The 72,089-nt window shown below is 45.2% G+C and overlaps 3 protein-coding genes across 3 annotated transcripts in view; 1 reads left to right on the top strand and 2 right to left on the bottom strand.

Annotated features, from left to right (window-relative positions):
• The first annotated feature begins 28,530 nt into the window (after positions 1 to 28,530).
• LOC147860175 (pentatricopeptide repeat-containing protein At2g33680-like) lies at positions 28,531 to 31,983 on the top strand. Its single transcript, XM_087325038.1, has one exon. The coding sequence runs from the start codon at positions 28,767 to 28,769 to the stop codon at positions 31,701 to 31,703; it is 2,937 nt and encodes a 978-aa protein (XP_087181164.1). The 5' UTR covers positions 28,531 to 28,766; the 3' UTR covers positions 31,704 to 31,983.
• Positions 31,984 to 32,312: 329 nt separating this feature from the next.
• LOC147860174 (pentatricopeptide repeat-containing protein At2g39620-like) lies at positions 32,313 to 36,767 on the bottom strand. Its single transcript, XM_087325037.1, has 2 exons — positions 36,672 to 36,767; positions 32,313 to 36,507 (listed from the first exon to the last, which is right to left on the bottom strand). The coding sequence occupies exon 2, from the start codon at positions 35,864 to 35,866 to the stop codon at positions 32,357 to 32,359; it is 3,510 nt and encodes a 1,169-aa protein (XP_087181163.1). The 5' UTR covers positions 35,867 to 36,507; positions 36,672 to 36,767; the 3' UTR covers positions 32,313 to 32,356.
• Positions 36,768 to 64,585: 27,818 nt separating this feature from the next.
• The window catches only part of LOC147860173 (uncharacterized), a 7,958-nt gene continuing 454 nt past the window's right edge, over positions 64,586 to 72,089 (bottom strand). The window contains exons 2-10 of the mRNA XM_087324137.1: positions 71,642 to 71,839; positions 71,331 to 71,442; positions 71,099 to 71,148; positions 70,697 to 70,849; positions 70,113 to 70,321; positions 67,945 to 69,791; positions 65,896 to 67,534; positions 65,108 to 65,194; positions 64,586 to 64,897 (exon numbers count right to left, since the gene is read on the bottom strand). Coding sequence (XP_087180263.1) covers positions 64,833 to 64,897; positions 65,108 to 65,194; positions 65,896 to 67,534; positions 67,945 to 69,791; positions 70,113 to 70,321; positions 70,697 to 70,849; positions 71,099 to 71,148; positions 71,331 to 71,442; positions 71,642 to 71,839 — 4,360 coding nt within the window. The 3' untranslated portion in view covers positions 64,586 to 64,832. The remainder of the gene's footprint in view (positions 64,898 to 65,107; positions 65,195 to 65,895; positions 67,535 to 67,944; positions 69,792 to 70,112; positions 70,322 to 70,696; positions 70,850 to 71,098; positions 71,149 to 71,330; positions 71,443 to 71,641; positions 71,840 to 72,089) is intronic.

Below are 72,089 nucleotides of genomic sequence, written 5' to 3'. Positions count from 1 at the left end.
GAAGGGGCTAGATCCGAAGTTCTATCAACATAAGATCAATTTAGCCACCGACGCGAAACCGGTCCAGCACCATCGATACTGTATGAACCGAAACTACGCGGCCCGCGTAAAAGAAGAAATTGACAAACTCCTCAAGGCCGGATTCATACGACAAGTTAAACAAGCTACATGGTTTAGCCCAATAGTAGTCGTGCCAAAGAAAAATGGCAAAATACATGTATGCGTGGACTACCGGAAATTGAACGTCGTAACCATTACGGACGCATTCCCTTTATCGTTCACCGATAGCGTACTAGACGTCGTCGCAGGGCATGACATGTACAACTTTTTAGATGGCTTCAGTGGGTACAACCAAGTATGCATGCACCCCGACGACCAAGAGAAGACGACGTTTGTCACGAATTGGGGAGTCTATGTCACAGTTGTCATGATGTTCAGGCTAAAGACGGCGTCGACGACATTTCAACGAACAATCATAGAGTTTTTTGGGGAATATATTCCGGCATTCATGCAAGTTTGTTTAGACGATTTTGCGGTATATGGGACAACAACCGACCATTTTACGCATCTGCAGCTTTGCTTGGAGTGTTGCCGAACCGCATGCTTAAGCTTGAATCCCGCCAAATGCGCCTTCGACATTTTACCGGCGAGGCTCTCCTCGGCCATTTAGTCAGCAAGGAAGGGATAGTGGTCGATTCGAATAAAATCTCCGCGATTACTCACGCAAAAATGCCGACAAACGCGAAATCACTCAGCCGGTTTTTAGAGCAAATACGATGCCACAGTCGGATGATACGCTTTCTGGCGGACTTCGCCACGCCGTTAAATGTGGTCATTCATCGGACTCCCTTGCAATGGATAGCTATGGAAGAGAAGGCATAGGATGCGCTAAAGGTAATGCTAACGTAGGCACCCATCGTACAACCACAAGTTTGGGCGAAGCCATTCCACGTGTTCGTAGATGCCTCGGACATAGCAATAGGTAGTGTGCTAATGTAGCTCACGGAGCCGAATTGGTACCGACTGGTGTACTACGCTAGTCAGAAATTATCAACGGCTGAGCGTAACTATTCCACAACAGAACGTGAGGCGTTGGGTATGATCTACAACATTAATAAGTTCCGGCATTGTCTGCTAGGGCGGAAATTCACATTTCACGTGGATCATTCGGCACAGCTATATTTGGTAGGGAAACAAGCGCTAACGGGGAAATTGGTGAGATGGATGTTGCTGCTTCAAGAATTCGACTTTGTAATTCAGCACCGCCCGAGTACGCAACACGCAGTGGCAGATTTTTTGAGCAATCTCAATAATGGAGAAACGACGACTTTCCGGATGTAGACATTCTACGGGTAGCAACGCTAGCTGAACGAACGAAAAAGACTTTCCTGGATCGGTGGCTCATGGAAATGACCTACTTCCTGACCACAGGGCGCCACCCCAATTACGGACGGACGAGAAAAAACGGCTGGTCGTACGAAGTCGAAATTTCTGTTTAGTGGAAGACATATTATACCACAAGGGCAGTGACAGCATCTGAGGCGCGGAATACGGCAGGATGAGAACGCCGCGGTTCTACGCGAAGCCCATTGTGGTACGGCAGGAGGACATTACGCAGGTGATGTTACGACCCGGAAAATTTGGCAACCAGGACTTTGGTGGCCGACGACGCAAAAGGACACGTATGAATATTGCAAACAGTGTGATTTATGTCAATGACTGGGCCAACCCACGGAAGTCGCAAGAATGCCACACCAACCAGTATTGCCACTAGATCCTTTCCAAAAGTGGGGGTTAGATTTCGTGGGACCCTTTACCCCGGCGGCCGCTCGAACAGGCAATAAGTACATCCTGGTGGCTACGGATTACTGTACCAAGTGGGTAGAAGTGAAACCATTACGCGAGAATACCGCGACAGTCACAGCAAAATTCCTTTACGAACACATCTGGTGTCGTTTCGGCTGCCCTATCAAGCTCATTGGTGACCAAGGGAGTCACTTTCTGAATACGGTCATCAGTGAACTGACCCAACATTACGTTGTGGTGCACAAAAAAAGTACGTTGTATTACCCGCAGGCAAATGGCTTGGTGGAATCCACGAACAAAACCCTACAAACTATCCTCGAAAAGATAGTCAATGAGAACAGGACGGATTGGGACACCAAGTTGCATAGCGCGTTATGGGCATACCGTACTAGCTATAAGACTAGCATACAATCAACACCGTTCATGCTAGCATTTGGTCTGGAGGCTGTGATGCCAGTCGAATTCCAGGTACCCAGTCTGCGGATTCAAGTACGAGCCCGGCTACCAGAGGGCAAATCCGAACAAGTACAGCTACAACAACTGCTAGAGCTAGGAGAAACATGGTTACGCAGTATGGCCATATTCGAGCACGAACAACGGCGGCACAAAGCATTCGTGGACCGACATCGGCATGCGTGTGAAAAAGATTTTACGGCTGGAAAAGCGGTATTAGTTTTCCAAACACGCATGGGGCATATGCCAGGAAAATTAAGATTCCGCTGGACAGGCCCGTACTGGATAGTAGGAGCAGAACAGGGCACGTTGGTTGGGGAAGTGTTATGACAAAAACTGAATGGGTTTCGCCTGAAACCTTATCTGGGACCTACGCCACCTAACCCGTTCCTCGCCGGATAGGACAAAGCCGGAGAATCTGCAGAGTAAATATAAGGCCCCACTTGTAACCGTTTAAAAAAAAAAAGAGAAGAAGATAGTGATGCTATTAAAAGGACTTAAGGCATGCACAGACTTTTAGGCCAAGAACACGCGGCACCACGATGGCTCACTGACCAATAAACCCTAGGCCACAAAAAGAAGGAAATAGAAGGTTTTCTGCACAATACAGAAATCAACCTTCTAACTCTCATCGCTCTCATTGTTCCCCTTCCTCACCCTCTTCTCCATCCTATCACAGAGCTCAAGCCCACCGCAACCAACTGTCTTCACCCACTAGCCACGAGCCTATTCCGACTATGCCGATATTCATCTCTACCGCCTTGTGTTGATGGCTCGTGGAGAAACGCTTGGATGGGTACATCAGAGTCGTCGAGGCACCACCACACCCTGACGCACTGGACATCGCTAGGAAGCTCAACATCGACACGGTCACCAACTCATCCATCCGGAAAAAGCTTGACCTGTCATCACTGGGTGAAAGGCATTTCGAAATCCCTCCTATGGAAACTTTGCAGAGATATTTCAGGCCATATTCGGCATCCGCCAAGGCTGTAGAAGAAGCACGCAACCGTTGCCAAGCAATAACTAACAACGTGCGCATACTTCTTCAAACAAATCGGGAGAGGTTTACAATGCAATTATAAGTGGCGGTCGATAAAGCCTGGATGGCGTGGGCCGCACAAGCGGCAGAGTTGCATACATACCGGGCGGACTGGGAGAACCAAAGGAAAGACGACCGCGGGTTCTACAAGCTCAATGAGGAAAGCATTGCGGCAGTACGCGAGGACCTAGCGCAGGATTATCGCGTGCTAGTGCACCAACACTCCGAGGAACTCGCGCAACTACTAGAAGATTTTGGTGAAAGTCAAGAGGACCTGTTTCACCAAATCAAGCAAGTCGGCAGTACGGGAACCAACAAGGAATCCATTGCGATACCTATTCCGGATACTGCCGAACAAGAGGAACCTCAGCCCATATCATCGAAAAGAACCACTACGGTGCACAGCACGGAACGGCAAGCGGAGCCCCCCGTGATACCAAAAAGTGAAATCGCCGATCAAGAGGAACCCAAGCCTCACTCACCAGAGTGCACGACTACGACCGACAACACGGAGGAGGTTACGAATGAGACAGAACCCCGACCTACCGCGAGCCCGCCAACGACGGAACCGACCACCATAGAACACGATGAGCCCGTGGAGCCCGGACCGCCCACACAAGAAGCCAGCGACGCCATAGGCAGCCCTCCCGAGCAGGTAGTGGAACCACGTACCAACGCGCCTACGAACACTATGTCGTCCCTGGACCCGGACACTTGAGTAGAACCAAACATCCAACCCATTTTGGAGGAATATTAAAGGGGTGGGTCCGACGTGCCATGGCACTATCCCATAGGCGTGCCAGGTGTTGTCCGCCAGAATAGTAACCGACGGACAAGAGCGCAGGAATATAATATAGTAAAATTGTAACACATGTTAACTGTTCACGCGGGAAGCGTGAACTACTAAAAAGACCTTGTGTATATAAAGGGTAGAAATCCTCTGATAGAGGTAGCGTGTAATTTTGAATGTAAAAGGCGTATCTTAATAGAGTTCTATCTTCTCTAATCCCTATGTGTATCTGTGGTTAATCTACTGTGTGTCTGTGATTCTTGGTGGCGTAGCGCAATCGTAAGAGCGTGGGCGTGAGTAACAGTGTGGTTGCTAGTCCACTGTCTAAGGAGTTCGGTTGTAACCATCTCCCTTATACACTACTAGGATATGGGAGGTATCCCACTAAGTATTACGCTACGACGATACCATTCGTTGCAACACGGTCACTTTAAGGTCTAGGTCGAAGGACTGGCCTTAGACCGTGTTCGTAATCGGCAAACGATAGAGAGCAGACAACAGAAAACTCAAATTTGAAAATAACACTCTGTTCTATGTGTACATACTTCGTGCTCAGTGAGCACCTTATATACAAGCCCTGACAATCGGGTTGACACAAGTACTGACAGTACTTGAATGCTCATAAATGAGCCGACTACACAAACTCCCAAACTTATTCCTTTACGAGGAATAACGCTCTAACAGCCTCTTCGGTTTTCACACCAATGCGGCCCTATTGTGCGTACTTTTTCACACACCCAGTCTACGCACTGGGTTATGCTGCGTACTTCACACCGAATGTTGAGCTTGTCTCTCAACACTCCCCCTCAAGCTCAACTTTAGGTTCCACTTGCTCCACAGGATCTACGCTCCGGTTCCTTCTGGCTTCACGCCTCGCTCGCGCTCCTCGACCCGTTCGATTCCGCGCGCTTCGACCCTTCCGGTCAACTTGTCTGCTTGTTCGGCCCTTCTCAGCTCCCTTGTTGTCGCGGTGTCGACGCGTTCTCTGCTGCCCTTTTCTCCGCATGGCCTTCAGTTGATTCGGCGTATCCGAATCGAACATACCTATTGAATCGAACTCTTCTGATTCAATTTCACTCTCATTCGAGTTGGCTATCTCCAATTCATCCTCAATCTTTAGGCCTTTGACTACATCAGACCACGTCTTGGTCTTGGCCTTTACGCCCTTCTTGGATGTATCTCGCCCTGATTTGGTTGTCCTCACTACGATTGTGACCCTTGCTTTCTTCTTCGGCTTCTTCAGCCGGTCTGAAATCGAATTCTTGATCCGATTCCTCATCACGGTCACTTCCGCTGTGATGAACACCTCCGCTCCTTTCACGCTCTTGTTCCTGTTCGTCTTCCTTTCTCCCGTTCAAGTTTGGCATGTCGAGGTGATGCAACCCTAGCTCATCCGAGAAATGTCATAACTAGTCAAGACCAAGAGTCTTGCTGAAGATGTCGGCAACCTACCGATCAATCGGAACATGCACCAGTCCGACTTCACCTGAAAGGACCCGCTCGCCGACAAAATGGTAATGGACCTCAATGTGCTTGGTCCGGGCATGGAAAACGGGGTTCTTCGCAAGGTGGATATTGTTGAGGTTGTCACAAAAGATCGTCGTCGGATCAGACAACTCTACCTATAGATCCCGTTATAGCCGTTTCAGCCAAATCACTTCGCACGTAGCGACAGTCGCCCCTCGATATTCGGCCTCCGTGCTCGACCGTGCCACTGTCAGCTACTTTTTGCTGCTCCACGCGATCGCCGCACTTCCTAACGAGAAGGTGTATCCGGATGTGGATCGACGATCACTGGCATTTACAGCCCAATCGGCATCTGTGTACCCGACTAACTGTTCGGCTACACCTGCTCGATATAGCAACGCCATGTCTTTCGTGCCGCTGACATATCGCAATATTCGTTGCGCGTACTGAAAGTGTTCAGCCATAGGCTGCGACATGAATTGACTGATTAAACCGACCAGGTAGCTAAGATTTGGCCGAGTAATCGTCAAATAGATAAGGCTCCCGACAATCTATCGGAACCATGTTGGGTCGCACGCCTTGCCCGAATCTGGGCGAAGCTTCACATTTCTATCCAGAGGGGTCGAGATGGGCTTACAGTTTGCCATCCTGAACTTGAAGAGCATATTCAGCGCGTAATGACATTGGCTAATCAATATGCCTTCAGGGGTATAGATCACTTCGATCCCGAGGAAGTAATGAAGGTCTCTGAGATCCTTCATTTCAAACGATGCCGCAAGTTGAGACTTCACGCAGCGGATTTCATCCAGGTCGGCACCGGTGATGACTAAATCATCAACATATAATAGGAGACTGACTGGTTCGTGTTGACCTTGCCGAACAAATAGCGAAGAGCCTGATTTTGACGTTGTAAAGCCCATCCTACGCAGTTGTTGCGTAATCTTCGTGTTCCAAGCTTGCAGGGCTTGCTTTAGTCCGTACAATGACCTCTTCAGTCGGCAAACCGCCGAGGTGTTTCGTTCGGATAGAAATCCGGGGGGCTGTATCATATACACATGTTCCTCAAGATCACCTTGCAGGAAAGCGTTCTTTACATCCATTTGATGTAAGTGCCACCCCTTTACCGCAGCTACAGCTAGTAGAACACGGACGGTGGTCATCTTCGCGACAGGCACAAAGGTCTCATCGTAAACGATGTCGTGTTGCTGCGCGTAGCCTTTCGCTACTAAGCGGGCCTTGTATCGATTGACAGAGCCGTCAATATTGTATTTCACTTTATACACCCACCGACATCTGATCGGCTTCACACCCTTCAGTGCGGCAACCAGGTTCCATGTCTCGTTCTACGTTAAGGCGCGCATCTCTTCCTCCATCACGGCACGCCACTTTGCATCTCTCGCCGCTTCTGTGTAGCTCTCCGGCCCACGCACTTCCACCACTCGCGTCATATACACATAATGGTGCGCCATGTATTCATTATACCCGTATCTCTTGGCGGGGTTCTTGAGGCGGGTAGATCAGCATAATTCGTGATTACCCGATTTCACGACCTTCTCGGCTACTATTGATCTCTTCCGTGGAGGTTCTTTTTCAGGTTGCCTATAGTCAGACTCACTCCGATCTGACTCGACGCTACCGAAGTCGTATTCCGACATTTTCTTCTTGCCTTTTTCCTTGCGTGTAAGCCGTCTCCTCGGCTTCCTGCGCGGGGAATGCACGGCCGAGTCTCCACTACTCGCCATCTCATCATCTGGTTGGCCATCTCAGCCCAACCCCTCATTCGGCCCGGTTAGCCGAAATGAGGTCGGACTCTCTCTTAGACCTCCGACGTCCTCATCATGCGGAGGCATTTCAGCCTTGCTGATTTCTTCTTTAGAAGTCGGAATGGAGTCATGAGGTTCTAGAGGAGAAGGCAAGTACCACGAAGCGGACTCGTCAAATACGACATTGCGGCTTACACGTACTTCCTTTGTTTGGGGGTTATAGCACTTATACCCCTTTTTCTCGTCTAAATAGCTGACCAAGATACATTTCTCGGCCTTGGCATCTAGCTTCCTCCTCTTCTCCTCTAGAAGTCGTCGATGAAGGTTACAAAGTAACGGTTTCCACCGAGACTCACGTTCTGTGCTAGACCCCACACATCCGAATGGATTAAATCCAACGGACTTCAACTATGATTACTCTCATTGGGGAATGGAAGTCGGTGTTGTTTTCCCATCTGACAGGCTTCGCAGACTTGGCCACTCCGGCCACGAAATTTTGGCAACCCGAAAACAATGTTCTTTGTCTGCATTTCACAAAGCCGTGGGAAATTTACATGGCCGAACCGCTTGTGCTACAGGTCGATATCCGATTCGACCTTTTGTCCTTTTGCGTACAACGCGGTTCCCGCTTGATTAGTGTCGAGGATAAAAATCCTCCCTTGACAGCGCCCTTGCATGATTACTTTGCCTTCCTCTTCTATGAAGCAGCCGAGATGCGTGAATCGAACCTGCATTCCTTGGACGACGATCTGACCGACCGACACTAGGTTCTTCGTTATTGTAGAGACGTGCAGCACGTTCATGAGTTTCCCTTTCTGCCCGACGTGGCTAAGAGGAACTTCGCCGACATGTTCGATGGTATGTGGAGTGTCGTCTCCCGTTTTGACCACTCCTTGTGATTCCGGTTTCTCCAGGTACTAGAACCATTCCTCGTGACTCGTCATATGATTTGACGCTCCGGAATCAACATATCACACCTCACTTGATTTCCAGGTGTTCATGGCCATAGAATTGGCCTTATGCTTCATTACGAAGGATGGGCCCGATTTGTTTCTGGCTCGTTCAGAGCCTTCTGCATGGTGCAATCTCTGACGCCTCTCTGCGTCTCTTCGGCTCGATCCAGCTTTGTCTGAATCGGCTCGCTTTTTCCAGCACTCGCTCTCCTTGTGGCCTTTCTTGCCATAGTACCAGCAATCCGGCGCGGTCTTCTCTTGCCGTCTTCCGGTGCGCCATGACTTCCCCTGCTTGCGGAGGGTTCGGAATTGCTTCCGGCATCTATATTATGCCGTACATTCTGCTCTTTTTGGCCGCCTCCATTGCACGCCGATCCACCTCGTCCACCACGACCACGGGGCTTGTCATCCTCCATGTAAAGCATCTTGCCATTGGCGTGCGCACTCATAGACGCACCCGCGTGGTTTTCTTCTAAGAGCAACATTGAGTGAAGCTCGAAAAATGAAGGCGTAATCTCCCTCGTGCAGACTGTCGTTCAGAAAGGTCCGAACTTCGACGCCAAGCCACTGAGACAAACCTGCACCATTTCATCTTCCTCGACGTTCACGTTGACAGAGGCGAGAGAGTCGCAAATTTCTTTGATCTTGGTGGTGTAATTAGCCACCAACATATCTCTCTATCGTACATTGCTGAGCTCTTGTCTGAGCTACAGCTTTCTGGCTGTTGTGCTAGCGGCGAAAATCCTTTTGAGATTCGCCCACACGTCCTTCGGCGTCTTGGCATCCCGAATATAGCTCAAAAATTGATCGCTCACACAGGACGCGAAGCAATACAGCACTTTGCTTGCCGCTTGTTCCCAAGCTGGATAGTCCCTATGTGTCGAGTCGGGTGCCACATCCTTTGCTCCTTCGACATAACTCTAGTAGCCATGGCCAAGCAAGTACTGGTGCATCTTGTAAGACCAAGATGCGTAGTTGCTTCTGTCAAGCTTTTCGGTTGGAAGTGAGCTTCCCATTCCTCTGTCCATAGTACTATCTTTTTCTTCTCCGAAAACGAACAACTTCAACTCTGTTTCTTCACAAACTTTTCTTGTCGGCTACAGAGGACTTCAACCCTCACGCTCTGATACCATGTAAAAGTATATGTTGTCGCAAGCGTGTGCGTAAAACACAAAGTACACAGTTTGGAGGAATAAGACAATTCGATAAAACATAGAAAACGTTGTCGCGTTACTATGCGCGTGCGTGGAGAAACGAGGCGGGACCACCGGGGTCTTGAACCAAAGAGCAGGTGGTAGAAGGGGAAAGAGAAAGAGAGAGACGCTCGGTAATGTATGAGCAAAGAAACACAGGGACACGGCCCTGTCAACGCAGAAGACACGAATGGACACAGAGACAGAGAGACACGAATGCTTGTATATTAACGAATGACAAATAAACAACAGAGCACGCAAGCGGTTACAACCGAACAGGACGGCGAACAGATGTCGATGCCTGCTCGTCTGCGCACGAAAGGGGATAGGATGGAGGTGCTGCCGGAAGCACACGGGCGTTCCTCGAAGCAGTGAGAGCCTCCCGAAACCCTGTAGAGAAGAGCGATGGGGAACGAACAGAGGAGAAGCGTTCGGTTTTGGTCTGACAACACTTCGTCCTCCTCAGAAAATAATAATCCTCTACTCCCCGCGTCTCCCTCTCTTTTATAGCTTCAAGAAGGGAGCCGTTTCCCTCATTAACTTCCTACCTACCGAATCTAACTACAAACTCCCAGAGGAGTACCGACGCATTTCCTCCTTTGTTGGGGGACTCCACCCACTCCATGAAGCCCCGCTTCGAAAGCCGAAGCGCGTCACCCAGCCCGTATTTCTCTAGGACCCGTACTTCGAACTCCTCCCAGGTCCGGCTCTCCGCTCGGACCTCGAGCACCTCCGCATGGATGCCCGGCATCGCCACTCGAGGGAATCCGGCAACACGCCTCTCTTCCGGAATATCTCTCATCAACATCTCCGCCCGGTAGGACGCCAAATAACTCGTGGCATCCTTTCCACTAAACCGGCCGATCGTACCGACAATCGCCTCAATAGCCCTGTCAAGGGCCCCAGCACCCTCGCACGCGCTCACTATCCGGTCCACGGCCGAAGCCATGGCCTCTGCAAGATCTGACCCCCTCATCTTCTGCTCCTCTGCCGCCTTGTTCACGTCGGGTTCACCAAAAGATGTCACGTTACTACGCGCGTGCATGGAGAAACGAGGCGGGACCACCGGGGTCTTGAACCAAAGAGCAGGTGGTAGAAGGGGAAAGAGAAAGAGAGAGACACTCGGTTACGTATGAGCAAAGAAACACAAGGACACGGCCTTGTCAACGCAGAAGACACGAATGGACACAGAGACAGAGAGACACGAATGCTTGTATATTAACAAATGACAAATAAACAACAGAGCACGCGAGCGGTTACAACCGAATAGGCCGGCGAACAGATGCGAATGCCTGCTCGTCTACGCACGAAAGGGGATAGGATGGAGGTGCTGCCGGAAGCACACGGGTGTTCCTCGAAGCATCGCGAGCCTCCCGAAACCCTGTAGAGAAGAGCGATGGGGAACAAACAGAGGAGAAGCGTTCGGTTTCAATCCGACAACATTTCGTCCTCAGAAAATAATAATCCTCTACTCCCCGCATCTCCCTCTCTTTTATAGCTTCAAGAAGGGAGCCGTTTCCCTCATTAACTTCCTACCTACCAAATCTAACTACCTAGGATATACCTTTGTACCTAATTCTCTATTATATACATTAAAGGGCGCGCACGCGTGAAGAGCCGGTTCACGCGCGCTATGCACCGATTACGCTAAGGCACGGTTTTCTTCACAACATCCGCCCCCACCTAACCGCGCATCCACCTGTATGCGCCAAAATTGGGTTCTGGTTGGAGAAAACCGGTCCGAGTTCCGGTTCCTCGTCCATCGGTTCGTCCTCCGTTTCAGACTGTTCGTCATCGCTGTCCAGGCCTCTTAGATCCGGTTCGTCGTCGTGGCGCTTCTTGAATGCTTTGATCCGCTTCCCTTCTACCGGTATCGCCATCCTCGTACCATCGAGTTCCGCCAGGTGATACGTCCTGTTGTCGTTGGCGCTTGTTACCACGTAAGGCCCGAACCACCGCTTTGCAAACTTCCGTGTTGCCCGGTGCTGATTGTCGAGGCTGCTGTCGTAGACTAGCACCCAGTCGCCTTCCTTGATTTTCTTTGGTCGGAGCCGGTGCGTTCGGTCGAACCGGGCTTTGTTCCTCATCCTCGCCGTCCGAAGTCTCTCCGCCGCTCGTTCCACGTCCTCTGGCCTCCGCTCGAGCTGCCATATACGCGCCGCTATCAGTTCTTCCCGGCTCATCTCGTCTCTCCAGTCCACTGTTGCCCAAGAGGAGATCGTTCGTTCCATTGGCATGATAGGCTTCTGTCCGAACATGAGCTCTGACGGCATGAACCCGGTTACCGAACAGTGCGTTGTCCGGTCCGCCCAGAAGGCATAAGGTAACAGTCGTGGCCAGTTCCCGACCTGGCCTCCGCACGCCCGGACTAGCGCTTTGACGATCGGTCCGTGTCCACGCTCCACCTTCCCGTTCGCCTCCGGATTGTACGCTGTGGTGAGCGAGAGCTTGACCCCTAACTGGTTGAACAGCTCCTCGGCCTCTTCGGCGTCCAACTCCCCACGGTCAGCCACGATCTTCCCGACGCATCCGTACCGGCATATCACGTCCTCGATCAGGAACCGACACACGGCCGCAGTCGTTTTGTTCTGCAGGGCTCGGCCTTCCACCTGGTTCGTTAGGTCCTCCCGGGCCAGCACCAGATATCGCATCTGCCCTACGCCCATCGGCATCGTCACCAAATCTACCATCCATTTGAAGTGGATGGACGGAGGGTATGTAGGGTTAAGCTCGTCCCAATGTCGGACTATGGAGTGTATCTGACAGCTCTCACAAGTTGTCACGAACCGATGCACGTCCCGGTATAGTCCCGGCCACCAGTACTTCCCCTTTAGTTTCTCGAACGTGGCCCACGTCCCACAGTGTCCACCCCACGGGCTTTCGTGGTACGCCGCCAGCAAATCCTCCTGTTCCTCCTTCTTTGCCACCACTCGGAGTGGGATGTCGTTCCTCTTCTTCGGGTGCTTCCATATGTACCCGTCCCGGACGAAGAATCGGTATGCTTTCTTCCGGATCCGGTTGGCCTCGTTCTTTGTCCATGACGCGTCCGGCGTCATTGTCTTCAGGAACCCTCCGATCTGTAGCCACTCCCCGTTGTACTTGCTCTCGTTGAAATCGTTAAGCGCCGGAGTGCTCCCCCCTTCGGTTGTTACGTAAGCCGCCTCGAAGAAGTCCACGCCCACTTCCTCGTCCTCCGAAACCATGCCGCCCTCGTCGTCGAATCACGCCCTCGAAAGCATGTCGGCCATGGCGTTGTCTTTCCCAGAAATGTGCCGTATTTCCGGATCCAGGGACTTGATGTACGCTATCCACCTGAGCATTGCCAGGTCCGGGGTTGCGCATCCGGAAACCATGCCGAGAATCGGCAGGCAGTCCGTCTCGATAATCACCTCTGTCCCGATCAGATAGTCTTTATCGGCCTTCACCGCCGAAACGATACCCCAGAGTTCGCGTTTAACCTGGGCGTATCCTCGCTGTCACTCGCTGAGGACCTTCGCGCCGAACCGGATTGGGAACCGAATGCTGTCCTTATCTTCTTGGTTGACGACCCATCCGATCCAGGTCGGACTTGTATCTACCGTTATGTAGATGGGAGTGCCTTTCTCGTAGACAGCCTTCCGGAGTGCCGGAGCTGCAGCAAGAGCCTCCTTCATCTTTCGAACCGACTCCGTACGCTCGTCTCGCCACTCGAATTTTCGCCCCTTTTTCAGCAACCTGTATAGCGGCTCGGCAACGTGGGTGTAATGCGGGATCCATATGTGGTAGAACGCGCATGCTCCCAAGAACCTCCGTACCTCCGTGACCGAGTTACAGTCGGGCTTCATTGCAGAGATGGCTTCCACCTTAGCCGGAGACGGTTTCCGGCCATACGGTCCGCATAGATGTCCAACGACCATGATCTCTGATTGCCTGAAGGCCGATTTCTCCCCGGCGAAGGTGAGCCTCGCGTCCTCTAGCCTCTGCAGCATCCTCTCGCAGTCGTCAATGTGTGTTGCCACGAATTTCCGACATCCTTCCGGTCCGATCGTTTCGTCCCTTTCCTCCACCGGACATCCCTTGATCGGGATGTCGTCCAAGAATGGCATGGTGATGTCCGGGATACAATCCCTCAGCACCTTGTTCATCACATTCACCATGTGGGCCACCGAGTTCGTCCCTCCTTGTGGCAGGGTACACATCCGCACTAGGCCGAGAGGAGTCCACATCGTTGTAATGTCTATGCTTTCCACGGCTAGTTGGAACTGATCGTACCCCGAGTATAGATCTCCGACCGAGTAGATCGACCTTCCGGCGAAGGCCTCCGCAAACTCGTCTATCGTTGGTCCGATTCCTGCGTTCCGAATGGTCACTCTGTTGACCGGTTGCAGGTCTTGAATGAAGCGCAACGTCCTGTTCTTCTTTGGTACGGTAAACCACCGGTTCGAGTACGGCGCACTCGACGGTTCGAGGATGCCCATATCGACTTTCTGCCTCAACAACTCCATTAGCTCCGGGATGTGAGCTCTCGGTACCGGAATTGGTTTGAGATTCCACGGCACATGCGGTACCGTGAATATCACCATCGGCTTCATGACTGTCGGGTCTACGCACCCGATCTCTTCCGGGGAGAATGTGAAGGCTTTCCCGTGCCTTCCGAGCATTCTCCGAAACCGGTCTTCTTCCGCCGGCAGTAGGAACCCCCCCCCACCGATTTTGAGCTCCCGTAGCATTCTGTCAGTGAAGGTGTGTCCTATGCAGGCCGGATCTCGTAAACTGGGGTCCGACGCGACCCCCTTGATTCGCAACTTGTTGCCCTCCGGTAAGGGTGCCGCGACTGGCCTTACCTTCCGGTCCACAGTCTTGTACTTCGTGTTAACCCAAGCCGTCCGATCCGACTTGAGCCCTCGACTGAAGTCCGCGATGACTTCGTACATCTCTTCTGAACAAACCGGTATCGTCCGGTCCTCTTTAAGGCCCTCTCCGACCACCTCTCACAATATTCCCAAGGTGACCGCCTCCACGGCTCCGTTGATTTCCTGGCTGGGCCTGAGAACTCCGCACGCCCGAAATCGCTCTTCCGCCCTTGCCTTCTCTCGGCCAACGACGCCAACTATCGTACACCCTCCGTTGTCGGAGAAACAAAACTTCCTACTTATGGTACAAGGTTTCTTCGGTTTCGCATTTATCATACATTTGTGGGGTCTTCCCGGAGTGTCCGAACTATCGCGGCCCCACGCCTTGACAGCCCTCTCTAAAAATCCTTTCGGTTCTCGCCACCGAGGGACTCGCGGTTTCGCTCGTGGTTTGGTCGCACCGTAAGGAACTGGACCGAATGATGCCCATTCTGACTCTTGACCCTCGCGTAAGCCGACCCGTTGTCCAGCACCTTGGTCTCCATCCGTGCCGCCGTAATATACGGTTCTCCCAGTATGACCGGGTGCGAGGACGTCTCCTGCACAAAGAAGTGCTGGTCTATCTCGACATCGCCGATCTTGACTCGCACGTTTGGGTAGGCCTCGTGTAGTTCCTCGATGGCGCGCGTCGCCGCCCATATCTTCCACCCGTGCTTGGTGTTGATCGTCCATTTTCCCTTCTTGTAGAAGTCCATGGACATCAGGTTTATTTCCGAACCGTGGTCCACCAGCGCCACCACCGGTTCCTGAACATCTCCGATCTTCACCGGGGTTTCCGTGGTCGCTCGGGCCCAGTGTGGCCTCGAATAGTGGCTCTCTGCCCACTCGTCTTCCAGCGCCATGTCCTCTATGTGCGTCGTCCGCACCTCCACCGGCGTTTCCGGTTCTGTCTCCGTCGACAGCCTCTTCCTCTTCACCAAGTCTACGATGGAGTCGTGGAACTCCTTCTTGGCGATTCCGAGCACCTCCCGCAACGACAGTTCCACCTTGCTGTCGAGGATTCGTTCTTCCAGGACCTTTCGTAGGTCCGTGGTCCTTTCGATCTCCGTGCCCAACCGGTATCCGCCCTTCTTGTGGTTATCCCGGGCACTGGTCTCACCGGCCTCGTTCTGTTTCGGCCCGAATCGGGTTTCGTATCTCTGTGGGGGTCCGGCCCCTCCGGTTTTACCTACCCGTTTGTCTTCAACCAGAGCCTCGTAGTTCTGGCAAGCTGCTTCGACGAAACCCGTCTTTTCTTCGACCGGGTCACTCCACCCGGTTACCTCTTGGCCCCGCTTCTCCGCGCGGTCCGCCTCGTCTTTCCTTAGTCGGGCACCGGCGAGGCCTTCCAGCATCGTCGGCCAGAACCCGGCTGTGCTCTCCTTCCGGGCCTCGTTGCCTCCGACCCGAATACCGGCTGATGCCGAGTAGTAGACGGTCTCCGCGTGCCGGGCCGCCGCCTCTTCCATTAGCCTTTTCATTCCTCCTCGCCCGTCATTTCGGTTCAGGGCCCTCCGGGTATCACTGGCGTGCACCCGACCTTCCCACAGGTACACTACCGGACTTCTCAAAGCCTCCGCAAAGTCCCCGCAGTCTTCCCGGATGTGGCCGACCTCGTCGCACCACATGCACCTATTTCCTGCCGGAGGCCGTCGGTCACGAGCCTGTTCGCCGCCTTCCCTCCGAGCCTGGGCGATCTGGAGATCCTTTACCGCCCGGGTCAACTCCTCCAAAGCTGTTCCCCCGGACGAGCCTCTGACCACGCCGGTCGAAGCCGAACCGGTTTCGAGCCACTCCCGGGTCTCTTCCCTTCGCGCCTGTGGTATCGGTTTGGGCTTCCTTGCTGCGACAAGACCCACCCCGGTCGCCCCTGTATCAGCCCACTCCCACCGTTTGTCAAAAAGGCCGCAAACTCTTTTTACCGCGGCCCAGTCGGCCATCAGCCCGTCTTCGGTTTCCAATAAGAAGCCCACTTGCTCCCGATCTTGTGCGTCAACCGATTTGACAAACAGTAGGACACGACTTGTGTCCAGAACGGTCCGATCGAGCGCCGAAAGGCGCGCAAAGCGTTCCTCAAACTCCCGGAGGAGTACCAACGCATTTCTTCCTTTGTTGGGGGACTCCACCCACTCCATGAAGCCCCGCTTCGAAAGCCGAAGCGCATCACCCAGCCCGTATTTCTCAAGGAGCCATACTTCGAACTCCTCCCAGGTCCGGCTCTCCACCCGGACCTCGAGCACCTCAGCATGGATGCCTGGCATCGCCACTCGAGGGAATCCGGCAAGACGCCTCTCTTCCGGAATATCCCTCATCAACATCTCCGCCCGGTAGGATGCCAAATAACTCGTGGCATCCTTTCCACTAAACCGGCCGATCGTACCGACGATCGCCTCAATAGCACTGTCAAGGGCCCCGGTGCCCTCGCGCGCGCTCACTATCCGGTCCACGGCCGAAGCCATGGCCTCTGCAAGATCCGACCCCCTCATCTTCTGCTCCTCTGCCGCCTTGTTCACGTCGGGTTCACCAAAAGATGTCGCGTTACTACACGCGTCCGTGGAGAAACGAGGCGGGACCACCGAGGTCTTGAACCAAAGAGCAGGTGGTAGAAGGGGAAAGAGAAAGAGAGAGACACTCGGTTACGTATGAGCAAAGAAACACAGGGACACGGCCCTGTCAACGCAGAAGACACGAATGGACACAGAGACAGAGAGACACAAATGCTTGTATATTAACGAATGACAAATAAACAACAGAGCACGCGAGCGGTTACAACCGAACAGGCCGGCGAACAGATGCGAATGCCTGCTCGTCTGCGCACGGAAGGGGATAGGATGGAGGTGCTGCCGGAAGCACACGGGCGTTCCTCAAAGCAGCGCGAGCCTCTCGAAACCCTACAGAGAAGAGCGATGGGGAACGAACAGAGGAGAAGCGTTCGGTTTCGGTCCGACAACACTTCGTCCTCCTCAGAAAATAATAATCCTCTACTCCCCGCGTCTCCCTCTCTTTTATAGCTTCAAGAAGGGAGCCGTTTCCCTCATTAACTTCCTACCTACCGAATCTAACTACCTAGGATATACCTTTGTACCTAATTCTCTATTATATACATTAAAGGGCGTGCACGCGTGAAGAGCCGGTTCACGCGTGCTATGCACCGATTACGCTAAGGGACGGTTTTCTTCACGACAACGCAGAGATGGAGATGGAGATGGATAGAGAGCAGACAATAGAAAACTCAGATTTAAAAATGACACTCTGTTCTGTGTGTACATACTTCGTGCTCAGTGAGCACCTTATATAGAAGCCCTGACAATCGAGCTGACACAAGTATTGCCAGTACTTGAATGCTAATAAATGAGCCAACTACACAAACTACCAAACTTATTCCTTAACGAGGAATAACGCTCTAATGGACTATTCGGTTTTCACACCGATGCGGCCCTGTTGTGCGTACTTTTTCACGCACCCAGTCTACGCACTGGGTTATGCTGCGTACTTCGCACCGAATGTTGAGCTTGTCTCTCAACAAAAGGCCTATGCCTCAATGGAGGAGCCAATTGGTGTGTGATCCAATTGAGCGACATGCTGACCGAACAAGAAGGTTCAAGTCAAGCAATGCTCCAATCAAAGTTATCGATCGTAGAGCTATGATCCGGTCGATGGATTTTCGACCGTTGAGACGACCGATGAAGTTCCAATCTTTAATAGTTTCCATGGCGAGTGGGTTCACTGTGCGATGCACTATCCCACAGGCGTGCCATGTGTTACCCGTAGGAGTTGTACGAGGCGGTATAAGGGTAAAACATGTTAAAGGGGTTGTTCGGTATGTGTAATCTATATGAGTGTGAGGATGAGTATGTGTGAGAACATGCACAATTATGTGCTTGTGACAAGAATGTAACGGTCTCTTTTTGTAACAGACATATTATTTACCGTTACATTATGTATTATGTAAATCCCTTATGGGGCATGTAATGGAGATAGTTGTGTCTTTCTAGTTGCATGTCTAATTTGAGTGGTTCTTCTTTTTCATATGTTTTTGACCACTGCTTTGCTCCTCTTTTTCTTCCTTTATGCACACTTCTTTGCTCCACCATAGAATTACTCTTTTACTTTTTATCTTGCTCACTACTTTTAGAGTAAATACATAAATATGTCTAATATAAAATCTTTATGATATATATTTTAATTATTAATATTATCTATCATATTATTATATTTTAATAATATACTAGGCTACTTAATATATACTTATTTATTAAATAAAACTTATATCATAGTTATAAAAACTCAATATACTAATGAGCTTGCTTATTTCAACAAACTAGACGTTGTAAGTTCCGGAAGCAATCGAAAACTTCGTTTTTCCTTTTGATTAGGTAGATCCATGTGTGCTTGTTGTAATTGTCGATGAAGGAGACGAAATATCAACTTCCGCCAAGACTAAGATTCTGTGTCGGTCCCCATACATGTGAATGTATTAGATCAAGCTTGTTATGGATCCAATTTCTTCCTGTGGGGAAGGGAAGTTGGTGTTGCTTCCCGAGTTGGTAGGCTTCACAAATTCGGACCTTCCAGCCACTAAATTTCGGCAATCCGAAAACAACTTGTTTCAATTGCAGCTCTTGAAGCCTCCGGTAGTTGACTTGGTCGTTCCGCTTGTGCCAACGATCGATGTCTGATTCGATCGTTGGTGTCGAGGATGAACATCCTCTTGTCCCTACGCCCTTGTGCGATTATCCGGCCTTCTTCCTCTATGAAGCACCCGTGGTGCGTGAACTGCACCTTCATCCCCTGGTCAACGATCTGCCCGACCGACACCAGGTTCTTTGTGATTGTCGGAACATGTAGTACGTTCATCAACTTTCCCTTTTGTCTAACATGGCTTAAAGGGACTTCTCCGACATGCACGATTGAATGAGGAGTGTCGTTTCTGTCGAATACTAGTGTATAATGGCCATATTCACATTGTCCCTTTGGACAGCCCAAGTTCGGGTCATTTCTGTAAATAGCATAAAGGGCAGTTGCCCTAGTATAGTCACTATATAAAGTGACTTTGTAACCTTTAGTAAAGGTTGGTTGTTATTTTTGTAACTGTTGCTATTAGAATATAACGGTTCCTTTTGTGCCTCTCTCTCTCTCTCTCTCTCCCTCTGTGTCTATCTTAATCGTGCATACACAGGTTCTTCTTCATCACGAATGTTACTTGCACTTCCGCATCGATGGCCTTGTCCCCAACATTTGGTATCAGAGCGTTGGAGGTTCTTCAACCCGCTGTCGGCCGTCATAGCAAAACACAACATTCTATTTTTCGTTTTCTTTGAAAAACAGAGAAAGGAGAAGAAAAAAGACAAGATCTCGCATCTCACTATGTTAAATCACAATTTGGAGTAAGCCAGTCGATTGTTCTCTATTCCTGTGATTGTAACCGCTTGAGGGGAGCTCCTTGAGCAACAACCGACCCAATCATGCTTCATTCGGTTACACAACATCCAAATAGGTCATCGGACGCTATTCACCCGCTTGCTATAACCACCCGCTACAGATTGGTCTCCCGGTAACAACCACTTCGTGCTTCACTCGGCTGATCAACATTCGGGAGGATCAGCTGGATCCGTCCCTGTCATCGTTGCAATCATCCGACGCAAAATCGGCCCAAACAATCGGTTTCACATAATCGGTATTTGGCACACAATCGGAAGCTAACCGGGCTCACTCAGACTCAGCAACATTCGGGAATACCAGCCGGTTCTATTCCTCAAGTTACCGGAGTCACTCCGAGCAAGTTCAGCAACAAGTATCCAAAACCAAACCGACTCGGGTTCAAAACCGACTAGAACGTTGTCGGGTGAGCCGACCGGCTGCACCCCACCAAGGTTCGTAGTCAACTCTGAACCGAGTCTTACCAGCCAAAACTGAAGCAGATGGCATCAACATTTGGCTCATTGGAGATGAGTCTAAGGAGGTTTGACGGTTCGAACTTCAACTTCTGGAAGGAACAAATGCAAGACTATCTTGTTAGGAAACAAGTCCCTCCGGATGGGAAGTTGAGAAGAACCGTGCTGATGAGCAACTCGGCCGAGGCCGAAATCGGAAATCGTGGAGATAGCCAACCCGGAAGGCTAAACTTGTAAATAGTCGAAAGGTTACATTAGTATATAAGCACTTAGGGCAATCATGTTAGAAGTGTGCGTTATTGTAAGGTTACTGTTGACGAGGTTGTTGCCTCTGTAACTGTGAGAGTGAACGAGAGTGAGTGGAAGCGTGTGAGCTCCATAGCCGCCTGTTGGTGAAGCAGGATCTCGAGGTCATTGCCTCTGAGATCTTTGATTGTATTCCTTTCTCTCATAGTGTTTTGTTCGGAGTTTGTGGACTCCATGTGCTTTTTTCCCAGTTCGGGTTTCCACGTTAAAATATGTGTCATTCTCAATTTCTGTATTTTGTTTTTCCTTTCCATTAGATCGACTATTATTCCGCACACGTACAACTGGTTGTGGCCGGCAACGATTTGCACTTCATATCTCATAGTGAAGGGTCAAATAGACCCGATTGAGAATGAAAATCCTCCAGAAGCATACAAGCCAAACGAGTGGCTAAAGCTGGACAGAATCGTCCGCATCACAATTCAGACGCACTTGTTGGAGTCAGTGTACTTCACAGTGCAATCATGCACGACAGCGTTTGAACTTTGGAAAACACTATTGGAAACTTATGAAAAGAAGGTTGCCGCAACGAAGAAGTATCTGATCCAGTGCCTCTACAACCTGCGGATGAAAGAATCTGATTCGGTTCAGGCACACCTCAACGAGTACGAAAGCAGAAGCTCCCAAATCTCGTCTCAGGGGACGGCAATTGAGGATGAACTCAAAGCAATGATACTCATTAGTAGTCTCCCCTCTTCATGGGAAACTTTCGTTACAACCGTGTGCAATGCTTCAACAGCTGCAGTTAAGTACTCCGAAGTCACAAGCGCAATCCTAACTGAAGCAGCTCGGAGAAAGTCTTTCGCCAAAGACTCGACAGATGAAGCTTACGTAGTACAATGTTCGACCGATCGATCGAACAACTGGGGAAGAAGTTATTCCCGACCGCCGAACAATCATCGAAGCCGGATCAAGTCCCGGGACAACCGAATCTGCAACTACTGCAAGAAACCGGGACACATCAAAGCCGACTGTCGGGCACTCAAAGCAAAAACCGACAAAGCTCAGAGAGAGGATCAGAAGAGTAGCCGGCATGAGGAGGTCAACTATGTCGGCTCTTCAGCTGAAATTTTGATGACTGACCCGAACATATTGTCCATAGGGAACCCAGACGAATCAGAAGTTCTGCTTACGACTAAGGAATCGAGCACATGGCTCTTGGACTCGGGCGCATCGTATCATGTGACACCTCACCGATCTCAGTTTTGGCAATACTCGGACTGGCACTCTGACTCAGTTCGAGTCGGAAACTCCCAGCACTGTGCTATAATCGGAATCGGCACCGTAGAGCTCAATCTTCTGGGAGGCTCTACACTCGTACTACACAACGTTCGACACGTTCCTGAGCTTTCAAGACCCTTGATCTCAGTCAGACAACTTGATGAAGCCGGCATCCGTGCTGGATTCTCATGAGGAGGGTGGACACTCCACAAAGCGAACCTCCTGCTTGCTCGAGGACCGAAGGTACACTCTTTGTACCCTTTATATGTCACACTCAAAGAGGGTGACTTATTTTTGGTTGATATCCCCATGTCATCGTTATGGCACGAATGACTTGGACACCTCAGCAAGGCCGGCATAACGCACCTATCCAGAGTCGACTACATCCCCAAGCTCTCCTTCTCGGATCACCAATTCTGCGAGCATTGTCATTACGGCAAACAGGTAGCCGCATCACATCCGACATCAACACCAAGAGAATGGAGTCCCCTCGATTTGGTCCACTCGAACGTCTGTGACCCAATGCCACATCAGTCTCTCGGCGATGCTTCGTACTTCGTCAGTTTCATTGACGACTCGACTCGGAAGGTGTGGGCTTATCCCATCTGAACCAACGATCGGGTGTTCTCGATCTTCTCCGAATGGCTTGCAATGGTCAAAAATCAGACCGGTCGGAAACTAAACTGTCTCCGAACCGACAATGGAGGAGAATTCAAGTCTAAAGAATTCATCAACTTCTACCGAGAATGCGGCATTCGACGTGAATATACGGCACCCTATAGTCCGGAGTAGAACAGAATTGCTGAACGCATGAATCGGATGATTCAAGAATGCGTAGTATCCATGCTCCAACACTCCGGACTGTCGGATGGCTTCTGGGCGGAGGCTCTACTTACGGCAATACACATAATAAATATGTCGCCAAGTAGACCTCTAGGACTTCAAATACCTCAGGAAATATGGACTGGCAATAAGCCGAATTATGACAAACTGAGGATCTTCGGTTGCGAGGCATATGCTCTCATACCGAAAGAAGACCGCCATAAACTCGAACCAAGGTCACGGAAATGTGTTTTTCTTGGATATGGACCCGACAGCAAGATCAGATACCAACTCTGGGACCCCGAGCACAGACAAATCGTCTGAAATTCGGACGTCGTGTTCAACGAGACAACTATGCATAAAACGGCCGAAAGGCCTATTGAAGTCCGAAGGGTAATATTTTCCTAAGTGCCAACCCTTCATGACGGCCCAGCCCACAACACGAGATTGGTTTCACAGGTAACCGACAACCCTCGCACCGAATCCACTGATTCGGCACAGCCGAATGGCTCGGCTCCCGACCATCTGACATCGACACCCGGTGCGATCAGTCCACTCATACCTCGTAGATCCAAGAGACTGTCGCAACCTCCGGAGAGGTACTCTCCCGGAATTTTCTTTACCGACGCCGGCGAACCGACGTCTTACGAAGAAGCATCAACATCTGTCGATTCAGCCACATGGCATCTAGCGATGGAGTCGGAGATGCACTCCATTCAGGCAAACAAGACTTGGGACTTGGTCGAATTACCGAAGAATCGACGTGCTCTTCCATGTAAGTGGGTCTATCAACTAAAAGAGACGTCTGACTCGACCACCCCAAAGTACAAGGCCAAATTAGTGTCGTGGCCGCCGAAAACTTGGAGCTGATTCAGCTAGATGTAAAAACGGCATTCCTCCACGGAGACCTACATGAGGAAATCTATATGGAGCAGCCGAAAGGCTTTGTGGTATTCGGCCAGGAACATCTAGTCTACCGACTCAAGAAGAGTTTATACGGCCTGAAAGAGGCACCTGGGCAGTGGTACAAGAAGTTCGACGACTTCATCCAGTTGGTCGGCTTCTCAAAGAGCAATGAGGACCATTGTCTCTTTACCAAAACAACTCAAGACGGGTCTCCCGTCTTCCTCATCATCTACGTGGACGACATGCTACTCTCCGATCGGCATGCCGGAGAGCTCACCGAACTCGTTCGGCAACTGCGGTTGAAGTTTGCCATGAAGGACCTCGGTCCGGCAAGACACATACTTGGTATGAAGATTAGTTGGTATCGGAATACACGACAACTTTTCTTGTCTCAAACCGACTACATCAGACGTGTCTTAGAACGCTTCAACATGCAATCAGCCAAGTCTGCTCCGACCCCGCTCCCCATTCACCTTCGGCTGTCTTAGCGAGACTGTCGGACATCCGGTCCGGAGGGGGAAGATATGAAGTCGGTATCGTATGCACTGGTAGTCGGCTCCCTTATGTACGCGATGGTCGCGACACGGCCTGATATTTCTCACGCCGTAGGAGTCGTCAGCAGATTCATGCACAACCCTGGCCGATCACACTGGAATGTAGTCAAGCATGTGTTCAGATATCTAGCTGGCACAAAAGACCACGGCATTCTTTTCGGCCCGAACTCAACCTCGGGCGTAGTCGGTTACACCGACTCGGACTTCACCAGTTGTGTGGACAGTCGAAAATCAACAACTGGATACTGTTTCAAATTCGGCAATGGAGCAATCTCGTGGAAGTCAAAACTTTAGGAGTGCACAGCCACCTCAACGACCGAAGCGGAATATGTAGCTACATCCGACGCGGCAAAAGAAGCTTTATGGCTCGGTCGGCTGGCGCACACGTTTCGACAGGTCGACTCCGACTCGGCTCTAGTTGTCTACAGCGACAGTCAAAGTGTTGTTGCCTTGTCAAAAAATCCGGTTCACCACAACGCCTCTAAGCATATTGACATTCGATATCAGGACTGCGTTATTTCAAGGAAAATCGGTCTCGAGAAGATATCCACAATCGATAATGTCGTAGATGAAATGACCAAGTGTCTTTCAGCGGATCGTTTCCGGTCCCTTCTGCACCAGATGGACGTAATGAAAAATCGGTCCGATTAAAGTCGGACACACAGCACAAGATGGTTTCGGACCACCGACATCGGTTCTCTGAGCATCGGCTTCAGCTCTTCCGACCCGACTGGTTCGGTCCTCTGCCTTCGGATCTTGCCGACTCTTACAAAACCGATATGTCCGATAAACCTTGTATATATATACCTGTAATTCTTTAGATAACCCATGTATACGCCCATTACGGGGGAGTGTTGAATACTAGTGTATAATGGCCATATTCACATTGTCCCTTTCGACAGCCCAAGTTCAGGTCATTTCTGTAAATAGCATAAAGGTCAGTTGCCCTAGTATAGTCACTATATAAAGTGATTTTGTAACCTTTAGTAAAGGTTGGTTGTTATTTTTGTAACTGTTGCTATTAGAATATAACGGTTCCTTTTGTGCCTCTCTCTCTCTCTCTCTCTCTCCCTCTGTGTCTATCTTAATCATGCATACACAGGTTCTTCTTCATCACAAATGTTACTTGCACTTCCGCATTGATGGCCTTGTCCCCAATAGTTTCCAATTTCGACAACTCCCGGTTGCTCCGGCTTTTCCAGATACGAGAACCACTCTTCGTGGCTTGTCATGTGGTTAGACGCTCCAAAATCAACATACCACACTTCCTCCAATTTGGAAGTGATCTTCTTCATCGAGTTCGCCTTGTGCTTCATCACAAAGGCTGGCCCTTTTTTGGTCTTACCGGTTCCGGATCCTTCAAATCCTTCAACGTAGTGTGACCTTGCTGGATCCAGATTTATCCGAATCGGCACGCTTCTTCCAACACTCGCTTTACCGGTGGCCTTTCTTGCCATAGTACCAGTATTCCATGTCGGTTTTCCCTTACCGGTTTTCGGCGCCGCCATGACTCCCCTTGCTAGTGGAGGGTCTGGAACTGCTATCGACACTATCTCTGTGCCTCCGGTTTTGCTCTTGTCACCCGCCTGCATTGACGGGAACTGGTCGTTCCTTATGCGCAACGCTCGGCCACAACCTAGCTTAGAATGATACACAGAAAACGGGAAATAAAACGCGACACAAAGAAGAGGAAAATACACATGAGGTTTACGTGGAAAACCCCAAACTAGGGGAAAAACCACCGCAACCCACAGGTTGCAAACTGTCACTATGTAAGAATATACAACAGTGAGTTCACTGAGGCACCGACCTCATGCTCACAGATCTTCGCCACAGGCGGCGGTTACAACAGAGGCAGAGACCTCTTTCTCTCTCTCTCTCTCTCTGTACACTGTTGCGTGCTCTCTCTTCTTCTTGCACCAACAAAATGACAACTACAACTAAAAGTTTTCCCTAAGTCATATTTATACTAATATGACTTTTCGGCTATTTACAAATATAGCCACGGTGGGCTCTTCAGAAACATATTTACGAATATGTCTCTTCATTCGGAGAGCATTCCTCACCAGGTCTGCGCCATCCGGCTCTCCGTAGCTGGGTACTCCTCATCCGGTCCTCACCGGGTCTGCATCATCCGGCTCTCCGTAGTCGGGTACTCCTCATCCGGTCTTCACCGGGTCTGCATCATCCGGCTCTCCGTAGCCGGGTACTCCTCATCCGGCTCTCCGTAGCTGGGTACTCCTCATACGGTTTCGGCCTCGGCCTATCGGCCTTGGCCGAGTTTGTTCATCAGCACCGTTCTTTTCTCTTCCCATCCGGAGGGACTTGTCTCCCAACATGCATTGCGTGTCGATCCACCTCGTCCTCCACACCCACAAGGGCCGATCTGCCTCCTTGTACAACATCTGGTTGTCTGATTGAGTGCTCCTTGACCCACTCACGTGGTTTTCTTCAACCATGAGCATCGATTGTCGGTCGAAGAAGGATGGTGGTTTCCTCTAGGTGAGGCTAGCGGTCTAGATGGGCCTGTACCTTTGAGCAAGACCATCGAGGTAGATTTACACCATTTCGTCCTCGTCTATCGTGACCTCAATGGACCCTAATGCATCGTAAATCTCCTTTATCTTCGTGGTGTAGTATGAAACTAACATATCCTTTTGTCGGATATTGTTTAGTTCTTGCCGAAGTTGTAGCTGCAGGCTGACGTACTTGCGGCAAAAATCTTTTTAGATTTTCCTAGGCCTGTTTCGACATCTTAGCATCTCTAATGTAGCCGATCATTTGGTCGTGCACAAAGGACGCAAGGTAGTATAGAACTCTGCTTGCTCCTTGTTCCCATGTCGGGAACTCCTTTTGTGACGACTCCGACGTTATTTCATTCGCACCCTCAACATAACTCCAGTATCCATTTCCGAGCAAATATTGGTGCATCTTGTATGACTAGAATGCACAGTTGTATCTGTCAAGCTTCTCTATCGGAAGCAAGCTTGCCATACCTCTATCCATCTTTCGCTCTTTACCAAGTGTTAAGGTTTGTCTTCAGTAATCGCCCATCGGCTACGGAGGTTCTCAACCCTTGCGCTCTGATACCATGTCAAAGTTAATATGAGGAAGCTTTGACAAACCGGTTTATCCAAATAGCAACAGAAAATAGAGAATAAAAGTTTAATGGAAGCTTAGGAACAGAGAATACACAAGCGAGACAAAGAGAGCATAAAGCATAAACTTGATTCAAAATAATAGCACTCTGTACATACAATGTGCTCAGTGAGCACTTTTATACAAGTCCATGAAAGTATTGACAGAAGTACTGACATGTACTTCAATGCTCATACAAGCGACTAACAATGACTCCAAGGAATCTGCCTATGTATTAGGCTAGATTCGTTGGCCTCTAACAGCCTACCAGGTACAATCTAGTCTTTCTCTCTGATCTAGTTCCTAGTTCTAGATCCCATCCGGACATTGATTCGGTTTTGCGTTCCGGACTCCGATCCGGATCCAGTTGAGCTTATCCGCTCAACAACCTCTACAAGCAGGAGAACAATCGTGGATTGATTGGTATTTAAAGGGTCAAATGTTGTTGTTACAAGTAACTACTAATCTTTTGTATCATTGCTCTGTTGAATCTCTTGGATAGTTATTATCTAAGGCTGAAGAAGAATGGAGAATACACAAATCCGATCATGGGTAGTGGTAGACCTTACAACGTAGTTGGCATTCTAAATTGCCACTTGTAGCAAAGGTCTTCATTTGGAGAGTTTTGATTGGAGGATTTCCTTTGGGATTAGCTCTAAAGCGTTGTGGACTAGCAACGGGTAATTGCTTTTTTTGCACTGTTCAAATGGAAGATAGTACTCATCTATTTATACAATGTCTGATTGCTTGTCGGATTTGGAGTTACATTTCTCAAATTTGGCAAGTCTTATCACGGTGTTTTTGGACACTTAGACAGTGGGTATTTGCACAATTTACACAGGTTGACCCAAAATCAGAGATGGAGATCGTTTTTCTATTTCTAAGATATTGGGGATTACGTCATAGTTGGAATATGCACAATGCTTTTGTATTCGATGGTAGGCATGGAGTGAAAGCATATATCTGTGAAAGTTGAAGGGAGTACTAATGTGACAATTTTCTTTATTGCAGCAAGAGGAAATTATTTCCTCAATGGAGTGTTCGTATTGCCTATTGGCAAGTTCTAGTATCCATGTAGTGTAGTGTAGTTAGTGGGTGACCATATTTCATTATTGTCACACGGTCTCATTGTAACTAAGTAAGTAGTGTTTTTTACACATATTTATTAATATAATTGTGTGTTTTCACGATAGAGAGAGAGAGAGAGAGAGAGAGAGAGAGAGAAAGAAGAAAGAAAGATATATTATCGTCTTCTAAGGCCAAATTTGGCCCATGAGACAATTGGGTTACAACAAAAATGAGTGTTTATCCAATCATCAAAACTAAAATAAAAGAAAATAGCTGCTGCTGCTGATCATCGTTCAAAAGGGCTTACTCAAAAACGAAGAATGCTTAGGAAGCTCATCCATGGCCATCGTCATGCTCATCATTTGACTATTGCCATGAAAATATGCAAATGACAGCAGGTAAATCCTTCCTCTGTGTTTTCCATGGTCCTCTAATCTCTTGTAGGATCGTAGGATCAGAATGCCTTTGGTGCAGTCACGCAAGTTTTGGGCTCCAAGGCTATATCTTTAGCTGGAAAAGATGCATATGATGCAAGTTCATCATGAATTTTCTGCATTCAACGCCTTTCATGGCAATGATAAAGATATATGCAACCCATGTAGGGAAAGTCATCACAAGTGGTATGCATTCAATGGATATGACAAAGCTGCATACAAACTATATAGGAAAGCTCACAGATTATGTATGCCAGGTCATTTTTGGTGCAATGCATTCACTAGAGCTGATGGATATGATACTTGGCCTGGTGAGGAGGAATGCCTTGACAAAGATGCATATAAACTTTGTATGCAAGGTCATAGTGAGAGCCATTCATTAACAAGAATTTATCAATGTACCTCACAGCAGGAAGAAGATGCAAACCTCCCTTCCATAGATAATATTGTCCACATCTTGACAGAGCAAAGGCAAAAAAAGGATGTGGTGAAGTCGAGATGCATCTTCTTGGATCTATGCAATCATGGCCTAGAAACACATCCAGTTCTCGCCAACTATCTTGTTCCTGTTCTTGTTGAATGTGGGAGTGTCATCATGGCTCAACAACTTTTCGAGAAAATTGTTGATCCAAAAGAACATGCTTGGACGTATATGCTTCGTGGATATGTTGATTGCAATGAGCCACTTCTTGCACTTGATCATTTCAAGAAAATGCAAGAGGCCCAAGTACACCCTAGTATGCACACATATGTGTATCTCTTTAAAGCTTGTGAAATCTTGAGAGACATCGAAACTGGAAGGATCTTACACATTGAAGTTGTGAAAAAAGGGCATGAAACAGATCCTTTTGTCAGTAATTGTATGATGTATATGTATATCAAATGTGGGTCTATTACAGATGCGGAGAGGGTGTTTGACCAGTTAATGGTGCAGGATGTGGTCACATTGACAGCCATGATGGCAGGCTATGTAGAATGTGGTATGAGTGAAGAGGCACTAAAGTGTTGGGACCGAATTCAGGGAGATAATGTAATGCCAGATTCAGTTATGTTCATTTGTTGCTTGAGAGCTTGTGGTGTATTGGGAGCCTTAAGTAAAGGCCGAGAAATACATGCGGATATTATTATGGAGGGACTCGAAAGTAGTTTTTCTGTTACCAACACTCTCATAGATATGTACTTGAAGTGTGGATCACTCATGGAAGCTGAACAACTTTCAGATGAGCATGTGGATAGGGATCTGGTTTCCTGGACCTCTCTCATTAGAGGATATGTTGAAAATGGCTTCAGTGAGAAAGCCATGGAATGTCTAGAAGAGGCGCAACTTTCTGGAATAATCCCAGATGCTGTTATGTATGCTTGTTGCCTAAAAGCATGCTGTAGCATAGGAGCTATAGAGACAGGTATTGAGCTACATCAAGAAATTATTAAAAAGGGGTTTTGCACAGATCAAGTTGTTGGAAACATGCTGGTGGATATGTATGCCAAATGGAATATGCTTGAAGAATCACATGAGATTTTTTTCAGGCTACCAAGGCGAGATGTAGTTTCATGGACTGCACTTATTGGAGGGTATGCCGAATCTGGTTTGCACGAAGATGTGAGAAATTATTTGCGCCAAATGAGACTAGAAGGATGTGCTCCTAATGTTGCCACATACATTTGTTGTCTCAAAGGTATTGGTCAGGTAGATGCATTAAGTTGGGGCCTTGAAATACATTCACAGTTTGTCAAAGAAGGGTATGAGAAGGATACAATCATTGGCAGTGCTCTTGTGGATATGTATGCCCAGTGTTGTTCATTTTTAGAAGCTGAGGCAGTATTAAATAGTTTGCCGGTACATACTGTCTTCTCATGGAGTGCATTAATAGCTGGATATGCCGAAAATGGAGCTACTGAAATGGTATTAAAATGTTTGGAGAAAATGGAAGAAGCAGGAATTTCTTCATGTGCTATAACACTAATTAGTTGCCTCAAAGTATGTAGCACCATTGGAGATTTAGATAGTGGTTATAAAATGCATACCGAGATTGTTAGTAAAGGGTTTGAAAGAGATGTCGCCCTTGGCAATGCTTTGATAGGTATGTATGCGAAATGTGGTTCGTTAGCAGCGACTTCAGCAGTCTTTGACAATATGTCCTGCCGGGATGTCATCTCATGGACAACCCTTATGGTAGCATACGCTGAAAAGGGGCATATGGAGGAAGCCAGTAATTGTCTGGGACAAATGCAGGTAGAGAATGTCTTGCCAGACAGTATGTCATGGAACACTATTATTGAATATCATGCCATTCAAGGAGAGAGTGAGGAGGCTCTTTTACTTTACATATGTATGCAAGAGCAAGGGAATCTGCCAGGTTCTATGACCTTTGCAAATATTCTCCAGGCATGTGGCAAGACTGCAGCTTTAGAAACTGGGAAGAGAATACATGCACAAATACATGCACAGAGAGGACTTGAAACTAGAGACGAAATTCTATGCACTATTCTTATCGACATGTATGGGAAATGTGGTAGTATGATAGATGCTCAGGAAGTCTTCAATGCTATGTCAAGAACGAATCTAGTGCAATGGAATGCATTGATCACAGGATATGCTCATCAAGGGCAGAGTGAGTGTGTCTTCAATTGTCTTCATGAAATGATAGCAAATGGTGTGTACCCTGATGAAGTCACATTTGTAAATATCCTTTTCATATGCAGTCATGCTGGCCTCGTTGAAAAGGGCCGAATGTATTTCGAAGCTATGATTACAGAGTCTCACATCAATCCCACCATTAGACATCTTGGTTGCATTGTGGACCTTCTCGGTCGTGTGGGCCAACTTGATGAGGCTGTGCTGATGTTAGATAAGTTGGATCAACCAGATCTTGTGGCATGGAATAGTATAATAGGTGCTTGTCAAAAACTCGGTGACATCGAAATCTGTGAACAGGCGTTTGAGTCTTCTTTGCAATTAAATGAACAAGGTCCGACATCATTTATCATGATGGCAAATATGTATGCTAACTTTTCATTCTAAGTACCTCTTAATAATGCATGCTGTTATTGGAAGTTAAATTCTCGTAACTGATCAGAACATGTAAGAATGTGGTAATGCACCAAATTCTGCGTCAAGATTTTCTGCATAACACTCTTGCTTAATATGGAGCTTATTGGCAGGTACTAGATCAAGACTGTAAAGACTAATACAAAGTCAATATTAGGGACCAACGCCTGTTGGACCCAATCACTGACATAAGAACCAAGAGGAATATTCTTGAGATCAAAGAATTTCAGTTTAAGGCTATCAATTTCCGACCTTCAGTGAGTGACTTAAAAAATAATTATGCGTTCAACTTGGGATAAGGTTCTCAGGAAAATAGATGGAACCGCATTATATATTTGTTGCTGTCAAGTTCAATCAAGATTTTACTGCACTTATTTTGCAGTAGATTAAAAGCAACCATGTGCTTCTTGAACTCAACGAATTGTGAAGGATTGGTTTTGGTAGCTCGGGAACTGTACAGGATAGAACTGTATATACTACCATCAGAGGATATAATTGGTTGCTTATAGATGAAAGTGGAAATTGTAGAGAGGACATTTTCTTCCTCGTTCATAGAGGCATGAACACAAGCTTGATATCAAATAAAATACTGGTATTTCCATCTAAACTGCTGATAGTTCTGTACATTAAGAACCGAGACCTATATTGCCCCACTTCTGGCAACCACTCAGTACAGCAGTCCATGTAACCAAGTCAGGCTTGATTTTGAACTTCTCTAACATTATTATAGCTTCATTGAGCCGGCCTGCTCGACAGAGAAGATCAACCATGCAACTGTGGTGTTTGATAGTTGAAATCAAACCATGTTCTCTTATCATAGTCATATAATACTCTTGACCTTTTTTGACCAGACCTCCATGACTGCATGCATTGAGAACACTTAAAAATGTGATCTCATCTGGTTTTATTCCTTCCTTTTTCATTTTCTCAAACATATGAAAGACGAGTTCAGTGTTTCCTTGTCGTGCATAACCTGTGATTAATGCAGTACATTTAAGGGAATCCTTTATATGAGTTGTATCAAAGATTTGTTGAGCATCAGCCATACTTCCACACTTGCTATACATGTCAATAAGGGCAGTTGATACAAACAATTCATTCCCATTGATTTGAGCATGAACTCGCCTACCTTTGTTGAAGGATGTTGTGTGACCATATGCCTCCAGAAGGATTCCGAATGTAGATTTATTAGGTAATAGACCTTGCTCCAGCATTTGAGTAAAAAATATATAGAACTTTTCATTCTCTTCTTTCTGCACGAAAGCCAAAATAACAGCATTCCATGATGCCACATCTGTTGGAACTCCCTCTATTTGCATTATGTCAAAACACTCTAACGCTTCCTTGGTGTGGCCGTATTCAGCATATGCTACAATAAGCCCCATCCATGAGATAGTGTCAAAAAGTTGCCAATGTTGTAGCACTTTATGTGAGTCTACAAATAATCCACAGTTTGATAACATTTCGACCAAGACCATGCCAATGGACATTTCTTCATCCAGTCCCACTTTGATCAACCATGCATACCATTCAAGGCCCTTTTCTAGAGCTCTCAATGTCGCACAAGCTCTCAGAACCCAAACAAGTGTCAGAGCATTGAGTGGTATACCTTTTTTCTGCATCTGCTCCACACACATGAGTGCTTTTTCAGGATACCCATGCTCAATTTTACTGGAAATTATGGAAGTCCATGATACTGCATCTTGGATTAGCAAACCATCAAATTCTTGTTCTGCTTCAGAAAGTAAACCTAGCTTTCCATACATGTCCACTATTGTATTTGTTACAATGCTATCACTATCAAATCCCTCTTTTATAACTTGATTGTGTAGCACCATTCCTTTGATCACAGTTCTTGAATTCCCACACATTTTCAAGCAGCAAATATAAGTGGCAGCATTAGGATTAATTCCTTCAAGTCGCATTTTGTTCAGACATCCTAATGCTCGTTCATTATTACCATATTCAGCAAATCCTGAGATTAATTCAGTCCATGATACAACATCGTGATAGGGCAGTTTGTCAAACATATATTTTGCTTCTTCCAAGAACCCACATTTGACATACATGTCTATTAAACTGCTGCCTGCGAGAGGATGTGATATTATCCCATGGGTGATGATTTTTGCATGTATTTTCTGGCCCTTCTCAATGAGACCCATCATCGAACAAGCTTTCAAGGCACATAAAAATGTAACTGCATCTGGAGAAAGTCCATCCATTTCCATCTGATCCATGTAATAGAGCAAATCTTCAACAAACCCACAGTCAAGAAGCCCCATCATGAATGTATTCCAAGAGAGGGAATCTTTGCATAAGAGATTATCAAACGCTGCTTGTGCTTCTGTGACATAGCCACATTTCAAATATGCATCCACAAGACTGTTCTCAATAAAAACATTACTCTGGAAGCCATAGTTAATAATTTCCATATGCATGTTCAAGACCCTAGCTATGTCTCCTACACTTCCAAATGATTTCAAGCTACTGACACAGGTAAAAGCATCTTTTCCTATACCCTTTTCTTGCATGTGCTCCAAAGAGGCAATAACCTCATTTACAAATCCATGTTCGACATATGATGAAATTAATATATTCCACGACACAATGTCTTCTACTGGTTGCATTTCCTCAAAGAAGTTTCTTGCTTCAGTGAAAGATCCACACCTACCAAATGCATCCACCAAACTATTTGTGACAAATTTATCTTTCTCAAGCCCTCTAATCACAATCTCCACAAGCAAGTCCTGGACCATGTCTACATCTCCTAAAATGCTACAAGCTTTCAAACTGCTAGTAAATGTCGTGACATTTGGTGTTAGACCTTCGGATTGCATTTTTGGGAGGCATGCCAAAGCTTCTTCACCAAGTCCATGTTCGACAAATGATTCAATTAGTATATTCCATGAGATAACATCTCGAACATCTGACATCTCCTCAAATACATCCTGGGCTTCCTCAAGACAGCCTAATGTAGCATACATGTCTACTAAAACATTGCAAATAAAGCGGTTCCCTTCAAACCCCTCTAAGACAATTTTGGCATGCATTTCCTTGCCAATTTTAACATCTCCAGCAATCCCACATGCTTTCAAGCTGCAAACGAACGCCACATCATCAGGAAGTACTCTCTCTTGTTGCATTTCATCAAAACACTCGAGCGCCTCTTGTCCACAGTTATTTTCAGTATATCCAACCATCAATACAGTCCACGATACTACATCTCGTGAGGGCAACTTATCGAACACACTCCTTGCTTCAATAAATGACGCACATTTAGCATACATCTCGACCAAAGAATATCCAATGACAGGATCAGGTTCACTCCCTAGTTCAACAATCTCAGAGTGTATTTTCAAGCCTCTATGAAGTGATCGTGCATTAGCACATGCCTTCAAACTCCCGACCAATGTGATACAATCAGGGGTCAAACCATCTGATTTTAGTCCCTCTAAACACAGTAATGTTTCTTCATCTAACCCAATGTCAGCATATCCTGTGATGAGCGCATTCCATGAAACAACATCACGAACAGGCAACTTGTGAAACACCTCACGCGCCTCATCCAGGGATCCACATTTGGCATACATATCCACCAGTGTGTTTCCCACAAATGGATCAAATTGCAATCCTTTGCCATTTAAAATCACTTTATGTATTTCTCTTCCTTTGCCCAGCCATTTTATTCTAGCACATGCTTTCAAGACAGCCAGAAATGTATGTCTAGTAGGAAATATAGATGTTTCCTTTTGCATCATATCAAACAAGTCTAGGGCATGCTGGTAATCACCACAGCCTACATAACCTTGTATCATGGCAGTCCAGGAAAACTCATTTCGAACAATTAGCTTGTAGAACACTTGCTCCGCCATAGCCAAACCTCCACAATCCACAAACAATGGAACGAGATGGTTTCCAACAGACATTTGTGTATCCAACCCTTTACTATGGATGTGGGTATGCAATCGGAAAGCATGGCCTAGATCTTTCTTCTTTCTACATTTATGCAAGATTCGGAGAAGGTCTTCATCTCCCATTTCCGAAGATTTTGGAGCCTCTTCCATACTCGATGTATTTTCCCGCCAAACATAATGCTGCTCTTGTGGGTACTGGTATGATGTAGGCACTGCCAACATGACTGCATGATTTTCACCACATTATTCTAGTTTCCTGCGATTGTTCGTGTTCAAACATTGTACATTCATCAAGTGTGTATTTCTCTTTTTCCTTCTGTGATCGTAGAGTTTTCACAGCAAAGGTTACCCTTTTGTATATTCTTTTTTTTTCTTCCTATGCTTAATCTTCAACCCATTCTTCAGGTTTCATGGCATTTTTCACGCTAAATCCTTCAGGTGTATATCCCACATCAAATGTAACATGTTACCATTGGATACTTGATATTGACATGATGTGTGTGTTTCATACAAATAGTGTACATTATCCCTTAATCATACATGGAATACACTAACAAGTTGTATGGTGTAGACACACGATTGACTCACACACCATACATTTTCACACTTATAATGGACTATATACAGCCATCCATACGCATAAAATAGGTAACAACATCGAGTTCCTTATAATTCTGCTTTTGGACATTTTTGCCGTTTGCTTGAGAGTTTGTTCAGGAGATTTTACTACAATACTCAGTTGAATTTCCTTTTTCAGTATGTAGGATTTATGAGAGACAGTTTATATCAGTATGTAGGAGTTTAGAAAGGAGCCTATAAATTTCAGGCCGGATTTTGTTCCTTGTATAATAAACAATTCCATCCTGCAAGCAAGAAAGAAAGGAAAAATTGTACAACAGGAGTTTTGGTAACAGAAAAGAATAGATAAAACTTTTATCTTTCGAAATTTTATGTCCATATAGACATTTCCACCAGAAGAAAAGGACACAAAAATAAAATGGACATGGGGTTAAAGAGTGGGAGCTACCGTGAATTAGTGGATCCTTCTCTACATCTTCATTGTCTGCCTTCACAATATCTAACTTCTGCGTCTTCTATTAATTCCTTCCCTCGATTTGGCAGGTCAGGAGAATAAATAAATAAAACATCTCCTTCTCTTCAAGAGATGAACTGTCTGTCCATTGAATCGTCCTGAGACAACAGGTAGGACCAGAGCCTCCACAAACAAGCCTGCACATACATACTGTATACATACATACTGATACATACATACATACATTAACATACATACATGCATGCATGCATGCATGCTCTAGCCTCTAACCTCTAGCCTCTAGCCGGAGCCCAGCTGAAACCCGAGGTACACCACAACCACCTCCTCAATGTTATTACCAATTCTACTACTATGCAATTCAAGTCGGGTATAACACCTTATCCACTTCCAAAAGTTTTTGATTGATGGATAACAATGGCACTCTTTTGTTTAGCGTGTGCTAATAATAAATAAAGTTTCCAATGAGAAGCATGTTGAAACGAAAAACTTCCTCTCCTGAAAATCCCATGTTTCATGATGTACCCAGCCTTGAAGGGAGAAAGGGCAGGGGGGTTGGTTTATCTATCGTACCAAAATGGGTCGGCATCCCATGAGCATAACGTACCCCTTATGTTTAATTGGCATTCCCACTAATTTGGTTTCTAAGTGATTTGGGCAATTGCCAAATATTAACATGAATTTATGATTCATGGGTGTTCTCATTAATCCTTGAAACAAACGATGAGATAGATAAATTTGGCTTCTAAGTGGTCTAGGAAATTGCCAAATAACTTCCATCTTGGGAGGGTGTTTCATACTTGGCTTAAGCTAAATAATGGGGCACAATTCCCAATATATCCTCCAATTGATCAAATACTTGATACAGGATGAATAACGAATTTGGTCCTTCTCCACTTGATCGATGACAATTATTAAAGGGATTTTAGTAGGTTCTTGTTATGTACACATAACATAGGTGAGGGTAGGTCACTAATATTTACATAAGTGAATGGTATGTTCACTAATGTTAGAAAGGGACTAATATGGTTGGATAGAAGGAATGATAGGTCCATGCACTATCATGATCTTGACAACCAATGAATGGAGAGTCTTTTTAGAAAGGCACATATGTTCATCGGGTCTAGGAAGAGGTATAAATATGAGGTTTAGCTACCCTCACAAGCACATTATGTCGAAAGGTTGTTGTCTTAGACACTGGTGGTGTAGGCTAGACATTCATCATGATGATCATATTAATCTCTTCCAAGTTATTAGTCATCCTAATATCCGACGGTATGGGACGTCGGTGGTAGGTTGGCTATGTCTTGATCATAGCTCGAGGGTGATCGGGTGGGACGAGTTCTTCTATCCAATCTATTTATCTTGTTTTTACTTTTAAATTTTGGTCTATTCATTAGTAAGTAATAAACTCTTAATAGTGGTATGAGAGCATTTATGAACAATTGTTTTTTTGTTGTTTTGATGTTTTTGTCTGAGCGATGAGGATCTAACAAGGCTCGTCTTTCTCTTTTCAGGATTAAAAAAACATTCTTAACCCGGTATTCTTCTTTCTCAATCTCCCTCTTCTTTTCCATGATGTGTTATTCTTGGTCTATGTAATTTGTATTACGTTTTCTTTTCTTTCTTCTTTGCTACCTGATGTGTTCGAACTGTAGATCTATGAGAAAGATAACTAAAATAGTACACAACGCGGAAATAGAAAATAGAAAATCAAACAAAGAATGCACAATACACAGTATTTACGTGGAAACCCTAAAACGGGAAAAACCACGGGACAACGGGTTTTCACTATGAACAAAAGTACAAAAGAAAGATATACAAGTCTCTGTAAAACTGAGAATACCTGTTTAGGGTTTAGGCAAGTTTCACTAAACTTTGCCCCCCCCCGCCCCTCTCTCTCTCTCTCTCTCTCTCTCTCTCTCTCTCTCTCTCTCTCTCTCTCTCTCTCGCGCGCGCGCGCGTGTCTCTTCCTAGTCTTTGTTGCTCTCACTTCTGCACACAACTATAGAAGCTCTAACTCCCATCACTTCATAATGGTTGCCCTAGGTGTATTTATATGCATACATAGTATGGGCTATTTACAAATGTAGTTGTCATTATTATTGTTATATAATGTATATAATAATTAATCGGCCCAACTAGTTGGCCTTGTCTTCGACCATTAGGTCGGCCCGATTTTTTGGCCTTGTCTTCACTTGGAGCATCTATCAATGTAGTCAACTATCATAGTCGGCTCTCTATCTCGTCCAAGAACTAGTTGACGACCTTGTCGACTAGCTGGTCGGATCCGATCAACCATTTGATCGGCTCTCATCCAACCAGTCGGCTGCTCCCTTGTCTTCGATTGTCGGCTCTCTCCGAGCAGTCGGCTCCTCCCACTAGAGGGACATATTCCTAACAAACTCCCCCTTCACTCTAGTGGGGAGGGGTTTGTTATTCTTGTCCTCTGTCGACAGACTCTGAGTTTGTCCATCGGTACGTTTTTTGTCAGAAAGTCTGATCCATTGTCATCAATATGGATCTTCACAAGGGTAAACTCTCCTTCCTCCAGTTTCTACCATAACCAATGATATCTCCTTTGTATATGCTTGGTTCGGGAGTGGTACACAAAATTCTTTGCTAAATGTATGGCACTCTGGCTGTCACAATGAAGCAAGAACTCCCTTTGCTTCATCCCCAACTCATTGAGAAATTTTCTCATCCAAATCAACTCTTTGCCAACCTCTACCACTGCCATATACTCTGCCTCTGTGGTCGACAAGGCCACAGACTTCTGGAGTTGTGACTGCCACGACATTGCTCCCCTTGCATAGGTCATCACATACCCTGATGTGGATCGGCTTGAGTTTACATCCACCGACATGTCCGAGTCAGTAAAGCCTTCGAACATAGGTTTCCCGACACCATACCCAAGACATACTCTCGAGGTACCTTTCAAGTACCTGAGTATCCACTTCATCGTTGCCCAGTGTTCTCTTCCTGGATTACTCATGTATCGGCTTACTATTCCCATAGCAAAAAGCTATGGCTAGTTTCGTGCAGACCATAACATACATTAGACTACCGATGATTGAGACATATGGTACTTTCCTCATCTCATCCTTTTCTTTCTCCCCTCTCCGGCATTGCTTTGTATTTAACTTGCAGTTAGTCGGTAACACAGAGCCGACCGGCTTTGCTTCCGACATGTTGAATCTTTCTAGGATCTTAGTCACATATTTCTCTTGTGACAACCACAACACTTTCTTAGTTCTATCTCGAACTATGTGCATCCCTAAGATCTGCCTTGCCAGACCAAGACCTTTCATGACAAACGACTTGCCTAATGCTTTCTTCAAGCTACCGATCTTCCTTGTATCTTGACCGACTATCAACATGTCATCTACATATAATCAGAGAATCAAGAAATCACCTTCATCGTACCTTTTGACGAACACACAGTGACCCTCCTGTGTTTTCTGGAACCCATGTTCCACCATGAAGGATTCAAACTTCTTGTACCACCGATGTGGAGCTTGTTTCAGACCATACAAGTTTTTCTTCAGTCGACACACCAGGTCCTCTTTCCCTTTCTCCTCAAAGCCTTCGGGCTGTTGCATGTAGATCTCTTCATCCAGATCCCCATGCAAGAATGTTGTCTTCACATCCAACTGTTCAATCTCTAGGTCCATGCTAGCAACTATGCTCAGAATAGTTCGGATGGATCTCATCTTCACGACTGGTGCAAAAATTTCGTCGAAGTCGGCACCCTTTTTCTGTTGTAAACCCTTCACCACTATGCGGTGTCGCGAAAATACGACGAGGATACGCGAACTTGAGGCAGGACCCCGGGGCCTCCGACCGAAGGATAATCACATGTGTGCGTTTATATTTTTAACAATTAACAGAAAGAAGAAATTTAATAATTTTCATTAACAAAGGAAAAAGAAATTACAATATGTCCCAAGATTGGGATTTAGAAGTTTTAGGTTTACTAAGATTAATAGAAAAGAAAAAAATTAGGGGTTTTGAGAGATATCGCTTCCGTAGGGAAGATTAGGATTAGGTTATATGAGTATTATCGCTTCCGTAGGGAATTTTAGGGTTTATGAGAGTTATGGCTTCCCTAAGATAAGAGAGTTGAGAAGGACAAGAAAAATTAAGATAATATGGAGAGTCCTTCGTGTAGAAAAAATAATGGAATAAATATGGAGTTCTCTCTTGATTATAGCCTTTTCACTTTTTGTTGCATGGCCTCTACTTTTAGTTGCCTAGCTTTTTCTTTTGGTTGCATGTGACTGTCCACATGACCTTTACTTTTTCCATGCGCTCCCTTCTTTAGTTGCTTGCGTCCACATGGCCTTTACTTTAGTTCTCTTCACTTTACTTTAGTTTGTTGTATGATCCAATCTTTCGTCCGTCCGCGTCCAACATCGTCCGGTAGCCGGTTCCGATTTTGCTTGCCGACCGGTTCCGGTTTGCTTGCCGGTTTCGGTTCCGGTTTTGCTTGCCGGCCGGTTTCCGGTTTGCTTGCCGGTTTCGGTTCCAGTTTTGCTTGCCGGCCGGTTTCCGGTTTTGCTTGCCGGCCGGTTCCGGTTTTGCTTGCCGACCGGTTCCGGTTTGCTTGCCGGTTCCGGTTCCGGTTTGCTTGCCGATTTCGGTTTCCGGTTTTGCTTGCCGGTCGGTTTCCGGTTTGCATACCCGTTCCGGTTCCAGTTTCAGGGATTTTGGCCACCATCATCCATCAAGACAAAGTGGCCAAAGTTCTCTCAGCACAAATGAAAAATGAAGGAGCTCAAGGTGTTTATATAGCCAGGGCCTTAACTTTCCTATCTATGTGGGATAGTTCTAATTTCTCTATCTAATCAAACTTCATTTTCTCATAACTTGATATGTATTTCTCCATTTTGTATATAGTAAAATACATTTTGAAGCTCTTGAGTATATCCATCTTTCTATAATACTCTACTAATCTAATCTATAATAATTATTTCATTATTTTTTTACATAGTGTGTGAAGATTCACACGACAACGGGCTTTATACCTCGGTGCGTTGTCGACTTCTCCAGTCTTCACCTTATAGACCCATTTGTTCCTGAGTGCTCTCTTACCTTTCGGTAATTCTACTAGGTCGTAGGTGTAGTTTTCATGCAAGGAGTCCATCCCGTCGTGCATTGCACTCAACCATTTTTCTTTGTGCTCGTCGACAATGGCTTCATCATAGCACTTTGGTTCACCTTCATCAGTCAAGAGGATGTATTGACTGGCATATGTTGTCGGTGCTCTCCTTTCTCTGAGTGGGTATCTCCTTCCACTCGTTGTCGGCTTCAATTCGGATGTCTCTACTGACTCTACTCTTGTCTCGGGTTCATATGTGTTGATCGGTTGTTGAGGATTTGTTGATTCCGACTCGTAATCTTCAATCGACTTCCATAGATCTACCGACTCTTACTCATCTGTATTTGTCAGTTGCTCCGAGTCCACCGACTTGGATTCGGGAGTGCCGACTAGCTGTCTCCAAATAGCTGATTGTGTCGATTGACTTGACCTTAAATCAATGGTCGTGGGAGTCAATTGGGAAGTCAATTCCGACTTCTGTTGCTTCCAGTCCTCAATCGTCTTGTCTTCCAAGAAGACTACGTCTAGACTTCTCACTACTTTTTTATCGACTAAGTCCCATAGCATGTAGCCGAACTCATCTTCTGAGTATCCCATGAATATGCATGACTTCGACTTCAGCTTCGACGTCTGATCCTTAGGCACATGCATATATGCTAAGCATCCGAACACCCTCAGGTGTCGGTAGGAGACATCCTTTCCTCTCCACACCCTTTATGGGACATCACCTTTCAACGATACTAAGGGAGACCTGTTGATAAGATAAACAACCGTGTACATCACCTCAGCCCAGTATATTTTCGGCAGTTTAGCATGCGAGAACATGCTCCTTACTCTCTCCATGATTGTTCAATTCATCCTCTCTACAAGCCCGTTTAGCTCATGGGTCTTCGGTACTCTGTATTCGATTTGAATACCTTGGGCCTTGCAGTATTCCTCCAACTGCCCTTTATATTTGCCACCATTGTCAGTTCAGACAACCTTCAACTTCCGACCTGACTCCCATTCGGCTCTTGCTTGGAACTCCTTGAAGAACGACAATACTTGATCTTTTGACTTTAGTACGGAAGCCCACAAATTCCAATTGTAGACATCGATGAAAGTCACAAAGTATTGTCCTCATCGATGCGATAGAGCATCTACATAACACACATCCGTGTGTACTAGTTCCAGTGGCACTTCTCTTCTCCTTGGTGGTCTCGAGTGGAAGGTTGCCTTGTTCTACTTTCCAACTAAGTAGTCGACACACTTCTCCTGATGCACTCCCTTTACCTATGGTAGAAGTTTTTGGTCAGCTAGCAGATGCAAACCCTTCTCACTCATGTGGCCTAGCATCTTATGCCATATCTGTACTGCTGAGTCGGCTGCCACATTCACTTCCGACTTGCATAGTCACGCTTGTATCATATACAATGTGCCTTCTTTTTGTGCTCAGGCCACTATAAGATTTCCTCGGCAGAATTTCCACTTCCTGTTTCGGAAGCTACCATTGTAGCCTTCGTTGTCCAATCTTCCGGTTGATATAAGATTCAATCTGATATCGAGGCCATGTCGAACATCCTTCAGAGTCAGTCGATACCCCGTCGACGTCGTCAAACAAACACTTCTGACTCCAGCTATCTTGCGCTCTCCATGATCTCCAAGCTTTACATAGCCATGATCCCTGGCCATGTAAGTCGAGAAATACTCTCTCAACGGAGTTATATGGAAAGACGCACCGGAGTCAATAAGCCAAGTGCATTCTTCACTGGCTAGATTTGCACTTACCTGATCACAAATGAACAGGAGTTCATCATTACTCGTAGCAATGGCCGAAGTGCTCTTTTCATCAGGAATATTCATGAGTTTGACATTATTACCAACATTCTTGTCCTTCTTAAGATGTCGACAGTCCTTCTAGAAATGTCCAAAATTTCCACAATAAAAGCACATGAGCTTAGCTCTAGACTTTGACCTGGCTTGAGACTTTTCTCTCCTTGGTGGACTCCTTTGCTGGTTCCTTCCTCTACCAGTGTGTTGAGTCAAGTTTGACTTAGACTAGACTAGGATACCCTTGTCCTTCCTTCTGGTTTCCACGTTCAAGATACTTGTCTTTACCGCTTGTAGAGACAAGTTCTCTTCCTAACACGAGGTGTTGAGAGTCACCACTAGATTCTCCCAGTTGTCCAGGCAGGGTGCACAATAGCAGGATGGCCTGCATTGCATCTTCAAGGGGAAACTTGGTTGCGGCAAGTTGATTTATATACCCCATGAATGTGCTGATGTGTTTGACGATGCTCTCACCGTCTCTATATTTCAATTGTATGATCTTTCTCATCAGTGAGGTTTTATTCAGGGTATTCTTCCTCTCATATAGACCTTATAGCTTCTGCCACATCTCATGGGCATTTGTGTCGTTCACCACATGCTGAAGGACACTTACATCGACGCATTGTCGGATGGTGGCCACCACCTTTTTGTTAAGAAGTTTCCATTCCGACTCTAATACCTTTGTCGGTATTTCTGCTCTGTCGATTGGCTTGTACAGGTCGTTGACTATGAGAAGGTCCTCCATCTTTATCTTCCAATCTGCATAGTTCTGCGAGTTTAGAACTATCATACCTGGGAAACCACTCACACCTCCTTCCATGATTGCACCTCAAGCTCTGATACCAATTTGTCAAGAAATGAATCGTTAATCCACAAGCAAGAATATGCTAAAATACTTAACTCTAAAGCACAGTAAAATAGTACAAATCACAAACTTGTTAGGAAACAGGTCCCTCCGGATGGGAAGTGAGAAGAACAGTGTTGATGAGCAACTTGGCCGAGGCTGAAACCGGAAATCGTGGAGATAGCCAACCCGGAAGGCTAAGTTTGTAAATAGTCGAAAGGTTACATTAGTATATAAGTACTTAGGGCAATCATGTTAGATAAGTGCGTTATTGTAAAGTTACTATTGACGAGGTTGTTGCCTCTGTAACTGTGAGAGTGAACGAGTGTGAGTGGAAGCATGTGAGCTCCATAGCCGCCTGTTGGCGAACCAGGATCTTGAGGTCGTTGCCTCTGAGATCTCTGATTGTATTCCTTTCTCTTATAGTGTTCTGTTTCAGAGTTTGTGGACTCCACGTGGTTTTTCCCAGTTCGGGTTTCCACGTTAAAATCTGTGTCATTCTCAGTTTCTGTATTTTGTTTTTCCTTTCCATTAGATTGACTATTATTCCACACACGAGAAACCGGTTGTGGCCGGCAACGATTTAACTTCAATCTGGTATCAAAGCGAGCAACATAGAAAATGGAAGGAGGCGGGAGCGGTTTCCAAGGTATGATGGTTCTAAATTCATAGAACTATGCAGACTGGAAGATTAAGATGGAAGACCTTCTCATTGTAAAAGAGTTGTACGAGCCAATCGACAGATTGGAAATACCAAAGGGGGTATTGGAGTCGGATTGGAAACTTCTGAATAGGAAAGCCGTGGCCACTATCCGACAGTGTGTCGACGTAAGTGTCCTTCAACACACTACGAACGACACGAATGCCCACGAGATGTGGCAGAAGATGTCGGGTCTTTATGAGAGGAAGAATACGCTGAACAGAACCTCATTAATGAGGAAAATAGTAAACCTGAAATACAGAGACGACGAGAGCATGGTTGAACACGTAAGCACATTCATCGGGTATGTAAATCAACTTGCAACGATCAAGTTCCCATTGGATGATGCAATGCAGGCAATCATGCTGATGTGCACGTTGCCGGAAAGCTGGGAGAACTTGGTGGTTAGCACCTCCTGCCAAGAAGAGAACTTGTCTTTGCAGACGGTCAAGACAAGCATCCTGAACGAGGAGACGCGTCGGAAGGACAAGGAACCGATCTCCGACTCAAAAGCGCACCTTTCCGAATCGGAACGTGGAAGACAAAGGAACCGGAGTCCCCAGAACCGGGAAAAATCGGGGACACAGTCAAAGTCAAGAGGGAGGCCTACTTGCTTCTACTGCGGGAAGCCGGGGCACTTCTAGAAGAACTGTCGACATTTCCGAAAAGACAAGGAAATCGACAGTACCAATTCGAAGAAGTCATCAGACCGAAATGGTTCGGATCGGCGAGGGCAGGACCGGAAAGGAACGACGGCTATCGTGGCAAACGAAGAGGAGCTAATGCTTATCACCGAGGAGAGTGAGCTGAACCTTGCCGGCGACGAGATGACCTGGGTGGTTGATTCCGGAGCGTCGTTCCACCTGACCCCGGATAGAAAATGCTTCTCATCCTACTCGGCCGGTGACCACGACCGTGTTCGGATGGGGAATGAAGGTACATGCCGAATTGTCGGCATAGGAGATGTGTGGTTGACGACATCAACCGGATGCAAGATGCTGCTGAAGGATGTTCGACATGTTCCGGAGGTCTGATTGAACCTAATATTAGCCGGTCGGTTAGATGATGAAGGCTACACGGGTAGCATCCGGAACGGTGTTATGAAGTTCAGCAAAGGGAGCCTGATTGTGGCTCGGGCCTGGAAAGGCAACATGTTATACCTGATGAATGCCTGGTTATGTCCGGAGGAAGTGAACATGGCATCCAACACTGCCGGTGAGCTGTGGCACAAGAGGCTGTGTCACATGAGCGAGAAGGGGATGAAGAGGCTTTCAGACGACAACCTCATTCCAGTGAAGAACGTGCACTTGGAGAAGTGCACTGATTGTCTGGCCCGTAAACAAAACCGGACCTCCTTCCGATCGAGGCCACCGATGAGACGTAATGCACCACTGGAGTTGGTGCATACTGATGTGTGTCAAGTGGACACGAAGTCACATGCCGGATCGCAGTACTTCGTGATGGTCATAGATGACCACAGCCGGAAGCTGTGGGCCACACCGTTGAAGACGAAGGATCAGGTGCTATTCGTCTTCAAAGAGCTCCACGCAAGAGTGGAAAGAGAAACCGGCCGGAAGCTAAAGGCGGTTCGAGTAGATAACAGAGGAAAATATCGGGGGCAGTTCGAGGAGTACTGTCGCTCGAAGGGAATCCAGCTCAAATTTACCGTGCCGAAGACGCTAGAACTAAACGGGTTGGCCGAGAGGATGAACCGAACCATAATGGAGAGGGTTCGGAGTATGTTGGCGCATGCAAAATTACCCAAGACGTTTTGGGCTGAGGCATTGTCTACGACGACATATGTGATAAACATATCACCCTCAGTACCCTTGGACGGAGACACGCCGTAGAGAGTCTGAACTGGTAAGGAAGTGTCTTACCAGCATCTGAAGGTATTCGGGTGTCTTGCGTACATGTAGCTAAGGACCGGAGAGGAAAGTTAGATCCGAAGACCCGACCATGCATATTACTCGGTTATGGCGACGATGAGTTCGGCTACCGAGTGTGGGACCCGGTCGACCAGAAAGTATTTCGGAGTTGAGATATTATCTTCATGGAGGACAAGACGCTCACCGACTAGGAGTTGGAGAAGAAGATAATGAACTCTGAGTCGACCAGTACGGAAAAATTTCGATTTGATGAAATGCAGTTCCAACCGGCAAGAAGCCGGTTAGCACTCGATGAACCGACCGGTGACAATGAGGAGACAAAACCGGCCGAAGAAGAAGGAATAGGTGAAACCGAAACCAGACAAGACCTCGAATCGGATTCGGATGAAGAACAAATGGAGGAGCCGGTTACCGAAGCCCAAGGACGCAGATATCCTCTCAGAGAGAGAAGGGCCCCCTGGAGATTTCCGGATCCAGAGCACGTGTTGCTAACCGATGAGGGGGAGCCAGAAAGCTTCGAGGAAGCTAAAAGTGACGCCCATAGCCGCAAATGGTTAAGTGCCATGCAAGATGAGATGGATTCCCTGCCTGAGAACCATACGTACAAATTGGTGGAGTTGCCGAAAGAAAAGAGGGCACTCCAAAACAAGTGGGTGTACAAGTTGAAACCAGGAGATGCCGGCAACCCCTCGAGATACAAAGCCAGGATCGTGGTGAAGGGGTTCCAGCAGAAGAAGGGCGTCGACTTCGACGAGATATTTGCCCCGGTAGTAAAGATGACTTCCATCCGAACGGTGCTAATTATAGCGGCAAGCATGGACCTCGAGGTAGAGCAGCTGGACGTGAAGACGACATTCCTTCACGGTGATCTCGAAGAGGAGATCTACATGCAGCAACCGGAAGGATTCGTGGAGAAAGGGAAGGAGCATCTGGTTTGCCTGTTGAAGAAGAGCCTGTATGGACTGAAGCAGGCTCCCTGACAATGGTACCAGAAGTTCGACTCCTTCATGACCGACCAAGGGTATCACAAAACGCAAACCGATCACTGCATGTTTGTGAAGAAGTTCGAAGGAGGCGACTTCCTGATACTCCTTCTGTACGTGGACGACATGTTGATCGTCGGACGGAACCAAGCCAAAATATGGATGCTGAAGAAGGCTCTCAACCGAACTTTCGCAATGAAAGACTTGGGCCCGACAAGACTAATACTGGGGATGCACATCATCCGGGACTGGTCAAAGAAGCAATTATGGTTGTCACAGGAGAAATATGTGACAAAGGTGCTTCAACGGTTCAACATGTTAGAAGCGAAACCGGTCAGATCGACACTCCCGGCAAATTGCAGATTATCCGGTAAGCAAAGCCCGAAGACGAAAGTAGAGAAGGCGGATATGATGAAGGTTCCATATGCCTCTATCGTCGGGAGCTTAATGTACGCAATGGTGTGTAGTCGACCAGATATTGGATACGCAGTCGGAGTGGTGACCCGGTTTATGAGCAATCCCGGCAAGGAGCACTAGAATGCGGTCAAATGGATACTCCGGTACTGAAGGGCACTTCGAATATGTGTCTCCGATTCGGCTCCGGTAAACCTCAACTTGACGGTTTTACCGATTCGGATATGTCGGCTGATGTGGATACCATCCGGTCTACATCCGGGTATGTAATGACATATCCAGGGGGAGCTGTTTCATGGCAGTCGAGGCTGCAGAAGACGGTTGCGTTGTCAACCACGGAGGCAGAGTACATGGCGGATATTGAAGCCGGCAAGGAAATATTATGGATGAAGGACTTCATCGGAGAGCTCGGTATTCGGCAAGATGAATACCAGCTCTATTGCGACAGTCAAAGTGCCATCCACCTCACTAAGAATGCAACATACCATTCTAGGATGAAGCACATCCAACGTAGGTATCACTGGATCCAGGAGCGAGTAGAAGATCGATATTTTGCGTTGACGAAGATCCACACGGCTAAGAACGGGTCAGATATGCTGACCAAAGTACTGATACCCGACAAGCTGGATGCATGTTGGAAGCGGATCGGACTAGTAAGACATCTCATGCTGGAGTGAAGGGGGAGTTTGTTAGGAAACAGGTCCCTCCGGATGGGAAGTGAGAAGAACCGTGTTGATGAGCAACTCGACGGAGGCTGAAACCGGAAATCGTGGAGATAGCCAACACGGAAGGCTAAGTTTGTAAATAGTTGAAAGGTTACATTAGTATATAAGTACTTAGGGCAATCATGTTAGATAAGTGCGTTATTTTAAAGTTATTGTTGACGAGGTTGTTGCCTCTGTAACTGTGAGAGTGAACGAGTGTGAGTGGAAGCGTGTGAGCTCCATAGCCGCTTGTTGGTGAAGCAGGATCTCGAGGTTGTTGCCTCTGAGATCTCTGATTGTATTCCTTTCTCTTATAGTGTTCTGTTTCAGAGTTTGTGGACTCTACGTGGTTTTTCCTAGTTCGGGTTTCCACGTTAAAATTTGTGTCATTCTTAGTTTCTGTATTTTGTTTTTCCTTTCCATTAGATTGACTATTATTCCGCACACGAGAAACCAGTTGTGGCCGACAACGATTTAACTTCAAAACTCCACTGTGCACACGATTTTACGTGAAAACCCTAAACGAGGAAAACCACGGGAATAGAGATTCCACTATATTGAGAATATATAGGCCATAACAGGTTACAACACTCTTCCTACAAAGTGTAACAACCTCACAGGGCTCTTGGCATTCAGAACTTCCTAGCTATGACGCCGATTACGCTCATAGTTTCCTCTAGCGCTCTCACTTCACTATTCTCTGTACATACAGTATTCTGTTCTACTCACATCTCATGTTTGCCGTAGGTGTATTTATACTAATACACAGAATGGGCTATTTACAATCATGGCCATTATTATTATCTAATAATAATAATAATAATCTTACTAATTAGTCGACTCATTCGTCGATTGTCGGGTCGGTTCGACTAGTCACCCTGCTCATCGACCATCCGGTCGGGCCGACTAGCTAGTCGTGTCTTCGACCTCGATCAACTCTCCATGTAGACTCTCTCATAGTTGACTCCTCGACTGTTGGCTCTCATCCGACCAGTCGGTTGCTCCCTTGTCTTCGATTGTCGGCTCTCTCCGAGCAGTCAGCTCCTCCCACTGGAGGGAGATATTCCTAACACTATCAACACTTGACGATGTTCGGATGTTTGGCATATATGCATGTAGCCAAGGATTAGAGGTTGAAGTTCGACAACAAGTCGAAACCATGCATATTCCTGGGGTACTCGAAGGATGAATTCGGATTCAGGATTTGGGACTTACTCGGCAAGAAGGTGATGAGGAGTTGGGGCATCGTGTCCTTGGAAGACAAGAAAATCGAGGACTAGAAACAACAAAAGTCAGAACCCATTTCCCAGTCGACTATTAGGAGACAATCAGACGGCACAACCGAATCGGAATTAGCTAACTCGAGCAACCGACTAATATTTATGACGCAGCTGACTCGAGCAATGACCTTCTAAAGTCGATTGACGCATATGAGTCGGAGTTGATTGATTTTCAACAATCAATCGACTTGCATGAACCCGAGCCGAATGAAGAGTCGGCGGACACATCCAAACATGAGCCGACAATGGGAAGTTGAAGATCTCCACTTAGGCAAAGGAGAGAACCCTCATGATACGCCAGTCAATATGTTTTATTGACTGATGAAAATGAGCGAGAGTGTTATGAGGAGTCCATGGAAGAAGAATGTAAGGAGAAGTGGCAGAGTGCAATGTAAGACAAGATAGACTCCTTGCACAAGAACTACACTTACGACTTGGTGGAATTACCGAAAGGTAAGAGAGCCCTGAGAAACAAATGGGTCTTCAAGCTGAAGAATGGAGAAGATGGTAGCTCACCTAGATACAAGGCTTGAATCGTAGTAAAGGGTTTTCAATAGAAGAAAGGGGTCCATTTTGATGAGATGTTCGCACAAATCGTACAGATGATATCCATTCAAAGAGTGCTAGGTATTGCTGCTAGTATGAATATGGAGATAGAGCAGTTGGATGTCAAGACAACATTCTTGCATGGGGAATTAGACGAAGAGATCCATATGCAGTAGCATGAAGGTTTTGTGGAGAAAGGAAAAGAGAATCAGCTGTGTCGACTAAGGAAAAGCTTGTATGGTCTAAAACAAGCCCCATGTCAATGGTACAAGAAGTTCAAATCCTTCATGCTGGAACATGGGTTCCATAAAACACAAGTTGATCATTGTGTGTTTGTCAAAAGGTACAATGATGGTGACTTCTTGATTCTCTTACTATATGCAGATCACATGTTAGTGGTCGGTCAAGATACCAAGATGATTGTGAGGTTGAAGAGAGCCTTAAGCAAGCCTTTTGCCATGAAAGATCTTGGACCGGCCAAACAGATCGTGGGGATGCACATAGTTTAAGACAGAACTAAGAATGTGATATGGTTGTCACAAGAGAAATATGTGACAAAGATCTTGGAAAGATTCAACATGTCGGAAGCAAACCAGTCGAGTCTGTATTGCCGACCAATTGTAAGTTGAATGCTAGGCAATGTCGAAAAGGGGAGAAGGACAAGGCCGAGATGGAGAAAGTACCATATGCTTCGGCCATCGGCAGTTTAATGTATGCTATGGTCTGTACGAGACTAGACATAGCATTTGCAGTCGGAATGGTGAGCTGATATATGAGTAATCCGGGTTGAGAACATTGGGCAGTAGTAAAATGGATACTCAGTACTTGAAAGGCACCTCAAGGGTGTGCCTTAGGTATGGTTTCGGAAAACCTATGCTCGAAGGTTTTACCAATTCAGACATGTCGGGGGACATAGACTCAAGCCGATCCACATCAGGCTATGTGTGACCTATGCATGGGGAGCAGTGTCATGGCAGTCAAGACTGTGGAAGACTATGGCCTTGTCGACCATAGAGGCCGAATACATGGCTGCTATAGAGGTTGGCAAGGAGTGATATGGATGAAGAGCTTTCTCAATGAACTGGGAATAAAGCAAGAAGAATTGTTGCTCCATTTTGATATGCTCCATCGCCATGATGCGATGGACCATCCACGTAGCACACATCTGTGGACCAGTTCCAGTGCAACTTCTCTTCTCTTCTGTGGTCTTGAGTGAAACGTAACTCTATTCTGCTTTTCGACCAAGCAATTGACACATCTCTCCAAGTGCGCTCCTTTTACTTCTGGTAGAAGTTTCTAGTTGTCAACGATATGCATGCTTCTCTCACTCATGTAGTCAAGCCTCTTGTGCCATAACTCTCTACTCGAGTCAGCGGCCACGTTTGCTTCGTTCTTGCACAACTTGGCATGCATCACATACAGTATGCCATGTTTCTATGCTCGAGTCACTATGAGACTTCCTTTGTAGAACTTTCACATGCCATTTTGAAAGCTACAACTATAGCCGTCATTGTCCAATCTTCCAGTCAATATCAGATTCAGCCTGATATCAGGTATATGTCGAACATCCCTTAGGATCAATCTACAAGCAATCGATGTTGTAACACATATACTTCCTATGTTGGCTACTTTGCATGCTCCATTACCTCCCATCATTACATGCCCATAATCACCGACTGTGTAAGAAGAGAAGCACTCTCTCAAGGGAGTTATATGGAACGATGCACCAGAGTCAATCACCCAACTGCACTCTTCATTTGCAAGGTTTTCATTCGCTTGCTCGCAAATGAATATAAGCTCTTCTTCACTTGTAGCCATAGCTGAAGTACCCTTCTCATCAGGAATCTGTCTGGGTTCGACATCACTAGAGGCACCTTTATCTTTCTTAAGGTGTCGACAATCCTTTCGAAAATGTCCAAGTTTTCCACAATTAAATCATGTGAGCTTTCCTCTGGACTTGGACTTGGCCTAAGACTTGCCTCTCCTTTGTGGAATTCTTTGCTTGCTTCTTCCTTTGCCGGGATTTTGAGCCATATTTGCCTCCGACTGGGACAAGACACCATTGTCCTTCCTTCTTGTCTCCATGTTTAGGATACTTGTCTTTACCACTTGCAAGGACAAGTTTTCTTCTTGGCACGGGGTATAGAGAGACACCACCATGTACTCTCAGCTGTCCGACAAGGTACATAACCGCAATAATGCCTGCATAACATCATCTAATGGGAACTTTGATGGTGCAAGTTGATTCACCAACCCCATAAAGATGTTAATGTGTACGAAAATGCTTTCTCCATCTCTATACTTTAGTCTCACGATCGTTCTCATTAGAGAGGTTTTGTTGAGGGCATTATTCTTCTCGCACAACCCCGACAGTTTGTGCCACATTTCGTAGGCGTTTGTGTTGTTAGCAACATGATGTAGGACGCTCACGTCTACACATTGTTTGATGGTGGCCACTGCCTTCCTATTTAGGGGTTTCTATTCAAACTCCAATACCCCTATGGGTGTTTCACTTCTGTTGATGGGATCGTACAGATCTTTGACTATCAGAAGATCCTCCATCTTGATCTTCCAGTCACAGTAGTTGTGTGAGTTTAGGACTATCATACTTGGGAAGCCACTCACACCTCCTTCCATTCTTGCACCTCACGCTCTGATACCAATTTGATGTGTTCGGATCATAGATCTGTGAGAAAGATAGGCTGAAATAGTACACAACGTGGAAATAGAAAACCGAAAATCAAACAAAAAATGCACAGTACACAATATTTATGTGGAAACCCTAAAATGGGAAAAACCACGGGACGCATTTTCACTATGAACAGAGGTACAAAAAAAAGATTTACAAGTCTCTGTAAAACAGAGAATACCTGCTTAGGGTTTAGGCAAGTTTCACTAAACTCTGCCTCTCTCTCTCTCTCTCTCTCTCTCTCTCTCTCTCTCTCTCTCTCTCTCTCTCTCGTGCACTCTCGTGTCTCATCCTAGTCTTTGTTGCTCTCACTTCTGCACACATCTATAGAAGCTCTAACTCACATCACATCATAATGGTTGCCCTAGGTGTATTCATACTCATACACAGTATGGGCTATTTACAAATGTAGTTGTTATTATTGTTATTATATGTTAATAATTAGGTAATTAACAAGGGTTAATTAGTTTCTAATTATGTGAGTAGTTAATCACGTATGTGATTAAGTCGCATAAGATTATATGGTATGTGTGTGTGTGAGAGAGAGAGAGAGAGAAAGAGAGAGAGGAAGTTACACTTATGAACAATAAGATAAATGGGGGATGATTAACAAGAGTGTAGCTAAAGACCTTTCTCTATATTAATAAGCATCAAAATACAACAATACCCACAATGTGGTATATATACTTCTCATGTGCAAGGGTGCACATGTGTGAGGAGAATATAGGTACAAGGATGTAAGTCCTATATTCAATGAACTTGGTAGTGGAGGATCTAGAATGTATCCCACTCAAGTACAAAATCCTATTTAAGACTTTAAGGTCAACACTTCTAACTAGATTCTAATGATGTAACTACTAAGTTACATGGTTGACTAAGTAGCCAAACCTAGTTGATCTTGATATCTCAACACGCCCCCTCATGCTCAAGTGTGAGGCGTCCGACATCCAGTTTTCCTTTCGGTGTTGTCTAGCTTTCGATGTCAGTTTTAGTTCAGCATTTTCGTGCCATTTTCGGTTCCTCCCCCTCAAGCCTATGACGAAGGCTTGTAGCGCTAAATGGTCGAAGGCCGAGTACTTGCATCTCGTCATCCATGGTTTCCATCCCTTGGTGGTCATGAGATGCTTTCGTAAAGCTTTCAAGCTCTCATTCAGCCACCCCCTTCATCGCGAAGGCATAGTGATGGGCCATATACTCGTTGTAACCGAACTCAGTGACCAGGTTCTTCTCTCTAGATGAGCGTCGAAGTTTTGATTTGCCGACGTGAGTGCCTTCTTTACACTGGGTGTCCCCATGATGGGTACACCAAACTCACTGTCTAGTGAGCGAGCTAACACACCAAATCACTATCGTTGGGGTGGTCGACCTCGTATTCGGGCATCTTACCTTTGCCTTTGTCCAATTTTGGACTTGGCCGTGACGTGTTGTGGTCACGTGAAGGCTCATGTGGTTCACTAAGCTCAATAGATCTTGGATTGTCCTTTGGTAAAGGACTTGGCCGAATATCTTCATCCGAGTTGACGTCGAACTCTTTTTCAGTCGGTTCGGATGGAGACGAATCGGGCTTATACCAAGATGTTGATTCATTGAAAACTACGTCTCGAATTACCCAAACAACTCAGGTCGAAGGGTTGAAGCACTTGTATGCCTTTTTCTTGGGCAGGTATCCTACGAGGACACATTTCTCCAACTTCGCGTCGAGCTTCTATTGTTTTTCGTTCGGCATGTGTACATTCGCAATGCATCCGAACACTTTGAGGTGCAACAGGATCGGCTTCCTTCCAACAAGGAGCTCATATGGAGTTAGCTCATGCACTCCATTAGTGGTGCACCGGTTCATGAGATAGACAACTATGGATGCTGCTTCAGCCCAATAGAAGTTCAACATGTGCTTCTCATGCATCATGGCGCGTGCAACCTCGAGTATGTGCCAATTTTTTCTTTCAGCTACTCCATTTTGTTGGGACGTGTGTCAGCATGAGAATTCTCTCTAGAGTCCGGATACCTTCACCTTGGAGGTAGGAGATGAATTCTTCTGAGAAGTACTCCTTTCCTCCATCCAATCGTAGGCATCGAATGTGCCAACCGGTTTCTTTTTCGACTTGGCTCTTGAGCTTTTGAAAGTGGGAACGCATTTTTCTCTTCTTCTTCATTAGGAAGATCCACGTGTAGTGAGAGTAGTTGTCGATGAAGGTAACGTAGTACCAGCATCCTCCGATCATCGGCGTTTGAACCGGTCCCCATACATCCAAGTGGATGACATCAAGGAGGCCTTTGCTTACGTAGCTCTCCTTTGGGAATGGGAGTCAATGTTGTTTTCCGAGTTGACATGCTTCGCACACTCGGTTGACTCGTTTCAACTCAAAGGCCAAAAGTCTAATGACGACTCCCTTTGATTGCATCGCTCGAAGAAGTTCGAGGTTTATGTGGTGATTTTGTTGTGCCACAACTCGATGTTCGTCTTAGTTTTGAAACCTTTGGCATACATGGCCGATTTTACCTCGTCCGAATCGAGAATAAACATCCGGCCTTCTTTCCGTCCCCAAGCTCTGAGTCGGCCATCTTTTTCTATAAAGAATCCTTCATTGTTGAAACGAACTTGCATTCCTTGCTCCACGATTTGGCCGACGGAGACCAAATTATTTGTTATTGTAGGCACGTGCAAGACATTCTTGATACAATTGTTTTTGCCGTCATTGCCGAATGGAATGTTACCGATGTGCCCAATGGGATGTGGGGTGTCAACTCCCGTCTCTATGTAGCCGGGCTGATCTTGCATTCTTAAGTCACGAAACCACTCTTGGTGTGATGTCATATGATGTGAGGCGCTAGAGTCGACGAACCATACGTCTTCTGAGTTGGAAGTGCTTGTGGAGTTGGTGGCCAACATAGATTTCGCTCTATGTCTCATTATGAATAGTCCACTGTGGTTGTCGTATTCGTAACTCGTGGCATAGTTTGTGAGTTGTCGGCTTGTCGAAGCCGACTCACTTCTCTTCTATTGGCACTCCTCTTCACGGTGGGCGATTTTGCCGCAATAGTTGCAAGTAGCGGGTATCGTTTGCCAACCTTGTTCGGGATGGAAGCTTCCCCTTCGTCCAAAGGTTCCTCGATAGCTTCCGTCTTGTTGTCGAAGGTTTGAGTTCCCTTTGTGAGATGGGTCGAATCGACCTCTTCTATCGCCGCGACCTCATCCTTGGCCACTGTCACGGACAAGTAGACGAGACTCAATACTAAGAGAGTGAGAGAAAGATCATAGACAAGATAATAAGAAAGAGAGAGAGAAAGTAGTCAAGAGAACAAGAACTGAATTATGATTCCGTAACTGGTGTTGTTCACCTTGACTAAGTCCAAGGTGAACCCCTGTATTTATACATGTTTATGGGCTCTAAATGTAGCCCCATGCAAAGACTCATTTTCATGCACAAGCTTGTAGAATGTTCTAGCTTCTAGAGCTTTCTGGAAGCTTCTAAAATCCTACATGTAGAATAGATAATCTATAGTAATCTAGTAAGGTAACATGATTATGTTTTGGATGTATTGGTTAAAACATATTGATTAAATATAGTAGGTCAGGAGTTCGAACATGTCCATGACATTATCCCCCTGCTAAGGCCGCCTCTGAAGGTGCCTCCCTAGTTTTTGTGGATATTGGTGATGAAATACATGAACAACATCTGGTGCATTCTCCAAGTGTTGGGTTGGTTCCCAAGTTGCCTCTAAAATGGGTTACCCTTTCCATAGGACTAAGTATTGAAGTTGTCGTCGATGCCAATGAGAGTCCAGAATGTTGTCCACCTCATACTCCTGACCTGTGGAAAGCTCAATTGGCGGTGGAGGTGGAGAGTGTCTTCTAGGAATAGTGGGTGGATGATAAGGTTCAAGAAGAGAGGCACGGAAGACATTATGAAATCCGGAAAGTGACAGTATTGATACACTCAATGATGCGCAAATGCCCCAACTTCTTGTAATCCAACTTTCTGCAAGGTCGAGTAGTATCGACATGGCACCGTAAGAGCCAAACTTGATCACCAACTGCAAAGGCAGGTGTAGCGGAACGATGTCGATCAACTTGCGCTTTATACTGGTCCCCTGCAAGGACGAGTTTGAGGGAGAGGTCTTGATGAATGTCGGCTAAAATACGAGCACGTCCTTCCGCTGACAGGTTGACAGAGTTGCCATGGATGGAAATACTGAAGCGAGGATGGAAACCATAGTTGGCGAAAAATGGGGTGACCCTAGTTGAACCATGTAGCGTATTATTATATGTGCACTCTGCCAAGGGTAGGAGGTCAACCCAATCATCTTGTTGGTGGCTAAGCAAACATTGAAGGTATTGCTCAAGAATTTGGTTCACCCGCTCCGTTTGGCCATCGGTTTGAGGATGGTAGGACAAAGACAAATTCACTTTTGTGCCCAAAGTTTGAAGGAGTTGCCGCCAAAAATGAGAGACAAATTGGGGTCCGCGATCTGAGGTGACACCATTTGGGACCCCATGAAGTCGCACCACATTCTTTAAAAATAGATCGGTTGTTGCTTCTGTTGAAATAGTCTTTTCACAAGGGGCAAAATGAGCCATCTCTGTAAACCGATCTACCATGACGAGCATTGTGTCATATCCGTGGACAAGAGGCAAGTCAATGATGAAATCCATGGAAATTGATGCCCAAAGCCGGTTGGGAATGGGAAGTGGTTGGAGCAACCCATATGGCCTATGGTGGACGACTTTGGATCTAGCACAAGTATCACATGTCTTGATGAATTCCTTGAAGAAATCCCATGGTTGAGGCCATGAATATCCTCATGAGATTAATTCGAGTGTCTTTGTAACGCCAAAAAGACCAGCCAAGGGGTCATCATGACACTTTTGAAGAACTTGAGTTTGACATCGGCCCTTCGGAACATATAAGAGTTAGTCTCGATAAAGCAATCCCCCCTCGAATATGAAGCAGTCAAGGTCTTCCTTGGTCTTGGATTTAGACGGATCAATAACACCTTCTTGAATTGCGTTGGTGAATTTGTCGGTGGGAAGTGCTTTGGCTATCTCCTCAAGCAAAGAGTCATCATGGAGCATGCATGTGGCGAAGAGCTGGAATTGATCTGGTTTAAGCAAACATTGAGATTGTTGAGCATAAGCATCATCTCTTGGGCTCAACTCAAAATCCGACTGTCGTGAAAGAGCATCAGCCTTCATGTTTTGTGCCCCCGGCCGAAAGACAATTTCAAAGTCATAGTCGGCTAAGAAAGTTGACCAACGGGCCTGCCACCGATTCAAAGTAGGGGTTGTTGAGAAATACAATAAATTTTTGTGATCTGTTAATACCTGAACCCAATGTTGCCCCCCACCCAAGTAAGGTATCCACTCCGTGCAAGTTGCCACTATAGCCGCGAGCTCCTTGTCGTAGATGGGATAGTTGATTTCTAGAGCTATGAATTTTTGGGAGTAGTACACCACTGGATGTAGGATGCCATTATCATCAGGTTGGGATAAGATGGCACCAATGGCAAAGTCAAAGGCATCTGTTTCAACTTGAAAAGGCTTAGTAGGGTCGACGTGAAGGAGGACTGGAGCCCGGGTAAAAACTTCCTTGAGTAGGTCGAAGACGTGTTGAGTAGATGGAGTCCATTGAAATGACATCCCTTTACGAGAAAGCTCAATCAAGGGTTGGACTATGATGGAGAACCCCTTGATAAATCGCCCATAGAAATTTGTGAAACCAAGGAACGACTGGACATTCTTTACTCGTTTTGGAGTGGCCCATTCTTGAATTGTCTTGATTTTCCTTAGATCCATGGTGATGCCCTGGAGGGAGATAACATAACCAAGAAATTTTATGGAATTACAATCAAACTCACATTTTTCTCTCTTGGCATAGAGGCCATGCTCTCTGAGTTTCGAGAGAATCAATCGAATGTGGTGAGTATGCTCTTCAATGCTCGACGAGAAGACAAGAATGTCATCAAGATAGATAACGACAAAGTGATCGAGATATTCTCGAAATATGTCGTTCATCATATGTTGAAAAACAGCGGGAGCATTGGCGAGTCCAAAAGGCATTACCTTGTACTTGAAGTATCGTATCGGGTATGAAATGTCGTTTTCCATTCATCACCAGGTTTAATCTGAACCAAGTTGTATGCTCCCCGCGAGTCAATCTTGGAGAAGATCTGTGCACAACGAAGGCGATAGAGGAGCTCTAGGATGAGAGGTAAAGGGTATCGATTAGGTACCATGATTTTATTGAGGCCATGGTAATCCACACATAGATGCAATGATCCATCCTTTTTCTTCACAAACTAGATGGGGGCCCCAGGTGGTGACTTAGACGGTTGGATGAAGCCCTTCTCCAAATTTTCATCGAGATATGTGTGAAGAGCCTCTAGTTCTGGTTCAGAGAGACCATAGATGGACCCAAAGGGTAGAGATGTGCCCTCTTGTAGATCGATCGGACAATCATATGGTCGATGCTCCGGTAAGTGATCTGCATTGTTCTTCTCGAACACATTAGCAAAGTCACCATATTTGGATGGAAGCGAGTCCATATTGGCTTTCATAGGAACCAAAGTTGGGGTACTCAACTCTGAGTCATTGCCCATTGAGATGGAGTGCATTGTGACTAGGGCATGAGCATCCGAGTGGATTGGTCCGAGTTGAATGGAGGAGTGCTCGACAAAAAATGATTCGGGCCATTCTGACATAGCGACATTGGAAACCGCTCCAACCTCCATGTGAGTTTGTGGTTGAAAAGTAAGTGAGTGGTTGTGCCAATCTATAATAGGGTTATTCGCTTTCAACCAAGACAACCCAAGTATGATTGGATGCCGTAGTGAAGTGATGAGGTAAAATGATAAGGCCTCTTGATGGGTCCCGAGCTGCAAAATGAGGGGGATCATGGCTTTGGTGACTACGCCAGAGGAGAGCATTCGCCCATCGATAGCTTCCACTAGGATAGGCTTGGACAACCGGAAAATAGGAAAGTTGTGTTTACGAACGAACGTTTCGTCCATAAAACACCTCGTGGCCCCGGAATTGAGTAGCGTTAAGGATTGAATTGAAATAGACTAGAAACAAAGAGTTACCTCGAAGGAAAAGTCGTTAGTAGAACTTTGGGAGCAGCATGTATGTCTGTTGTCCAACCGCATGGCTCCTACTGTAGTTGGACATCGTCGTTTTCTGAATGCTGGGACCCACTAGTTGGATTGTCCCGATAGACTTGTCGCAGATTGCTAGATGCATAAACAAACATTGGACACTTACCTTGATGTAATGAATAGTGTTTGGTAAGGCTTGTTCGATGTCGATCTGTATCCCCAAATGTCACCTCGAACTCTTCTAGGAAAGCAGAAAAATTGTCGAGAAGTGGCGATGATGTTTCGACCAAAGGTGCGAACCAGCTTTGTGCAGCTCCCGAGAGGAGAATCCCAACGAGGCCAACTCAGCAAAAATCATTCACATATCTTTGGGGTTGTATCCGGATAATAAGCTTGATCTGATTTATGAACCCCCGGAATCGCGCCCTTGTGCCATCGAACTTGTCGGGTAAACTAACATTGGGTTATATAGTTGAAATGGGGTGAAGAGGTAATGGAGCGGGGATTGACGAGGGGCCAAGCTCTATAGATAGGAGATTCCTTGATGTAGGAGGGCACTTGGGTTCTTCATTCTCCAATACCATTGGAGTCCTAGCTTGGAGTTTCTTGAGAGATTCCCGAAGATTCTCATTTTCAAGTTGAAGTTGATGCATGGCTGCCAATAGTTGGTTTATGTTCTCGGTAGAATTTGACATGATGACGCTTTGGAGATGGAAGGTGAACAAACTGTCATGGACAAGTACACGAGGCTCAATACTAAGAGAGTGTGTGAGAGATCATAGACAAGATAATAAGAAAGAGAAAGAGAGAAAGTAGTCAAGAGAACAAGAACTGAATTATGATTTCGTAACTGGTGTTGTTCACCTTGACTAAGGCCAAGGTGAACCCCTGTATTTATGGGCTCTAAATGTAACCCCATGCAAAGACTCATTTTCATGCACAAGCTTGTAGAATGTTCTAGCTTCTAGAGCTTTCTGGAAGCTTCTAAAATCCTACATGTATAATAGATAATCTACAATGATCTAGTAAGGTAACATGATTATGTATTGGATGTATTGGTTAAAACATATCGTTTAAATACAGTAGGTCAAGAGTTTGAATCATGACATGATAGTTGTCATGTCCATGATAGCCACCATCTGAATTCGAGATGAACATTTGTCCTTTCGACATATTGGTCTATGTTCTAGCGTGGTTCACGTCGACCTATAACATTGATTGGAGGTCGAAGAACGAAGGAGGGTTTTCTCTCGCTAAGATATTTGTCCTTATAGGGTCGAACCGATGTGCGAGGCAGCCCAAGCATACTTGAACCGTCTCGTCTTCGTCGATGTTTACGCTGATGGAGCCAAGCGAGTTGCAAATGCTCTTGATCTTGACGGTGTAGTCTGACACGAGCATATCTTTTTGTTGTATGTTGTTCAACTCTTCCCGGAGTTGAAGCCTGCGGGTGGTCGTGTTGGTGGCGAAAAGTTTCTTTAAGTTCGCCCACGCTTCTTTAGGCATCTTAGTGTCTCAAATGTGGCTAAGCATGTGGTCGTGGACACATGTTGCCAAGCATTACATTATCCGACTCGCTCCTTGCTCCCACATTGGGTAGTTGGCGTTTGTGACGTCGGGTTTGTTTTCGAGTGCACCGGTAATGTAGCTCCAATACCCTTGGCTGACTAGGTATTGATTCATCTTGTACTCCTAAGATGAATAATTGCTCCAGTCTAGCTTTTCACTAGGGGGCAAGCTACCCATTTGTGTGTTCATGTTGATTTAGTGTCTTCCTTCTTGGCTTTTCTTCCTTTGGTCACGTACACGTGCTACGTAGCGGCACTACGATATCAGATAGTTGGATTTGTCGTCGATGTCTCGAAGACACAATCACGGAGTTGGGTGAGCTTAGTAGATGTACTAAACCACACGTTTTGATACCATGTTAATAATTAGGTAATTAACTAGGGTTAATTATTATCTCATTATGTGAGTGGTTAATCACGTATATGATTAAACTGCGGAAGATTATATGATATGTGTGTGTGTGTGAGAGAGAAAGTTACACTTATGAACAATAAGATAAATGGGGGATGATTAACAAGAGTGTAGCTAAAGACCTTTCTCTATATTAATAAGCATCAAAATACAACGATACCCACAATGTGGTATTTATACATCTCATGTGCAAGGGCGCACATGTGTGAGGAGAATATAGGTACAAGGATGTAAGTCTTATATTCAATGAACTTGGTAGTGGAGGATCTAGAATGTATCCCACTCAAGTACAAAATCCTATTTAAGGCTTTAAAGTCAACACTTCTAACTAGATTCTAATGATGTAAATACTAAGTTACATGGTTGACTAATTACCTAAACCTAGTTGAGCTTGATATCTCAACATTATATAATGTATATAATAATTAATCGGCTCGACTTGTCGGCCTTATCTTTACTTGGAGCATCTATCAATGTAGTCGACTATCATAGTCGGCTCTCTATCTCCTCCAAGAACCAATCGACGACCCTGTCGACTAGCTAGTCGGATCCGACCGACCATCTTGTATTCGGCTCATCGATTCGACTGTTGACTTCTTACTAGACTTTGACTGTCGACTTCTCCCATAGGAGGGACAATTTCCTAACACTGCCATGATACAATTTCAATTCTTATTGATTGGGTCAAGCGTGTTTGCACCAATCGCACAAGCTCAACTCATGGCCCTTTTGCACATGGTGTTGTATATCCCACTCTCCCCTCTATTGAGCCATCTCTTACAATAATAATTATGCTTCTGCATCGGGTCGGTGTGTTTGCACTAATCGCACACACTCACCTCATGCCCTTTTTGCATAGGATGTTGTGTATGCCAGTTGTCCAACCATTAAAGCATGGCATTGGCATTAATGGGCATCTTCTTGTATCTACAAAATGCACAGCAAGCTTCCATGTCGTACCTATGTTATTCTAGCAAATGTACTCTACGTGTGACTTATTCCTTTCTCACATCAAAGTTCAAGTGCCACATATGAAACAAAATAACTAAAAGTGCAAGGCAAAATGTGATGCACCGCCTGATCTTCTTATGTATCGATGAGTTGAGTATATAAGACAGATGATGGACATTCTCCTATTTCCCAAAAAATCAAAAGTTGAAAAGGCAAAAAGCACTATCACTACCCATCCTTCACCCCAGAAAATTTACCAGAAACAAATGTCTAGCAAAACGTGCACTCCATGGAGCTTTTGTTGGAAAAGTTTACTTTAAAAAAGTGAGCATTACTTTGACAAGACGTAAACTCCACTCTTTTTTATCAGATTTCACAAAAACATTTTATACTTTGATCTTGGCATTCTTAAAAACAACAAATTGTGTCCAAACTTGATAGTCTAGTGGGGCAATGCTAATGACACTCTATTCATGCTTGTCAATGAACATTCCACAAAAACATATTCAGTATATACACATGAAATTTTATTGCTCGAATCGTACAATCCTCAAATAAAACCATCATTGTGCACCCTCAAATTGCACATCTTTCACATCAAACCAACGATGTGCACGCTTGAACGCAATCACATGCCCATAAAGGAAATCATCCCTCCATGACAATTGTTTATAAAAAGCATGTTTTCTAACACCATGTGTTGCAAAAGCTAAGTACATTTTTAATGTTTTTCGTTAAAGATTGCCCAAAAAACCTTGCAAAGGTACCTTTATTGCACAGAATTTTAGGATTGTTTATTCTTTTTTTTCAGACAATGTATCTGTCAGTTTCAAATCACATTTATCATCTAATAAATAAAGTCTCATTTGGTAAGAGTTACATTGCACATGAAATGCCATTGCGAGAAATTAGGGCAAGTAAAAATATGCCATTAATAATAAGAATGCTATGTATGAAGATGGCTTGGTATAGGTATAAATTAATCGGTATAAATATATGTGAGGCTTATAAAGTGGAACATGTACAAATCTTTGTTTGTGTTCAAAAACGAAAGATTGTATAGATCCTAAATGGAGACAAGGCTTACGTATACAACAATGCTTTTATCTATACAAAATAACGAAGTTGATGAAATTTTGTGTAAAATGGAGCACTTTAACGTGACTTGCCTTCATTGCCTTTGCTCCGAAATGATGACAATGAAAAGAAAGATCTGGGACCTAGAATATAAACAATAGAATTGTAATTAGCACTATGGAAAATGTACTCAAGTAGATCAAGTGGGAGGGCGGTGGGGGTGCATAATTAATTTAATTAAAGCATGTGAAGAAAGCTTCTATACAATTGTTTTAGTATGTCACGACTCACAGCTAGTGTACAAGCCCCAACACACACAAAACAATGTTAAGATAAAGAGGAGGAACAATGACCTTTTGTTGAGTTTCCTCCCGGTAGTTGTTCTTCCCGCAACTTAAAATTGGCAGGCGGTGGTGGAATGGAGCTTCCAAAAAACTGAGCTGAAAATTATGATAAAAAAATGCAAAAATGAGGCAAAAGGCTTCTAGAATTTACTCGAGTGGTAGTTTGCCATAGTGTGGTCTAGAATACCAATATCTATTATCACTTTTGTAAACCTTATTTGAATATCCATGTAATGAGTTTGATCATTGTAATGACGACTTAGTGTGTCTTTCAACATCCATGTGACAATTCCGATCATTTAATGATTACTTAGTGTAACGTTCTCTCTCGTCTTCTACCATGTTGTTGATTTGTAGTTCCTTCTTAAAAGGTCACATGGGGCATCACAATTAATCATGAAGTTTCAAATTTTAAAATATTGGGCTCCAAAACTTCCCCTTACTTGTTCCTTTTTAAATTATCGTCTTTGATATATACATATGTACATGTCATTTTTTGCAACCTTGCATTATACACTTTTCCGATTTTATGTTTTCGCAACCTTTCAAAAACGTTTCACCTTTTTTGCAACTTTGGCCTCAAATCAAAGCATTGTAGACTTTCTTGCTCGCATTTAATGACTTCCATCCTCTATTGGTTTATCTCTTTTCTTTGCTTCTTCAAAGGGGGTTTTGCAATGTATTATGTACACTAATAATACCTTCCCTTTCCACTCTCAATCTACCAATCCTTAAAGGGCATGCATGCATGTAAAGCTTTGCTTCACCTTGTTAGTTGGGCACATTGACTTGCTTACCTGTCTCCGGGTCTGGAAAATTATAACCATCTCCGAGCTCGAACCCCTTTTTTTGCATCCTTAGCTTTCGAATAAACTCATCTGAGAGTTGTCCTCCAGACTCCCCCCGCACATCATCGGCATCATCGTCTCCTTCGGAAGTTGTTGATACTGACACACAATCGGCTGCAACTGTTTCAGGCATGCGGCTTTTCCTCCCGAAATGCAAAAGCCGTTTGAACCCTTTAGGCGACGACTCTTTGGGGGGCAGTGACAACATGGATGAAGACCTCGTAGGCCCACCACTGAACTGCCTTCCGGAGTGCATCATCAACTCATTCTCCGGGGTATTCGTCGGAGAATCCATCACAGCATTCGGACTAAATCGGCCTGATATTGCACCTCTTTGCATGATAGAAGATAATGTGTGAGAGCCCGATGAAGGATTACTGTTATTATTTGATGGGCTCACAATGTGGCCATGTGGCAAAGACACATCCTGGAAGGACATTGAAGGAGATGTCACTGCAGAAGAATCCGGGGGCATGAGATTATCTGAATTCCTCATTGCAAGCAGCTCTGATAGCAGCATTCCCTCTTTCTGTTTATGGTTCAAAATCTCCACACTTGGACCTTGTGTGTATCCCTCTTCTTGTGTGCTCACTTTGTGATTCTCTTCCAATGGGTTGATAGGGCTATCACTATTCTCTGATGTATTGCCCGGATCACATTCTTCCATTGTTTCCAAGATACCCTCCCCGATTCCCGAGATTTCCTCCCCAATTCCCAAGGATTCCCCCTCCCTTATTCCCAAGATTCCCTCCCCGGCCCCATCCCCATCCCCATCCCCATCCTTGTCTGGAGATATAAACCCATCATCACTAGAAGCGGAAAATTGTAGCATCGGTGAATTCACAGCCTTCTCTTCTTCCAGATTGACAACACTGTGAATATCATGAACTTCAGCTAACTCCTCTTCTCCCATCGTACCCTTAATGGCCTCGGGATTTCCTACCTTGCAGTCCATCAATGAGTCATCGCTATAGATTTTGGTTACATCCACAGCGCTCGACGCCTTTTGTTTCATAAAATTTGGTCCAGCACCCGGACCAATGCCTCGTCCCTTTCGTAGAAATGGCCTTGCTTCCTGAGTTGAACCTGGAGGATTTTGTTTGGTATCCATAGTTCCTAATGGTTGTTTCACTTCTTCTCTTTCACCCACACTTAAACTAGTATCGCCATTACCTACGTTGCTCACATCATCGATCGAATCGCTGATTGTTCTCAAAGAGATGTTTGGCTTTCGTAGTATTGCTGCACGTGTCGAACTGCTTTTCATTACATCCTTTCTGGATTCACTTGGGTGTGGAATAGTGGCAGTCTTTGGAACTGAACCATCCATGCCCACAATACTTGAACTCGATGTTTTTCCTTGGTTTGTCTTTAGAATAGCTGGTCTTGCTGATGTATTCCGAGGAGCATTCGAAGATTTTGGAAGTGTTTGAACCATTCTCATGGTAGTACGTGGCTTTGATGAAGATAACCGATTCTTCGCTGAGTGAGGTGTCAACACGGGTGAGATCGTATCACTGTACTCATCCTGAAGTCTCATACAATATTCCTCTTGATCAGTATATTCATCATCATCTTTTTTATCTTTCTGAAAAAGGGAATAGAGCAAGGGTTAGATATAAGATGGCCCAATTGCTTATATTACTGAGTATAATTGGCTGGGCTAATCTAAAGGTTCTATTACCCAAGTGGCATAGAAAATTGGGCCAATCTTTGAAAACTTCACAATATTTAGCTTATTTTTAGGATTCTTTGTAATTCCTTATTTTACTGTAACATCAGGCAAATCTTTAAAAAACCACTGTGATGAAAACTGGGCTGAAATTCCCAAAATCCTTGACAACAATGCCATTTATTGTTTTCCTTGGTTTAGAACCCATAAAAGAGTGTTGATGGACAACAATACGGTTTTTAAATAATTAAAAAATCAATACAAAGATATCATAATCGCTTAAATCAACACATGGTTCTTCCCAGATCTCACTACAATAGCTGTACCTGTTGTTGTTCGACCAGGGCCTCTGTTTTTAGTTGTTGTGGTCGTCCACTTGAACGAATAGCTGGGTTTCTTCGTTTAGAATGTTGTAGATATCTAGACTCCATCTCTTCCTTCCTCTTTTCAAGTGTTTCTTGCATGAATTTCAGCTTAGCTTCTCTCTCTGCCCTTCTAGCCGGATTCTCTTGCCTTAGTTTTGCATCCCTAAGCCTAGAATAATGATCAAAAAACTTCCCCTGAACTTCATTTGGAATGACATCCACATTTACACTCAAAATAGTGTTATATGGATTTTCAACCATTTTCGCCAAAGCTTGCATCTGTAGATCAATAGGAGTAGCCAACATAGTGTCCATGGAAGATGGACTATTTTCAGTTTTTCGGAAGGAGAATTTCCCAGGGTTCTCACTCTTTCTTGATTGATTATTATCTCTAGTAGACAAATTGTTACAAGTAGACACATCATTGAACTTTGTTCCATCTGTTCTTTTAATAGAAGCTCTCTCTTGTTTTAGAGTAGCTGGTTCCATCGATTCATGCTCCATAGGAACTTGTCCTGGCATTTTCAGTCGGTGAGAAACTGATTCTCTTGATATAATCTGCTGAGTTTCGTCTCCAATGTTTTGCGCTTTGAGACTTTGTGTGTTTCCTTGTTGTTCAACTTTTCGATTCAAATCTGATTGGTCTGAATCACTTTTCTTTATCGATTTGAACGCAGAGGTTGGCACATTTGTATTTATCAAATGTATCTTTGCATTTGATGATATAACTTCATCTACCACATTCCTCGTAGCCTTCCCATGTAAATCCAATTGGTCTGAATTACTTTTCGTTATCGATAGGAATGTAGTAGTTACCATGTTAGTATCCATAGAATCTGTCTTGGAATTTGAAGAGATAACTTCATCAGGCACACTCATCGCAGTATCTTCTTTTACATGATCTATGACTGTAGCTTGGGAAGTACTATGCTTCTTAGGATGCTCATTGCTATGAACCTGAGTAAAGAGATCATTCAGTGACTTTTTGAAGATTTCCTTTGATCTTTCAGATGCTGACCAAACTTGAGTTTCAGATATCCTTCCCGATGGGATTTTCATTTTTTCATCAGATTCTAGATTCCTTTCTACTTCACTATGCAAGGTATTGCTATCTTGCCCACCGCTCTCAGCAGTAGTTAATGAATTTGTCGTATTCCATCGCTTTAGGACAGATTTTTCTGACGGAGAATGGGCTACTTCTATCAATACCTTGCGGCTTTCTTGCTTGACAAGCTTTCTGAAAGGGGGTTCAGTTGAATCTTTCTTTTTACTTTCAAAAAGGCTGATGGCAGCAGCCACACTTAATCGTTTCGCTGGTGTTACGTCATCTCTAGTTTTTCGGTCATTCATACTACTGTCATTTTCACTCTGGTCAAAGTTCTTCAAGCTCTCTTTTACTTCCATGTCGTCATTTACTGAAGACAAGTTGCTCACTTTACCAGCATCAATCAAGCTGTTAGATGAGACAAGTGGGGTTTGTACATTCACCCTTAGATATGGCAATGAAGAACTTCTTTCTATTGACGATGAAGAAGAAATGGTCCCATCTTTGTAAGTATGAGATTGACCCTGCTCATCAACGTCTGACTCGTTATGCCATCCAAAATCTTCACTAGATCTCGATTCTACTTTTTGAGCCATCTTATGCAAGTGAGTGAGAAAAGTATTCCCCGACGATACTCGTTCAGTAGGGCCACGTTCAAACGATTGTTTTTGACTTAGACTTCTTGATGCTTTCTGAGGAAGAGAAGAAGATTGTATACCACCAATGATGGTTCTTGTGCCATCCTTTTCATCAACTTGAAATGCTGAAAAAAAATGCTCTCAAGTGAGAATGAGAAGACAAAGAAATCATATGCAAAAAGATGCCGAACATCCTAGTTTTGAACCCATTCAAGATGCCATAGTTTGCTTCTAATCCACTTCTTAACAAAGAATCTTGACTTTCATAAGGACTAGCTGATATTGAATAGTAGAGACCCTCATGTTTAAAAATTAGTAACTCATATGTTTGAATTAGTAGAGATAATAATCGAAACTCACGCATAAACATTGAAATGATAGAAAAGCCATGTGTCAAAAGTAGTGATATCTTTTTAAAAACAGTTAATATAAGGGTAGTTTAATACCTTCAGGATGGTTTGTCTCAACTCTGTTAACACCAAAATTAAGCCTCCGTTTTGAGCCAGGAAACCATTCCTCTTCATCCGAGGTTAATTCACTTTCTTTAGTGCTCATGTGTCTGATTTTTGATATAGTATCGATTGTTGGAGAACCCAAGTCTTTATGCTGTAGTATTCTCTTTCTTGACAAAGCAAGAAACTTTGTGCATGCATCACTACCATAAACAAGAATTTACATGATAAATTAGCTTACTTCACACATGAACCTTAGTCAGATGATGTATATCCAAATTATTAAGATCTGAATAATCATCACTTGGATAACAAATCAATAAAATGATAGAAATCAACATAAGGGAGAAAGAAAGAATTAATCAATGATATAAATACTTCTATGGAAGATGAAATTAGAGGAAAGGAACAAATCAAAGGTATTAAAACAATTGAAATCATTACATTGATATTCACCATTAAAAAAATCAAAAGAAGACATATATTTTAATTCTCACTATAGAAATATATCTATTGTGCCCCAGTATTCACTTCACAAACACATGAAAAAAATGTTGTTTGCATATGGATTTACATACTTCAATCGTTCAGCACCGAAATTTTCTGCAAAATGGACCAGATCTGTGATGCTCTTGTCGTCAAACCCAGCTGCGTTCGCCCGAGCGAAAGCCATGATTTGCTCCTCATGCAATGCATTCAATCGAGCATCCATTGCTCTAATGAGTTCTCTTCTGTACATTTGAATAAATAAAGATGGTGTTTTCACATTTCCCCAATGCCAAACATGCAACCAATTTGGGAAACGAAAGAAAATTTCTGAATTAACCCCTTATTTTTGGGGATCAGAGTCAAGGCAGGGAAACTTTGGGAAGTAAAGAGATAAGGTGGGGGGGAGTTTGTTTAATTTCGAGTTCAACTACATATAAAATGATTTTGAATTAAATGTTTTCCAACAAGTTTGATCTGTCTTTTATACTCACTTTGATGCATCAGGTCGAGCCTCCTCTGTTTCTATTGATTCACTCCTTGACTAGAATTTTGATAGCACAAAGATAATTAAATCCATGAATTCATGAATAGATATGTATGTAAGAAGATCAAACCAACAACCATGAACACTTTTTAGGAACTAAAAAATTGATATATATATATATATATATATATATAAGGATTCATTAGAAGAGATATCAGAAGAAATAACTAAATAAATACATGTGAGAAGGTGTTTGCAACAGCATCACGAACTTGTTCCAATTGAAGGAGCTCATCTTCTATAGTTTTCACTCTCTCAAGGACCTCAGGTGTGGTCACAAACCTCACAAATCTGAAGCAAAAAGAAAGAAAGAAAGAAAACATCATACTTTCAGGTGAGGGCATTAAGTAGGCATAAAATAAGATTGCATAAGAAGTGACTCTAAACCTTAGCATAAGGTTCTGCTCTCAAATTACTCCATTATTATATACATACACACACACATACAATGTATGTAATTAGGCAGTTGTTTTTCTTCTTCTCTCTTCACCTTTCTAGAGTGCCTTTGCTAAACCATGGTGTGGTGGTGTGATTGTGAATGGGTTGTGGGCGGAGGATGACAGTGGGGGTCTCTCCAGTGCTCCTTGCATCTGCTACTGCAGGCAGGTGTGAATCGAAAGGCTTCGCAGAACCCGAGGCCACCTTCTCTCTTGACCCAGCTGCAGCAGCCCAAACAAAGAGATCGCATCTACATAAATGACAAGACCTAAGAATTTTGACTGTTTTCTCAATAGACCAGAAGAAGAAGAAAATAAATAAATAAAAACAGATCGGATGAGATCATAGCAAGACACATTACTCAAGACTCTGTTGGATGGGAGGGAAATTCAAATGTGCGTTGCATATTTTTCTCCCTATCACGTAATTAGCATTTTCAATCTGAAAGACTGAACCAAATTTGGGGGGAAGGAGACAAAAGTTCTCCTCTAATTATCGGT

The sequence above is a fragment of the Azolla caroliniana genome, unplaced genomic scaffold (assembly GCF_043228905.1).
Source record: "Azolla caroliniana isolate FFs.n. ecotype wild unplaced genomic scaffold, voAzoCaro1.0.p SCAF_9, whole genome shotgun sequence".
In the NCBI taxonomy this organism is placed as follows: domain Eukaryota; kingdom Viridiplantae; phylum Streptophyta; class Polypodiopsida; order Salviniales; family Salviniaceae; genus Azolla; species Azolla caroliniana.
Note: the sequence above shows the minus strand (reverse complement) of the source record. Positions and strands in the feature narration are given on the sequence as shown.

Bases quoted from the DNA above. Each gene is read 5' to 3' on its own strand.
- LOC147860175 (XM_087325038.1), top strand. From the start codon at position 28,767: ATGCATATGATGCAAGTTCATCATGAATTTTCTGCATTCAACGCCTTT.
- LOC147860174 (XM_087325037.1), bottom strand. From the start codon at position 35,866: ATGTTGGCAGTGCCTACATCATACCAGTACCCACAAGAGCAGCATTAT.